Source organism: Prosopis cineraria, unplaced genomic scaffold, assembly GCF_029017545.1.
Source record: "Prosopis cineraria cultivar Desert tree isolate PC_DT_omini unplaced genomic scaffold, ASM2901754v1 PC13, whole genome shotgun sequence".
NCBI lineage: Eukaryota > Viridiplantae > Streptophyta > Magnoliopsida > Fabales > Fabaceae > Prosopis > Prosopis cineraria.
Genome location: NW_026555344.1, coordinates 6,961,010 through 7,016,233, shown reverse-complemented (window position 1 = coordinate 7,016,233; position 55,224 = coordinate 6,961,010). Strand labels below are relative to the sequence as shown.

The window sequence follows — 55,224 nt, the reverse complement described above, 5'->3', positions numbered from 1 at the left end:
TTTTTGAGTAATTAGATAATTTTATCCTTATCTTAAAAACTAGAATAGATCATTAATTATATGTTTTCCTTACCACCATTATAATATTATTAGAGGTAAAACTGAAAAATCATTATGTTTTTATGTGAGTTCAACTAAATAACAAACTTTTATTGATATATAAGATTCGATTAAAAATATCTTATATGTAGAGACGAAATGAATAGTTATCAAGATTAGCATTGAAACCACATACCAAATCAGCATTATGATCTTACTACGTCTTCACATTTCCCAGGACCATATTTGCAGGAACCATCCACATCCAGTCTCACCTTATTACAATTTGGTCTCACCCAGATGTCATAATAGCAGTCGGTTTGCCTTCGTGTCAAGGAGGATTGCTTCATTAGTTGGATATTTGCTCTGGCTTTGTAAAGAGTTGTGAGTTCCAGGCTAGAACTATCTACATCCTCATCAGAAAAAACATGCTCACATCGTGAGCACCAAATATCCCAATTAATAAAACTGAAAAGTACATCCCCACGAACCCGTTTGGTGATATTGCTCTCCGCATCGATTGTGAAATTCCAACTAAGCCAGTCCTCACTATTAAGGCTTTTGAAGGTAGCCCCATAGTTCGGATTAACTCAGCAACTCAACTGTTTGGATGCTTCATCTGTGATGCTTTTGCTTGGGCGGCTCCACTTTTCCACAAGCTTCTTTTAGTTTTTTTTGGGCCTGGTCCTCCGCATTCTCATTCCTTAACTCTCTCATTATCTTGGGCCGAATTCAAGCCACCTTTATTTGGGCCGAATTTGACTCTTCATTTTTACTTATCCTTTCCTTTAGTCCAATATTCACAGACTCTCAGTCACAGACACAATCCTTTCTCTCCCCTTTCCTTGTATATATTTATCTGTCTTTATCTATCTTTTTTATATAAAAATATCTCTTTATCTTAAAAGAAGCATAGGACTAGTTTAGTTGTTATAAAAGATAAAAAATGAAATTAATTAAAAAATAAAAATTAAATTAAATTACCCTTTCTTTGATAATAAGTGTAATAAACCTCAATATTATATGTCACAAAGATAGGGATCATCACATCTTTTACAAATTTCATGAATTATAACTCTTAATCTTATAAATTAAATTATCCTTCCTCCTATTGAATATGACTCACCCACCTTCTCTCTGCATTTTAATGATTTTATTTTAATTATATTCAGTGTTTGATAGTTGAACATAATTATTTCTAATGGAAGGATATCTATGCGCACCCAATATATGCCTACACACACATATAATTTTTGTTCTTTAAAATTGTGATTCACTTAGATCAAAATTTATAAAATTTTTTATTAAGCATTAATTTCTATAATTGTGGTGAGCTTTAGTTAAAAATTCCGCATGATACCAGATATTATTGTTATATTAACGACATGTCGTCACCACATTAACATTTCACTGTACTAGCCTTATAATTTACTTATCGTAATTTCTTTTTGTCAAATTCAATTAGGTCTCAACTTAAGAACCTTTAAAAAAAACAGAAATTTAAGGGATTGATGCAAAACATCAATTCAAGGGGCAACAAATTTAACCAATCATATTATTTTCTATTTTTCAAACACGATCACATTGAAAAAAATATTAACTTTGTGACTTGTGGTAGTTTAAATAAAATTAGCATCGTTTCTGGACCAAAAAATAAAAATAAAAATAAAAATAACATTATCATCACTATCATAAAAAAGCAATTTGACGATGGAAGCAATTAAAGGAGACTAAACAAGTGTAAATTGTGAGACACGCTGCATGTGTCGTGCATTTTTCAAATCTCTTATCCTTTTCTTTAGCCACTTCGTTTTCATCCAACCACAATATTCTTAATTAATACATAAAATAATACTTGCAAGCAACCAGGCTCTCCAATATTCTATACTTCTCCTATCCTCTTCATAAATCATTTCTATCAATCTCATCCATATCAATGTAAAAAATATAAAAAATAAAAGTGTGTAGAATTTTAAATATATGCCCTTATATAATAAGTAAAAGAAATGATGTTATGTTATTTTTTTTTCATAAAGAGTAATTTTAAAAATACATATTAAATATTATTTAAAAAATTATATTTTAATTTATAAATGAGATCAAATGAATTTTTAAAATATGACTTATAAATGAAACTGAAGATAACGTAGCCTGCCACAAATTATACTCAGTTAGTCAGTTAGATACAGTGTACCATCAAAGTCAAGGTTCCAAATCTGCAGAAAAATAATAAAATATTAAATATCATTTTATTTTTAACATTATACAGGGAAGTTTTCGCTATCTTCGTTGCTCGTATTAATAAACAATACAGTGATAAATGTAACCTCAGATATCCTTGGAAGCTACTCACCAAGATAACATAATTTAAACATGTTTGTATGTGCGTTTGATATCTCATATAATAGTAGTACATTATAAAGTCACCTAACCCTGACTTTCATACTCTATTAAGACTTTGTTTAATACAATGCCAAATTATAAAATTAACGACGATACTCTTTTGTAATATTCATTATACTTTTATTATTCATATATATTTAACAAATATTTTAAAAATCATCCTATTTTTCATCCTGTGTATTTGTCAAATGCCAATTTTTTTTTTTAAAAAAAAGAACATTATCCCATGGTGTTCGCATGTCCGGCAGATATTTTCTTCAAAGATAATATAGTTTATGGTTGAACAATTTGCTCCCCTTTCTTCCTGTCATGAAATGCTTCAAATATTATTTTCTTGTCCCACGAGCAATGTCCATGGGTTCTCCAGAGGGTGTACCTTGCCAAAAAGTTAAAAGACTCTGGCACATATTATTGAACCAATGTTCGCATTTTCAACCAATTTGTCAATATTAAATTTAAAAATTCCAACAAAACCCTGTTATACTATTTATAAATCATGAATAATGCAACACATTCCTCAAATTCTTTCTAAATACATGAAGAAAAATATTTAATTTTAAAAATATTTATCCATCTATTTATCAATATAAGTGTATTAAAATTGCCATACTCAAATACAGCAATGTTAAAAAAACCTCGAACAGCATAATGTCTCTTTAAAACTCATTATTGAGAAGGTAAGTTAACATCGTGACTCCTGCATTGATTCATTGAGCTCTTTGTCTATCTCTATTTTCTTAATGTTTTTTCATTTTCTACCTCTTTCATTTTGTGAATTTTTGCGCTTATTTGATTTTGTTTTCTAAAAGCTATTTTTTATCTTTTAAAATAAAACATAAAAAATTTTATTTAGATAAGTATTTTGAATTTAAATAATTTTAAAACTGTTCTATTTTTTATTTTTGAAAATAAAACTGAAAATATCTTAAAAATATTGTCGTTTTATTTTTTTGTTTTCAAAGCATTCTGCATTTCACTGTTGAAAATTATTGTCGGCCAACTATATTCAACTATTATCATAAATAACCATCATTAATCACCCAATAACTACCACCATATATTGATTTTTCAACTCTAAATTTTCTTTCAAATTAACATAACCAATCAAATTTTCCTTTTAGTTTCTTCTAAAAATAATTCTTTAAAATATACTATAAATATTTAAAAACAAAAATTGACAACACAATCAACAGGCCCCTAGTCTTTTTATTTCTGATTCTTTAAATTAATTTATATGATCAATCTAAAATATTTTATTGAATCATTGTTTACTTTTGTCCATTGCATGCGCAAAAACTCTAACTAATATACAAATAAAGTTGAGATGATATTTTAGTTAATTGAGTTCAACATGTGAAATGGAACTAAGTTTATGATAATTTCCAATTTGTTGGCGTAGGCTGTAATATAATAGCTAGAAGTGTTGTTTAATTTTACCTTAAAAACCATCATAATTATAACTTTGATTGAAGTAATAACTTGCTTTTGTCAAAAACTATGGTCTTGATAGTTTTGTGAAAGAAAATATTTTTATGCACTCAGTTTAATATAAATAAAGTACCTATATCCAATCAATTTAAGGCACGTAGATTTTTTACAAATTATTTACATTATATTAAAATATTTTTAATAATATTATTAACATTTTAAAATTACTTGTTTTAATTTAATTGAAATACAGGTATTAAAAATATAGGATTAATTATACAAGTCTTCTCTTTTATAAAACCAAATATATATTATCACCAAGGATAAGGATTGGTATGGGAAATTGCATCTATCTAGAGCTTAAAAAATATACTCGTTCAAAAATATAAAGTGTTTTTAACTGAATCTCACCTTTTAATAAAGTAATTATTTATTTTTAAATTAATCATATTTTTTTTCTATTTATCTCTATTATACACCGTATAATAAATATAAAGTCATTTATTAATAAGGATACTTCTAAAAAAGGTAATGATTACTCTCTGCGGTCCTATTTATAAGTCATTTTTACCAACCTCATTTATACCAATACAATAAAAGTACAAAGAATAAAATTTTATAAAATTACAAACATAATCCTCAAAAAGTAAATAAACTATATAATATTATTTTTTTATTTATCTCTTTCTTATTTTTTAAGAGTAGTTTAGACATTTTATTTAAAATAAAACATCATTATCAATTCAATAATTTATAAAGTGGACCACTTCACTTTTTTAGAAGATGACCTATAAAGTATATCAGAGGGAATACATTTTAAAAAATTAAAAATACCTTACATTTTTTAAACAGAGAGAGTAAATATTTTTATGTTAGTTAAATAAATTAATGAATTGACACTTTTTCCTATGCATTATATGGGATTTTAGTAACGAGTTTATTGATTTCATATTTGAAGGCATTTCAATAAAAATAAATATAATTATAATATATTTTTACAATTTAGAATATAAAAAGTGCAAACTGTGTGTAATTTAACTTGATATTCTGACATGTTGAAAAAAATTAATAATCTAATATTTATAACAAATGAGGGTAATTTAATTAAATCATAATGATTCAGGGTTGATATTATGTGTTAGAGATGTAATTAGAATGGAAGGGGGCTTGTTGCAAAAACAAATGATGAGACAGAGACAGAGAATATGAAACACAATGAAGATATTCCCTTCAACATGCAGATTAGAATGGCAAGGGACATAAACAAACAAATGTGGCTGCCCTGAATTTGATTGTTCAACCCCACACACACAATACATGTGGGCCACCACCTTGTCCACGTGGCCTATTATTGATCACTACTCTTCGGCTCCCCAGAATTCTTGTCTCATCCCAACCCCCACGTCACCCCCCCCCCCAATCGGCAATCCTCTCGTACATCCCGTTGATTGCGTTAGAGCCTTCCCATTTACTCCCTCCGACAGTTTTTCACGAATGTTTCAAAATATAAGAGATTTAAAAAATTAAAATTTTATTAAATAAATTTATTTTAATATTAAATGATTGTTATTTTTGAAATGTTATATTTTTATTTTAAACACAAAGATTTTTAAGTATATTTAATAAATTTTTTTAACATATAAGATTATTTAAAAATATTTTATAATTTAAAACGTAAGGAGTAATTTTTTTAAATTAAAATTAAAATGAAAAAAAAATTTCATATTATTTCATTATTTCTGTTAATTGCATGAACATGCACATAATTATATATGTGTGTTTGTGTATGTATAATATCTTGCATTTTTTAAAGAAAATGTGATATGTGATTTTATATTATATAATATACTATTACTTTTTATCACAAGGAGTAATATAGAAATACCCATAAAATTCATTTTCCCCTTACTAAATAGTACGATGACTTCACATGTGTCTATGTTATGAAGTGAGAATAGTTTATTTGTCTCAAATTTTTGTTAAGAAAAGCACGTAACTTAATTGATAGAGCTTAATCATTCTGATCAATCGTCCTGCTTATAAATATCTAGAAAATTAAAATAAGCTTGGGGACAAAATTTGATTCTTTTGCGAGGACAAACTTTGTATCTGTGCATGCTCTCCAACCATTCATTACCTTAAATAATAAAACACAAATCCAATCCTTACTGAGCATAGTGTAGCCGTCCCTTTAAATGACCAAATCCCCCTATCATCATCATCATCATTATGTTTTCTAATAATCTTGCATTAAAATAAACCATGAATTACAATTTGATTGTATTTAAATTTTCCTCAACATAGCTGGCCAAAAAATTAAACATGGATTCATTCATTGCACGAATTTTTAAAAATAAATGTTAGACATTTATTTTTTTCATAATTAATTAATAATTAAAATAAACCATGAATTACAATTTGATTGTATTTACATTTTTCTCAACATAGCTGGCCAAAAAATAAAACATGGATTCATTCATTGCACAAATTTTAAAAAATAAATTTTAAATTATTAATTATTTATGAAAAATACAATTCAATGTGAATTTTAAATTATACTGTATTATATTGATTGATCTTAATTTTATGTGTTAATATTATATTGAAAATATGTTTGTTTGCCAAACTATCATTAGCTCCATTGAATACGTTTGTTTTTAGCTTGCTGAAGACTCTAGTAACAGGAAAGAAGGACGTAATCCTCATTCCGTGCGGAGAACGAACAGGGGCAAAATGGCCATTACAATGAAACCCAACGAGCGAACCACCGCGTTCCACTAATCCTCTATTTCGTGCCTTAAAGTTACGTACCTTATTTACCCCTTCCCTAATAGCTTAAATCCATATCTGTCCGTTTCTCTCTCTCTTCTCTATTCCTTACACACATGCACTCTCATCTTTTGGATATTCACCACCCATCTCTGATCGTTTTGTGCTAGGAACTGATCGCCTGCGGTGACTCGAAGGTTTCCGAAGGCGGAGAATCGGCATGACGAGGCGGTGCTCTCACTGCAGCAATAACGGGCACAATTCACGAACATGCCCGTCCCGTGGTGGAGGTGCTGGCGGCGGAAGCGCTGGAGGTGTGAGGCTATTCGGTGTTAGACTCACCGATGGATCCATCATTAAAAAGAGCGCGAGCATGGGGAATCTCTCCGCCCATTATTATTCTTCGTCGTCCGCTGCTGGATCACCGAATCCCGGATCACCGTGCTCTGAGCCGCTCCGAGACCTGGGTCATGAGCAAGACGGGTGCTTGTCTGATGACCCCTCTCATGCCTCCAGCTCCGCGAACCGTCGTGGAGAGAGAAAGAAAGGTATTATTGCAATTATGTTCGAAGCATGTATTATTATATTTTATTTGGCCGGAAAAATGAGGAATTATTTTAAGAATTGAGTTTGTAAAATTTTGAAAGTTGATTACCCTGGATTCTCCCTGCGTAAAAGTCATTTTGTTTTCGGGCTGAGGAGCTATTTTGCTCGCCCTATTGACTTCCCTTATCATTTTGGCTTGTCCCTGTTTACTTTCATTTACATATCATAAAAGACCATTGAAATACTTAAGAAACTAGAACTGGGCATTTTTTGTGGATGGTGCAGTTAAAAAGTCTTCTTGGTAGTTTTAAGTTGGTTAATCTATCTCGAAAATTACTTCAGTTAATGCTTTTTGGTTGTTCATTACTGTTTATTTCAAATAGGCTTCCTTCTTATTTTTATTCCTTTTTCTGCTGGCATGTTTTCTTTCTATTGCACATTTTATGGGCTTGCTGCTAGCATAATTTTTTTTGAGACTCTCAGTACTTGACAAAAACCACACTAAGGGCATGTCAATCAATCCATTGGTGGTGTTGTTGCCAATGTATTGGTAATGTTTTTTGTATAAGGGAACAGTTGGGGCTTGTAAGTAGGTATGGTCCTGGGGATGTCAGTTGAAAAGTTTATACTTCCCAGCATGTTTTGAACTCACTTCTGGATAACCTTAAAGAGGCATCCGCTAAGCATCATGATTGACTAGAAAATTGAATTTTCTATTTAAAAATTACCGCAATTCTGTATTTCTGTTCATATGACATCTTTCTCAGGATCACATGTTTTGATAAGTGTTCGGTTCTTCCACCCTGATCATAGTTACATGCAATTGTTCGTCCAAAACAACGCTTGGTTTCTGGCATTAGTTTTCAATAATTTCTTTCTTTTTCTTGGGTAAGTTCATCATTCAGTTTAAAGGCAGAAGCAGGTCTACCTAGTAGCTCAAATAAAATTGTGGGAATAGCTATCTGACTTTCAAGCTCAAAATTGAAGTCTTGGGAGAAGTAGCAAATAATTTAGCAAGCACATATAAATGTTGTTCAGCTGGATACTTCAAATGGTTAGAATAAGTGCACTGATTGTTGTGTTTGGTTTTAGTACAGAAGATTTTTTTCTTCCCTGAAAAAAGTCATATTCTTATAGTTGATTCATTACTTCCTGGAATTTGCATTGAACCTGGTATATTTAGTGTAGTTTCATGTTTCTCATTTTTGTCGAGTTTTTTGTTATTCAGATGTCTGCTGCAATTTCAGAATGTTTTTTATCCTCCTGGTTCCATTCAAGAATTCTCTTTCAATAGTTACTGGTGAAATTTGGCTCGTTTTGGCTTATGCATTGTTCTGTACCAATTTCCTTCAGCCGCTTGCTTTTTTATAATTGAACTTGAGGCTTCATCTAATGACAGTAAACTATCTTTGGGAAGTCTTGATAGCATGATTTAATTCCTTTGCTGTTTTCTCAAGGAACATTTGGCAATATTACTTGAGTCCCTGGAGATTGTTAAAAATTATAGGTATAATGCTATTGTATTAGCAAATTGTTTTTCTAGAACAAAAGACCAAATGCTATACCTCTTTATCTCTTTCTAAGCTTTGGAGTTTCTGGGGAAGGGGTTGGCAAGTACTTGAAATATATTAATACTTGTAACTAGAGATGAACAACAACAACAACAAGCCTTTATCCCACTAGGTGGGGTCGGCTACATGGATTGCAAGACGCCATTGTGCTCTATCATTTATTAAGCTTTTAGAAATATTATTAATTAAGAGATCACGTTCAACAACTTCCAAGAGTGTTCTCTTAGGCCTTCCTCTACCTCTCTTAATCGGACTCAAAGTTATATGTTCCACTCTTCTCACTGGTGCCTCCCTTGGTCTTCTTTGTACATGCCCAAACCATCTCAATCGATTTTCTACCATTTTTTCCTCAATAGGTGCCACCCTCACTTTTTCACGTGTGTGCTCATTTCGAATTTTATCTTTACGTGTATGTCCGCACATCCATCGTAACATTCTCATCTCTGCTACTCCAACTTTATGCTCTTGCTGTCCCGTTAGAGCCCAGCATTCACTACTATATAACATTGCCGGTCTGATAGCAGTACGATAAAACTTTCCTTTAAGTTTATTAGGCACCTTACGGTCACAAATAACTCCTTTAGCTTTTCTCCAATTAAACCACCCAGCTTGAATTCTATGTGAAATATCTCCACTGATTTCGCCATCATTTTGAATAATGGCTCCCAAATATCTAAACTTTTCCACTTGAGGTATAATTTGATCTCCCAATTTCACTTCCAAATTATTTTCGAATAGTCCTTTACCAAATTTACAATATAAATATTCCGTCTTACTTCTACTCAGACGAAAACCTTTCAACTCCAATGTCCTCCTCCATAACTCAAGTTTGCAATTAACCTCTTCTCTTGTCTCTGCTATAAGAACTATATCATCCGTGAAGAGCATATATTTCGGGATTTCCTCTTGAATATGTTCCGTCAAAACATTTAAAATCAAGTTGAACAAATAAGGACTCAGAGATGATCCCTGATGTAGTCCAATCTTTATAGAAAAATCCTTTGTTTGACCACTAGGCGTTCTTATACTAGTTTTTACCCCCTCATACATATCTTGTATGGCTTTAATATAAGCAATCCGTACTCCCTTTTTTTCCAACGCTTTCCAAAGCACTTCTCTTGGTATACGGTCATAAGCTTTTTCCAAATCAATAAAAACCATGTGTAGATCTTTATCTTTACAACGATACTTTTCCATTAATCCCCTTAGTAGATAAATTGCCTCTGTAGTTGATCTACCTGGCATAAAACCAAATTGATTCTCAGAAATACTTGTCTCCAATCTCAACCTGTGCTCAATTACTTTCTCCCACAATTTCATTGTGTGGCTCATGAGTTTAATCCCTCTATAGTTAGTACAATTCTGAATATCTCCTTTATTTTTATAAATAGGAATTAATGTACTTCTCCTCCACTCATCAGGCATTTTCTTGGACCGTAAAATCACATTAAATAACTTAGTTAACCATCTCACCCCTTCTTCACCTAAACATTTCCACGCTTCGATAGATATACAATCAGGTCCGTTAGCTCTACCATTTGCCATTTTCTTAAGAGCTTCCTTTACCTCCTTATCACGTATTTTTCGATAGAATGACAAATTTTGTTCTCCTTCACCAGTTACTAAATCCTCCAAGTTACTAGATGAATCCTCTTCATCATTGAAAAGTTTAGAAAAATAAGTCTCCCATCTATTTTTAATTTCATCATCTGTAACTAAAATTCTTCCCTCTTCATCCTTAATACACCTTACCTGTTCTAGATCTCTTGATTTTCTTTCCCTACTCTTGGCAATCTTATAAATATTTTGCTCTCCTTCCTTCGTCTCAAGGTTCTTATAAAATTCTTCAAAAGCTTTGGAACGAGCTTCACCCACAGCTCTCTTAGTTTCCTTCTTAGCCATACGGTACCTCTCTCAATTTTCCTCATTGTTACACAAATGTATGGCTTTAAAACAGTTCTTCTTATACTTGATTTTGTCCTGTACACTATTATTCCACCACCAAGACTCCTTATCTCTCGGACCAGAACCTTTCGATTCTCCCAAAACTACTTTTGCAACCTCCCGTATCTTTTTAGCCATATCCTCCCATATGATGTTAGCACTTCCCTGAGAATCCCAAATTCCTTTATCCAAAAGATTTCGCTTGAAAATATCTTGCTTCTCACCTTTTAATTGCCACCACCTAATCTTTGGTGTTACTACTTGTCGACGTTTTTGGATTTTACTCATAATACACACATCAAGGACTAGGACCCTATGTTGTGTCGTTACAGCATCTCCAGGGATCACCTTACAATTTTTACAAAGTTTTCTATCTGTGTTCCTAACCAAAAGAAAATCAATCTGCGACCTTGAGGCTCCACTTTTGTAAGTGATGAGATGCTCATCTCTCTTCTTGAAACAAGTGTTGGCAATCTTAAAATCATACGCCAATGAGAAATCAAGAAGAGTTTGCCCTTCATTGTTTTGCTCTCCAAAACCAAAACCACCATGCACCCTCGCATACTGACCAGCTTCCCTCCCGACATGCCCATTAAAGTCTCCTCCAATAAAAATCTTTTCACTCTGTGGTATGTGTCGAATCAACCCCTCCAGATCCTCCCAAAATAATTCCTTAAGACTGGCTTCTGTCCCGACTTGCGGCGCATAAGCGCTAACAATATTAACAGTCTCACGTCCAATTATCATTTTTAAAGAAATAATTCTGTCTCCAATTCTGCTAACTTCTACAACGTTCTTCTTCCACTCATTATCTATAATGATGCCTACTCCATTGCGTGCACTTACTTTTCCTGTATACCAAAGTTTGAAACCTTGAATATCCTTAGCTCCTTCTCCACGCCATTTTGTTTCTTGCAAGCAAAGGATATTGATTTTCCTTTGAATCATAACCCCTACAACCTCTACAGATTTACAATTTAATGTCCCAACATTCCAAGTACCAAATCTAATTTTGCTCTTATGGACTAACTTCTTTAGCCGCGTGCGTCCAGAATGACGCGGTAGCCCTTGCTCATTTAACACTACATCCGGGCGTCGATGCAGCGGCTCTAACTCACTTATCACTGTACTCGAGCCATGCAGCGCGTTACTTACGGGCAACGACCTAGCATTAACATTATAACGTCTATTGTCCATGTTCATGATAGATTCAACAAATTTTTACATTGGCTGTTGATGGCCTAACACAACCCTCCTCCTTTACCCGGGCTTGGGACCGGCTATAAACATAGGCGGAGTTGTAACTAGAGATGAACATGTTCATCAATTTCAATTGACATATATACAAAATATTTTAGCTCAAGGCAGATGATATATGGGTTCTGATATTCTACGCTGGGCAGAAGCCAAAATGTAATTTGGTGAAAATCAAAATGAATTCTAGACCAACAATTTGACTCTTGAAGGAAATTATCTGCTTCAAATCCCAAGAATGATAGTTATCATGCACAGCCATCATGGTTTTTACCTTTTAACATTTTTGCATTTTATGTGACTGTTATAATTGGTTGAATAAACCTTTTGACTATGTATTGCTATTAATGATTATTGTCTCCGATGATTATTTTGTTGTGTTGGATTATCATACAGCAGCAATGTAGTTGTCTCACTGGGTATGTTTTGTGCCTTTTGCAAATAAATATCGGTACTTTTACTCAATTCGTACTGGGCGTTTTAGGTGTTCCATGGACTGAAGAAGAACACAAGATGTTTTTAATTGGTCTCCAGAAGCTAGGTAAAGGAGATTGGCGTGGCATATCTCGCAATTTTGTTGTGTCAAGGACTCCTACTCAAGTAGCAAGTCATGCCCAAAAGTACTTTATCCGGCAGAGTAATGCTACTAGGAGAAAGAGACGTGCCAGTCTTTTTGACATGGTTGCAAATGTGGTTGGTTTTCATTCATCTTATTTATTTGAGTTGTTTTTTTAGTACAAAATACATATCTACTATGACCAACAGTGTTGTCTCTTGATTGTGGAAAATGATTCATCTTAAAACAAAGAACACAAAAAATTGCTAGTGTTGTCTTAGTTTTGCTTTTAACTTGAAGACCACTGCATAAACAATCTGAATAATCATGACCTAGTTGTGTTGACTTTGTGCAGCAAGTTTCTTGTGGAAAGCTTGCTTCGTTTTTTGGGGAAAATGCCATAGTCTGTTTGGCTTTTAATAATATGTTAATACTTGAATAATAATGTAAGAGAAAATATTTAGCTTTATTTTTCCACAGCTAGAAGGACAGAATGGTTGTACCTTGCAGTCTGTTGGGCTGCATGATGCTGGTTCTTGCTTTAGACAATCCAAGTAGCAATGTTGCATTGCTGATTCCTAAGTAAGCTAGTGAAAGCAATGGTGGTCATCCTAGATTCCTAGTTGTAGCTGGTCATTGATTATGAGTTAGAGCTGATGATTAACTTATATTTTGTCATTGTCTTTCTTTCTTTAGCTATTGACTGTTTTCTTAACATATCCTAGGCTTCAAATCCACCTTCAGTGCCAGAAGAACAAGTATTACTGCCACCTTCTGAGAACTCACAACCAGGTATTGCAAATTTACAACCATCAATAGATCTCAACCTCAAGTCAGAAATCGAACCCATGGAAACTAATTATGAAGAAAATGCGGAAGAGCCCAATGAAACTATGGTAGTATCAAGTGGATTGACACCAGTGGCTAGCGGATTCATGCCAACATATGTACCTGTTGCATTTTCCTTATGGCCATCAAATGCAGCTCCCTTTGAAGTTAAGGAAGCTGAGACAGCTCATCATCAGGTCCTTAAGCCAATCCCAGTCGTTCCTAAGGAACCAGTCAATATTGATGAACTTGTAGGCATGTCTCAACTGAGTCTTGGGGAAACACAAAAACGTGATAGAGAGCCTTCCCCACTTTCTTTGAAGTTGCTGGGAGAGCCCTCAAGGCAGTCAGCATTCCATGCAAATGCTGGTGGTTCAGATTTAAACAATGGCAAGAGCAGTGCAATTCAAGCAGCTTAAGCTTTTAAATTCTACTGATGACAGAAGTAATTAAGCCTTTTTGTGGTCATGGTTCCATTTGTATCTTGTACTATTCTATACTTATCTTTGTCTTTTGGTTTTGGATCCATCTTGTTATCTTCAAGTAGCAAGATGTCATGTCATGTAGCTCAGGATAGATAAATTCATGAAATTTTTATTCTTTCTGACTGTAAACAATTGGAAGCTTGAATAATCAAATGACCACGGGCTCGGTTCCTAAAGATTTGGTAGATATTAGTTGACTTGCTGGCGCTGTGTGTTATGGAAGCTGTTGCACTGCTGCAATAGGTATCCTGTATTCTTGTGACATGTGAGTTTAAAAATCACCTTTTGCTTGATAGGGGGAACTGCGGAAGGTGGATTAGTTGAATCATTTTGTCATTACACTGTCCTACTTGAACGAATTCCAAGGTAGCCCCTTTTTCCAAATACTCGAATAAGTTAGCCCTTTTTATCGAAGATTTAAAATTATTTCTGCTGAATTTCTATAGCTGTTGCAATGACATTAAACAACAATAGATCCAAGCATTACTTGGCTATTTCAGTAATAGCAGAGTGAATGTTGATAGCATAATCCTTCCGTTGAACTGTATTAATTGAAATAAGGAGGATCGTCTTTATATTTGACCACGTTCAAGGAAAGGTTACCGTTGATTCTTCTGCAATGGGCATGCAATTACTTAAAAAATACTTGTGATGACGTGCATTATGCAACAATGAATTGCTCAAACAGTGAAGCTTTTCCACAATGTTATTGCTACGTGGTTTTCCGGTAATAAATGTCACGGGGGTTTGGCTGTTCTTCAACTTTTCTCTCCTTGGGTTGATATTCTTGTGCGTTTCCCCCAAATCTATACCATCTATTATTATGGTTGCAGAGCTGGATTCTTTCAGGATGCTTCATTTCGATAATACTTGTGCAGTTGGGTTCACAGTTATTTGGGAAACAAGGCAGTCTCTTGGATTTGATTTCTTGAAAGCGGACTTAAAGCAACATTATATGCTACCTCTCGAGTATTCTCGAGTCTTGGTGGCCCAAACCTCATTTCAATGTGGTCCTTGCTTTTTCAGGTTTGCGCTTACGAGGATCATGTCTTATTCATCTATTTGGATAAAATTTTGAGAGATAGCCAAGGTTGGCTTTAGTGGGTAATGGCATGCTGCTTTCAATAATGTTTTCCAAGCAAATGGATTCTGATAATGAGCAGAATTTGATGCTGCCACTGTAGAATACCTCCCTAAAGTCACTAAGAAAGCAACCTCAGCTAACCCCTCCATCAGTGCATCAATACTCAATGGCTTGGGATTATCCGTTTCAGAACATTTTTGATGAGGAAAAGAAGGAATAGGGATATTTTTTTGCCAGGCCTTAAAGCTGCTAATGCTTCTACGTGGCAACCCATTAGGGAAGGTCCTATGAGCAGCTAATTCTTTGACGCGGCAACCCATCATGGACACTGACGTTGCACTCATGCTCCTTTCATTGCAATTGGATCTACTGAATGTGCTCTGGTAAAAACATTAATCACTTCACATTCTAAGATTATAATCTTGCTTTTCTGGCATGGAGATTCATTCATTTTAAAGCCACGTCTTTTTCTGTCATATGAACGGCATTATAACTCAATTCTGGCTCCTGCAGACAACTGTAGATGAAATGGCATTATAATGACTGGAAAGCAATGATTTTCTGCATGATTGGAAAGCAAACTGGCAAGGGACCAGAGAAATTGTTCAACAGACTACGGTGTTGTTTGGTTTTCAGTATTTGTGAAAATTGGTTTCGAGCTTTAAACAGCGTTTTGCGGCCTTCCACCACATATCCAATCATGCTCTACGATTAGAAAAGATAAAACAAATCAAAGTGTAATTATGTTAGAAGTGGGTCTCACGAAGAGAAATGTTTTGTGCTGTGTCTAGCTTGGCATGCTGATGCAATAATTTTCAATGGATCCAGTCATAAAATCCATGGACATGCGACGGATTGATGATTGTCTGGGGTGGAATTGATATCAACATAGGAGATAGTGATGAAAGAAAAGAAGGGCAATCTGCCAAGCTTGAAAAAAAGACACAGAAACCAGATTCTGATCCCCTTCTTCCACCCACTCAAACCCATTGAGCCTTTTCGATTATTGTATTTCAAAAAACTCTTTACAAAAGAGCAGATGTGACCGGTGATGTAAAAGGAACCATCTTATTGGGAGGAGGGAAGGAGTGTTTGTCTGTGTCCTCTGAATCAATCAAACCATGGAGATATGAGTTAGTGGTTCAATTGAGAATTAACTCGAAAGAAAAATAAGTTATGATTAAAATAATATAATTTAAATAAAAAAATATTAATTATAAAAATATTCAATTAAATTCAAGATTAATCTCTAATACAATATATAAATATAATAATAACTATAGAATTGCAACCACCCAAAAGTCTAATAATAATAAAATATAACTTTTCAAATATTTATTCTTACAATTACAATTTACAACCTTTCAATCATTAAAAAATCTAAAACTACTAATCACTAACACAAAAATAATCAACAACGATAATCATAATTCATAAATGTTAAGTAATAATCAGATAAATGAATAACAGCAAATAATGAAAGATTAAAACAATTAAGGTACAATTAACTTAAAAGAATACTGAATCTTCTAAGTTCGAATTTACAATTAAGGCTCTCTATTCGAAATTCAAACCACAGACAGTGAAATCTAGTTTAATTGCCTTGCCCTTCATTGTCTCGCTTTTTAAATTTTCAAGCTGAATTTTTTACTTTTTATTTAATTTTTACAATTTAAAAAAATAAAAAAGGTGACCTGATTGACCCAACAACTTGGCTAGGTTAGCGGAGTTATCTCAGGTTGACACCAGATCAGTGGCTGACTGATTTACATGGAAACCCAAACTAGGAAAGAGATTAGGTCATCGGTTCACGAGCTAAACTAGCCCGTTCGGTTTGAGTTTCCATACAATGGGAAAGAGAAAGGCAGGCAGAGATAGTCGAACTGTACTTCTCTCATTCTATATTCAAAGTAGAGAGAGAAGATTTATTTTAATCCTATTTATTATATGACACCTCAATAATTTTTATATTTGTCTTCACTCTTTTACTCCTATTTAATGTTAGAAAAATTATTAAATATTAAAATATTTTATTTTTAGAGTAGGTATGTTTAATAAAAATAAAGTTAATAACTTATTGAATTTTTAGATAAAATTAATTAACTTTAAAATTTTTTATGGTTTTGATAAAAATGTTAGGAATGATTTAAAAATAAAATTAGGGGGAGTAAATCACAGAAGAATAGGAAGCTCCTGTCCTTTCACTCCAGTGTGGCAGAGGAATAAAGAGAGAATTTCTTCCCCAACACTTGATTTCTCCTTTTTAACATTTTGCTGGAATTATAGGCAGAGATGAACAGAGACAGAAATGACGTGGACCACTCAGGTGCATCCCCAAAATTCTTATGTCAATCATTGGCATTTTCCCCCCTCTTAATGTTTCTTCCTTTTCTATATTGGTTACTTGATGATCGTCCTTCCTTATTCTCTGTCCACCATATCTTCCCACATTAACCTGGCTTAAAAAAAAAAATAGAGGGTGTTTTCATGCATCATAGAATCCATAAACTATGCAGTTTTTTTTTTCAATTTTATATTTTATATTGCTGTTAATTCAAACAAAATAAGCTGAACATCCTAGAGCTTATTATTTGAGAGAAATTCTTAGATAAATTAAGTACAATCATTTATAATCTATTCAATAAAAATATAACATTTAGGTGATATTAAATATAAATTAATTATAATATTAATGATAATAAAAAATAAAAAATTAAATATATATTTCATTATATAAATAAAATCACTTAAAATGATGTTGTATAAAATTTTATTTAAATAATTTAAAATATTTTAATTAAACACATCATAAATGATATCGCACAATCGATTTTTAAAAAAACTTCTCAGTTTAAGAGGGACAGCTGTGGAAACAAGCAAGGAGGACACAATATAAAAATAAAGATAACGGGAAGAAGAGGATGCTGTTAATTTAGGAGTACCACATAACATGAAACACGTGTCCTGTAAAAGTAATCTTCTGACAGTAAAAGATGGTTGACTTTGTTCAAAATCAACGAGTGGGAGAGTGAGAATGGTCTATCATTTATCAGAATCAGTCGATTACCACGCTCCCGAAACAGTCACTAGTCTATTCCTTGTTTCCTGCAGCCTCTGTTTCCTTCATTTAAATCCTTTAACACTAGCAAATACTTCCATTATATTAAATTATAAAATATTTTTTAAAAAAATTTATTTATTTTAAAATATAAAACATGTTGAATAAATTAAAACTTTATTAAATATATTAATTATAATATTATCTTTTTTATAATTAATTTTTATTTTTATAATATATTCAATTATAAATATTTCTAAAAATTTATATTTTTATTTTAAAAAAATAAAATTGTTAAATATATTTAATAATATTTATTAATATCTTAAATTTTATTTAAAAATATTTTATAATTTAAGATGAAAGCAATATCATTTAATTGAACTGTGTTTGCATGATTTCAGACTCTGCATTGGGACGAAACATATCACAGTCTGCATTTGGATTGACATGTCTCCGGCTGCAGAAGGCATTTGGTGCTCATCAATTTCATCACCCTATAGGAATGCTATGAACTCTTCATTTTTTCAAAAACAATCTTTTTCGTTGATTTTAAATTATAAAAAATATAATATTAAATATGAATTGTTTTTTATACGTATTAAAAAATAAATTATAGAATTCATTATATTTATTAAAATAAAAATATGAAAAAATATAAAAATCTTTAATAGATATGTTTATTATCAATTTGATGAATTTGAATTAAATCTGAATGATTCAATTTAATATTAATTTTTTAAATAATTTTTATACATTCACTGTTACTCTAAATAGTATAGATATTATTTAAAAAATCTAATTTAATATTATTTCAATGTACTTTAGATTATCCAGATTTAACATTATAATTTTTCATAATTTTTATTTTGATAAATAAAAATAAAAATATTTAAAAATAAATTTAAATTAATGACATGGATCATTTGAAGAAAAATGAAGGGTCTATGTTACCTTAAAAGTGATGAGCATGGAATGCAATTTCCTTCAGCTCTTCAGTATTTTAGAACCCAAGAATACTTTTGATCTTGTTATCGATAAAAATTATGAAGTATTATTATGGTTTTAGTATATGCAATGTAAATGCTAATAAGGAAGCTTGTATTCATATACAACATTTTTTTTGGGTCAGAATTCATATACAACGCTTGTGATAATATCTTCACAAGCTATTCTAGAACTGACGAGAGACAGAATATTTGAGTAAAAATCTAAGTTTAATATTAAGCAAAACGTCCTTTCACATAAACATATGGTTTGGTAACTTTTGCTTACCTGTACATGTAACAGCTATGAGAACCAAAGCTCATTCTGGACTTGAAAGATGATGCATTTATAATAATATTATTATTTTTTGGTGGCCGCAAACAAGCTTTTTAGCTCTCCTTTTAGGATAAATTCTTTGTCTCGCGCGATGCTTATTTTAGTATTTTCATAAATTAGTTTTCTTTTGTTGCCATTTGCTTTGAATCAACTAACTTGAAAACGCAGAGCATATGCTATTTTGGTATATGTCTCCTGATATCCAAATAGAAAAGAACTTGGCCACCATCAACTCATACTGATGTCAATAACAAAAATTCTCCTTATTTAAATAAATAGCTAAAAGTTTGATTCTCAACCTTCATATATGAAATATTTTTTTATAAAAAAATATAAAATATTTTTGATTAAATCTCATTCATCAATAAAATAATTAATTATCTTCAACTAACACAGTATTTTCATATTCAATAGAGTGTTACATTATTTAATAAGATATTTTAGTTTAAAATTTTATTCTTTTCATTAAAAAATATAAAATATTTTTAGTCAAATTTTACCTTCAATCAAGTAATTATTTGTTTTTAAATTAATATCATATTTACATATATACCCTTATTTAATTGAGTGTTTTATTTTAAAATAAGTATAAAGTGATTTATTTATTATGGACATTTTTTTTAAAAAAATACATTGATTACAGTTTGTAATATTAAAAATATTTTATATTTTTAAACATTAAATTCTTCAAAAAAAATATCTAATATTTTTTGAATGGAGAGAATATCAATTAAATGATATCCTTGATTTTACCGAAAATAAAAAGAACTTCTCCTTTAAATGCCTAGAAGAAGAAGAATATGTTCATGCATGCTAACCTATATGTGATATGTGGATGAACTTTTAAGATACACATCTTGAAAACTCATTCATACTTGAATTTAGATGCATTATGAGTAAAGGTTAAGCATAGAAGAGAGAGCATCACAATAAATTAGTTAATTGTATGAGAAATATCGCTAAGTATCAATAGTTGGTATCAATTATATATTCGATTCTAGGTATATATAATGATATCTTGTGTCAACCCAATGTATTTCCTGGAATTTATTGATGATTTCTATCTAGAATAGATAATGCGATGCTTAAATGATGGACCCAAGTTCCGTACAGGTACTATTTTTTGAAATTACAGAGTAGTTAAAAGTATTGAGCCTTTTTCAAGTTATATCGATTTTATGGTGAGCGTGACAATAATTTGTGAGCAGGTGACGCTCGACTTCAACTGAATGGATGTATATATCACCAAAACATGTTTAAGTGAATATTATATTCTTTAGTTAAAAAATTATTGTTTTAAATCTCACCTAGAGTAATTATTTGTTTTTAAATTAATATTATTTTTTCATGTTTACTCTAATTTAATAGGGCTTTTTACTCTAAAATAAATATAAAGTAATTTCTTCATGACGAATACTTGAAACAAATAATGATTATATTTTAAAATACTAAAAAAATTTTATATTTTTAAATATCTAACTTTTCAAAAAATACCTCATATTCTTTTAAGGAAGGGAGTGTATTATATATACTTGTCATCCATCAATACAAAATATAAATAACAGTAGTATAATATAACATATACTCGGTTTCTTAATGTATAGGAGCTATATAAATAATTTACAACGATTTGAAAAATCAGTTAAATTAGTTATTTGTAAAAAAATATATACTAAATTTCTTAAAATATCTCCTTTAATCACTTATATTGAAAACCATCCTATTGATAAAATCTATTTTAATAAATGGTATCAATAGGGATAGTTTGAGATAACAATTACTCATTCGTTCAAAAATATAAGACATTTTTAATCGAATTTCACCCCTCAATAAAGAAGTTACTTATTTTTCAACTAACTTTATTTTTTTATATTTATCATTATTAAACATCCTACAATAGGAGTATGTATAAAGTCATTATCAATAAGGTACTTTTAAAAAAAGGTAATGATCACACTTTAAAAAATTAAAAATACTTTATATTTTTAAACGGAGGGAGTAAAATTTTACATAATAAAGCTTTGTTATCAAATTCTTGAGTTAACTCTCAAAGTTTGTTAGTTTTCCATCTCTAGCTTACATCATGTCAACTTATACATAAACTTGAACTAAATACATACTCAATTAAACTTATGAGATGACTTCCTTCTATAGAGCCGAGAATATAGGTCAAGTTATGTGAGTTGGCTCGAATAACTAGTTATAAGGGTCGGGTTGGGTTGAAAACAAATTGACCCAAATAAAAATGAATTTTTTTTATCAGGATCATATAACCCATGAACCATATGAGTTAGGGTTGGCTCGTTTAACTCATTATTTTATAAAAAATTAAAAAAGAAGAAAATTTTTTTTTATAGATATAAACCATATTAGATGTGCTTTAGTTAGTTGAATTAATTTATATATTCTGTACAAATATTATAAATTAATATTTTGATATATTTAGAATGAATATTAAATTAGAACTTATTATTTAGGTGTATTTTTTTAAAAAAATTTATAAAAATAAATTAAAAAATAAATAAATAAATTGTCAAGTTAGCCCATTTAACCCTCCAATAGGTTGGGTTGTGATTTTTTCAACCCATTTAAAAACAAGTTGAATTCAACCCAATTCAATTCATATTTCTCTCAATCCATATGGGTTAACCCATTTGAGCCGAGTTAGCCCATATTCCCACTTCTACTTCCTGGATTTATTGTTTTTATGTTTTTAACTAATAAAATTATGTTAACTCACTTATAAACTTAAATTATATACAAATTCAATAAAACTCGCTAAATTTATTAATTTTTTACTAAGTTGAGTAAGTTAAGTATATATTGTATAGAATTTAGCTCATATAAGTGGTAGGATCTTATTCAAAGAAAAATAAAGCTCAAAAAGCAAAAATTAATATTAATAAAACAACAAGAAAAATATCAAAATAAGTTAATTTCTATGTTGAGTATGATAATCTACCAATGTAAATGAATTTAATTTTAATTATTTATTTTTTAAAAAATATTCAAATTAAATTATGATCATATTTTATATTTTAATTATTTAATTATATATTTTTAATGACTATTTATTAATAAAAGTAAATCCATATGAATTTATGATCAAATTTACATTTCATTTAAAATTTATATAAACTCACGAGTTTGACAATCTTATAATAAATTTAATTAAAATATTATATTTAGGATCAAAACAAGCCCATAAACTAAGTCTTACATTTATGATAGGAAGAGGGAAGCAGTAATAAAATACAATGATATTTCCTCCCTATTTAGTGGGATGTTTATAATTTGTACAGGTCACATGTGTGGGCAGAATTTGAAATAAGTTGTTAATTTTTTTTTAATAAGACATGTGGATTCAAATTTTGCAAACATCATACAAGATACTCTCCTCACCAATGCTAATGAAGGGTAACTTTTACTTGCTTATAACATCTTTTCTTTTTCTTAAACCAGCACTAAATGGAAAAAAATACCTAAAACAATTAAGGTTTGTAGTATTTTAAGTCTTTCCAATTAAAAGGACAGTTTAAAAAACAAAAAATTGGAAAATCTTAAGGGAACAACTTTATTCAAAAAAGTTGCGTTTTGTTTTTGTTTTTTTTTTAAAAAAAATTTTAAGATTGTTTTCTTAGCGCATGGTTTCTTGTAAGTTACATCTAACTTTTCAGCACCTCTTTCTCAGCTATAAAACCCAGCATCCCCACCTCCAAATCCAGCATCTCCCACCGAAGCCTTCTAAATTATATTTGTCTCTTTTTAAGCCTACCTTCCTCCTTCACTCTCTCTCATGGCATCTCGCAGGCAAATTGCTGCCATGAAGCAATCCCTCTTCGACCAGGTTCTTCTTCTTCTTCACTCCTCATGTTATAAGCTGAACTTCCTCTTTCTGAAGAAACGCATTTGATAGTGGATTTTACTACACACACACACACACTAGGAAGATTGTATTTTGCATTATGGGTAATAAAGATAATGGTAGTTGTATAATGGTGTCATTCTTGCGTTTAGTTACGAGGCCATTGATTGATTGATATGGAGAATCTAATACTGCTTCTGTCCTGTGCAGGGATATCTGGATGAACAGTTCATTCAGCTCGAGGAACTGCAGGATGATGCCAACCCTAACTTTGTTGAAGAAATTGTCACTCTTTACTACCGCGATTCTTCAAGACTTGTATCAAACATAGAGCAAGCATTGTAGGTCATATTCATCATGATCGTACCTCCTTTTGTTTCTGTGTCTTCTTTTTTCTTCTCTTTTATTCTAATGATTCTGTCATTCCATTCTTGTTCCAGGGAGAGGAACCCACTGGAATTTAACAGGCTAGACTCTATGATGCAACAGTTCAAAGGAAGCAGCTCAAGGTAATGACAGAAAATCTCAGAAGGATACCGTACTGTACTATACTATCTTGGCTTGTGATAACAAAGGACCCTGATGATCTGAACTCTTAATGGCTTACAGCATCGGAGCCAAAAAGGTGAAAGCAGAGTGCACCCTGTTTAGGGAATATTGCAGGGCTGGAAATGCCGAGGGGTAATCTATCTTTCACTTTTGGTTCCTTGTCTTGACACTCACTCACCACCTACTACTTGTGATGACCCTCTAGATAACCCGTGTCCTAGCTTCTTACGAAGAGCCAAATCATAGAACAAACTGTCACAACGAGTCATTATTGCGTAGGTTCAGTATATGTGAGCTCACTAATTAGCATTTAACACAAGCCCACCTGTCAAAAGTTGTATTAATGAACATGGTATGTTGAGCTTACGCAAGGGGAAAAAAACGATTGTATTTTGGCAATAATAGTAGAAATGCTGTTGAATGAATATATGCAGATGCAAGAGGAGCTTCCAACAGCTGAAGAGAGAATATGCCACACTGAGAAAGAAACTTGAAGCTTATTTTCAGGTGAGTCTATGTTTGATGCATTTTGTCTTTGTTATAAGAGGAAACAAACAATTGGGGATTTCTGTGATCATGTTTTCACCATATTATGCAGCAAGCAAGGCAAGCTGGGCCCTTTGAGGCAGCATGTCGCCCCAAGTAAAGGCTGATTTGATAAAAATGCAATCTTTGAGACAAACGTAGTTGGTGGATCTTGAGACTGAGAGTACATATTCACCTCACAAGAAAAAAGAAGGAAAGGCTCTAGTGGGTTTGGGGATGATACTTTGCTTCCAAATATCAGTTTTGTTTTTCCAAGTTGAATATGTAATGCCCTGAATTTTGCTTTCTATAGTGTAACTACTAATGAACCGCATTGATCAAATTTGAGTAGCTTCAGGATCCAAATTGATGAGTACTAGAGTCAAAGTAGTATAACAGTGATGAGCACAGAGAGTGAACAAGAATAAATTAGATTCCTACACTGTTGCCTTATATAGAAAGAATAATGTAAAATAATCATACTATATGATATCAGTTCTTTTGGCCAATTCTTTTTTTTATTTTTCTTCAACTACATGACTGCGAAAGAGCTAAATCTGAAATCTAAGGCCTATGTGTCCGACCATGCATTTTTTTGGGTATAACCATTCGATATTCAAAGCCAATAATCTCGACGGGGCTAATTTGAATTCGAGCATCATGAAACTCCAAAGGAGGCAGCTCTTTCAAGCATATTTTTTCCATTCTCATGGCCTCATGGATCAAATCCAAGAGCTCATGGTTAAGGAAAGTTAGATCTCTTGCCATCTAAACCAATATGTGTTGGTTGTCAACCATGTATTTAAAAGAAGAAAGAGAATTTAAGTATTCTCCACTAAAAGTGAGCTTTATTAATTATTGGAGGCTCAAATTAAGAAAGGCCCAATAATAAATTTGGTAAGAAGTAAGAACATGGTCTAACTCTTGATCATGTTTGAAGAAAAATTTTTAAGTTGAAGGTCTCCATGTTGAAAATTGGAAGGGTTGATTAAGATGCAATACTATTCTAATTAGTCAATTATTAGACTGTATGAGCCATCCAAATTTAATCTAGGAAAGAAGATAACTTGATAACATGTAAAACCTTCTCACATTCAACATTAAAATTAAAATCAACGATGGCCTAATCAAATTAGGGGAAAACGAAAAAAAGAAGAAGAAAAGAATCTCAGTTATGATTTTCTTGTTGAAAACCAAGCACCTAAAATCTGGAGCCAAGAATTACTCGGAAATTAATGTGTGGAGATTGGTTTACTAGTCACAGTATTCAGCAGAACAAGTCTTGTAAAATTTTAACAGAAGCTCTTCTCAATTGATGTATCCAGATATGGCAGGCTTTCCGTATTCTTGTATGACTGTTAATTAATAAAGTGCCGGGGCTTCGCCCTGAATTTCATTTAAAAAAAAAAACTCGGAAATTTTGATCATGAGTATGTTGCAGGTGACTTGTGACTTGTCAAAGAGAGAGAATATGGAATGAGTTTGAGGCTACTTCGCTGTGTTGGAATCAAGTTATTAAAAAAAATCAATTTTAAAAAATGAGAAGTGGGAAAATGATCGAAAAATCTTTCTTAAACATGGAAATGATAATAAAATCCCAAAAAATATCATAACAAGTCCCTAGACCTTACTATCATTAGCATCTCTGGTGAAATGATTAAAATACTCTCAATTTAAATTTAAAATAAAAAAAATAGCAGCTCCTGCCCCAAAAAAAAAAAGCAAATATCAATGACCATTAAGTAATAATTATTTTTTTCTAATAATTAAAATAAAACAAGTAATTACAACTTTTTATATGCAAATTTTTGATCCATTAAAGTTCAAATATTATAAATATTTATGGCCATTGTGATTTAAGAAATAACCAAAACTGAATAATTAATTACAACTTTTTTTATACAAATTTTTTATTCACTAAATTTCAAGCGTTGTAAATGTTCATGACTGTTTTACTTTAAAAAATAATTATTTTTTTAGAATGATTAGAATAAAATAAACAATTACAATTTTTCTTATGTAAATTTTTGATTTATTGAAGTCAAAGTGTTATAAATATTTATAATTATTTAAATTTAAGTAATGATTATTTTTATTTTAATAATGACTAAAAGGAAATAAAAAATTACTACTTTAGTTTAAACTGAAGGTATTTTAATTATTTTATAAAAAATTATTAATGTTAAAAAAGCCTCTAAAGACTTGAGAAAAATTATAGTATTTCACAATATCTTAATGTCATTTGCATATTTTAAAAATATTTTTCTACCATTTTTTCATAAAAATATTTAATTAATGTTCTCTGTTATCATTTCCTATTATATCTTCTCCATTAATTTTTTTTTTGAATTCATTAAAATTGCCCTTCTCCTTTCTTCCTCGCCATTCTTGTTGCGTACAAGAGTGGATTATTTGATTGTTCAAATATTTTTTGAGAGAATTACATCTAGCCTTTTCTTAAAAAAATTTACCATAGATAAAGATCAATAATAAATTAATTTTTTTAATTATGTTTTTATTTTAACAATAATTTATTTCATATTGATCTTTATTTATAATTAATTTTTTTGATAGAGAGTTGGATGTAATTTTTTCATATTTTTTAATTAAAGGTAATTGTATTGATCTGGCGATAAATATGAAAATATCTCTGAATAAACATTTAAACTTTGATTCACGAAGGACGCTAGACTCAACTTTATTCTTGGCATCGACTGAACAGAGGGATATTTAAGATGGATTGACTTAAATCCGAACCGACCCGAGTTTTGCCCGCGCTCCGCATTGCCACGGTCTGGCCCGTTTGAGAACAGTTCTTTTCCTCTGTTTTTTCTTTGAAAAAAGGTGTTGAATTTGTGTCAGGTTGCCCGAAGAGAAGCTTCCTCCTCCCCGCTTCAGATCACTTCTCTCAGTTCGACCTCTGTGATCGCCGTTTTCTGTGGGCCGGCGTGATTGATTGCAAATCCTTCTTTTCGTCTTCGTGAGCATCAACACACGAAGAGTAGGACTCCAACCCCCTCAGATTTCATTTCTCTCTCTCTCTCCTGCCATTGGTTTTCGTTGCTTGTCACTCGCCAGCCACTACTGCTCCACAATTCACCTCTTCGTCATCGCCATAAAAACAGTAGTAGAGGAAAATCTTCACCACCAGCCTTTTCCACTGCCACTGGACTGCTGGTAAGTGTCCTGTTGTTTTGATTCTGTGTTTGCCGTTGTGATGTTGCGTGTGTTTTGTGGATAGAATGCCAAAAAATGAAGATAGAGATAGGGTCAATGCTTTTCTTTGGATCTTGTTAGTTTTTTCGATTGCTTGCCATCCGCTAATGGTTTGATTTATTTCCCTCGTTTGTTCCTCCTTGATTCTTTGGGGTTTTATGGTAGACGTGGTAGACTAATTCAATTTAATAAACTTGAAATGAAATGTGATTCCCGATGATGTCATGCCTACCGCGAATTGCTGCTTTTGGGTTGTGGATCACAAAAGGAAGCATGATAAGAGCACTTTCACCAATCATTCTGCTAGATAATTTTGGTTCAAATGTGTTTTGAGTTTAATCTAAAAACATATAAGCAGGGAAAATGAACTTTGAAGGTAGTGATTGAAGCATATGTTGGCTTGGTATCATATATCAGAAGAAAGCGATCAATGAGTAATGTTTCGGTGCTTGAAATTAGTGCACTTTAAATCTTCAACTTTGCTTGGTCAACAGATTTAAGCTTATTTGAGTGTTACTTCCCTTCTGGCATACCCTCACAGAACGGAATGATGGTTTAAAAAATGTCCAGTTTAATGTTACAAATGGCGATTTTGAGCTGAGTTTTTTCCCCCAACCACAAGGATGTAACTTCCATTCTTTTTAAATCCTCGATGTTATTTGGAGACAAGTAAATCCTTTGAAGATATTCTGTGTTTTATTGCTGCCAATGAGAGACATAGGAATTGCATTTGTGACAACTCTGTTTTTTTACATTGCAGTTGGCTGTGTAATTTTTTTTTTCTCACAGGTACTTGTGTACTGACTCAGAAGAAGATTGATTCATTGACAGCATGGTGGGTAATGTTATTTTGTCTATGTTTCATTTCTTTAACGTTTATTCTTTTTAACCTTGACTGATATGATCTCATAATGATTGTGCACTCCTTTCCCCACACTTGGGAAATTATGAAAATAGAATTACCTTCTTGGAGCTTTCAAGCCGGCATGTAACATCTTAATCACATTCAATGATGGGAAAAGTCGAAAGCAGGTTAGCCACTCTTTAAATTGCTTATGGAGATACCTTAAATTATTTGATTATAATTATCAAGACTTTATCTTACAATGTTATATCTTATCAATATTTGAATAGTGTGACAGAACTTCCCATATCTTCATTCTAGTAACTCATTTGTTTCTTGTGCGGTTGATAAATCTCTGTGTTTACTATTTATATGATATGCCTTTGTTATTTTGTGATTTTTTTTTGGGTTTGAAGGTTCCATTTAAAAAAGAAAATGGCCAAACAGTCACCGCCCCTCTTTTTCAAAGTCAAGAAAACATTGCTGGGAAGGTATTTTTATTTGTTGGAGTCTTGATTACCATTGACTGTATGTTTGCTTTTTAAATAACTCTTGATTTATTGTCTTGTGAACCTTACTACTTGAAGTTTTGTCTTTGGTGCAATGGTTAGATTATAATCGAGCCAATGCAAGGGAAAAAGATTGACCACAATGGCATAAAAGTTGAACTGCTCGGACAGATAGGTTAGTCTTTGATGAGGAATACATTTCTAAAGTACAAATGGATAAAGAAAAGTAGAGTGTGACATTAGTTATTCATGTACTTTATTGACTCTTGTGCTCTTCACTTTATCTATCGCTAGGTGTGGGATGATAACTTGAATCTGATGCAAGACAAGTTTGGCCATAAAAATGTTTTCAATGAAGTATTATTTAACAAACATCTGTTTTAGGATAAAGAATTTAATTATGTCTTTTTTTTGATAATTTTAGCTGAATTGTTGTCCTGAAAGATCCCAAGATTAGAGGTGTAAATTAGCTTTCCAACTAGTCATAGGTTACTGATAGCATAATGAATTAAGAATATTTTCCTTAAAGTGGCCTATCCATCTCATTTTTGTCAAATAACTTTTTCTCTTTGAATCTGTATAACTTTGACAAGAATATGTATTTTGTGAACTTCAATAATAAAATTTGATTTAACAGTTAATGTAGCTTAAGTTTTGTTGGGCTGGGCTGGAAATAAATTATTCATTCATAATTTTTATTGAAATCATGCAAATTGTTCACTTGTGAAATGCAGTATGGAATTTTTCTTTGTTTTTTTTTTAATACCTGGATATGAAGTTGACTTTAAACTTTGCTTGATTATGCAGAGATGTATTTTGATAGAGGAAACTTTTATGACTTTACTTCCCTTGGTGAGTAATTGAGTACTCTGTCTTTGGATGAAAAACCTTTTACATGGTTATATGTAGCTAGTTTTTCATATAATAACTGTACAGTGCTAGGAATTACTTCTATGCTGGGAAGATATAATAGGTTGTAGTTGCAGTTCGGAAGGACTTTATTCTAGTTGGTATTTCAACTGTAGTTTATCTTGAAGGTGAATGAATTGAGTGAAGCATCTCATAAATATGCTACCAATTATTTATTATTCTTCTTGCTTTCTTTTGCAGTACGAGAACTAGATGTTCCTGGGGATATCTATGAGAAGAAAACGTATCCATTTGAGTTTTCCACAGTTGAAATGCCTTATGAGACATATAATGGGGTAAATGTCAGGCTTAGGTATGATTTCTTGATGCTTAACTCCTTAAAATTTTATGCACGTGCGTTCCTATTTTGGTTATAAAAGCTCCGTGTGCATCTGCTTTTGTTGACACGATGGCACACCTATGGTTCCCTGATGTGTTATGCTGGTTAAAATTCTGTTGTACATCAGGCTGAATGGAATGTTGATGGAATCTAATTTTACCGTGCATGAGTAATTTTGGTATCATACCATTGTGTGCGGTGTCAATTTTCAGCGGGCATTCTGGTTTACTTTCACCTTATTGTCAAAGCTTTGAAATTGTCAAAGCTTAGCTGCTTGCATGCCTTTTTGTGGGCCCATAGAAATTTTTGAATGCCAAAGGTTGGATGTAATTTAATGTTCCTGCTGCTTAGTAAGAAAAAATAACAAGTTTGTGGAAATATGATTGGTGATTGAAACATATATAAAGAAAATTAGAAAATGGTGAGATGAAACTTGAATAGCATATGCTTCCTGTGACCCATTTGAACATTTACAATTTTCAGGTATGTTTTGAAAGTGACCATCAGTCGAGGCTATGCAGGAAGCATAATGGAGTACCAGGATTTTGTGGTATGATGTGTTTTTTTAAAATAAAACTTTTCCGTGGTCCCATTTCATCTATCAATTTTTGAGAATTTTTTTCATTGATTAGGTCCGCAACTATTCTCCACCTCCATCAATTAACAATAGCATCAAGGTAAGGTTATTACGTTTGAATTTCTAGATTGTTTTGCGTAATCAGATATGGTAGAGGAAATTCATATCCCCTTAAAGTTTTGGCATGTTTACTGAGTGAATAGCAGCAAGTGCTACCATTTCAATCTCCAAACTCGTCTTTAATCAAACAGAATAATAATCCTAAGCCATTGTTACTCATCTGAAGCATAGTTGGTCTTTGATCATTTGTCTTAAATCACTCGTTAAAATTGCTGGTCTTTTTATTTTCAAATCTCATTGAGGCTATACATTGTGCTTGTCCTTTCCTGTAAACTTTCTTTTCCTTTATTCTCTGAAAACTTGATGGCTGCGTTTATTTTGCTTAACATTATACCCGATACAGATGGAAGTTGGAATTGAAGATTGCCTACACATTGAATTTGAATACAACAAAAGCAAGTAAGTTGAATGCATTCACCTGTGATATGAAAAGCAGACTAGATAGGTTGGTTTGACAAGTTAAACAGGGAACTTTAAATATGCTGGTTTGGTCCAAATTTATAAGCATGGTTAGATTGTTAAATTCTACTGGATATATACTAGATGAATCCATCTTGAACTCGGTGAAATGTGCATCAATGGATTGCAGTTCTTATGATCTTGTAGTGGTAGCATTTACCATGTATATTCACCGTTATGCCACAACTTGTGGAAGAACAGGTTAAAAGTGGTTCAGAGCATGCAAGACATTTATGCCAACTGGTTCAATTGGGTTGGGTGTTAGCAATCATAAATTAGTTACAAAAGAATGTATAAATCATAAAATAACTCTTCTGATTTTTTTTTGTTACTTTATTAGGTAATGATAAAGTTTAAACGAGTCACTTAAAATTTTGAATTATATTTTTCGCTGTATTTGTATTTCAGAGGTTGATTTTTTTGGTTACTATTCCATCTTAAGTACCGAATGTTGATAATAAATGGAACTGAAAGCACCTACTGCTTACACAATCCCAACTTATTTGATTGGTAGCTTTTTTAAAGATATTCTTGTCAAAGATGAACGTTGTGCTCTAGGATGATATTCACGTCCCTGAAAAGAATTTTGAAATTATCTGCTTATCAATACTTGAAAGTGGAAAAGAATTGTGACACTAGTTCATTTTTATAAATTCAGGTATCATCTGAAAGATGTCATCATTGGCAAAATATATTTTCTCCTGGTAAGAATCAAGATAAAAAATATGGATCTTGAGATTAGACGTCGGGAATCAACCGGTTCAGGGACCAACACCCATGTTGAGACAGAAACATTGGCGAAATTTGAGTTGATGGATGGTGCTCCTGTCCGAGGTATGTTGAGAATACACTCTGCTTTCTGCTCACGGTTTTTTTTTAATTAGCACACCAATGTATTCAAGAGAAATTTTCTACCCCGGATATTGACCAGGCCCTCATAATAGACGTTTCTTTTCTTAATAGATGTGCAAATTAGTTATACACATCTGTTGATAATAACTGTTGTACACACACTAGAGTGGATTATAATGAATGGCCAATTAGGAAAAAAAAAGGATTGTAATTAGAAGTCCAGGTAACATATGGCCAATCCCCCCAAGCTCAACATGTGCCAATAGAAGCAGTGTGTCACAAAGTCATTACTTTCTCTCCAAAAAACTAGTTCAGTAGGGTGTGCAGTGTGCCTGTTATGGTTAGGACCCTCTCCAAGTCTTTTTAATGTAGGACGTTATAAGTGGCTCTGATTGATTTTTGTTTTTACAGGTGAGTCAATCCCAATCAGACTGTTCCTTAGCCCTTATGAGCTGACACCAACTCATCGCAACATTAATAACAAATTCAGTGTGAAGTACTTCTTAAATCTGGTGTTGGTTGATGAAGAGGACAGGCGATATTTTAAGCAGCAGGAAATCACGATGTATAGGCTGCAAGAAGAAACTTCCTGATTGATCATCGTACAGGGAATGGGTTTTAGGTGTAATGAGCATAGAAATAACGAACATTGTCATGGACTTTGGAGAGCTGAGGTTTTATTAGACGGTCACTTGAAACCCTTTTTAGGGGGTGCAAAAGTCTGGTTTTCTAGCAGTAAAATGCTTGCAAATTATGAATCCGTCTCTTGATGCAGTTCTGAAACATTTCGGCATGCATTCCATTATAGCAACTTACCTCTTATTTATGCTGTGAAGTGTGATGTGGCCAATCTTATATACTTTTGTAAGTTTTTTTTTTTTTTAACCCCTCCTGATCCTAGTCATGTTATGCACTGATCCAGAGTGTGATGCTTTGTACTCCGACTTCTGTTTCAAGTATCGTCCATAACCACATTCCTTTTTTGGTTTTGGGTTCTCGTTTCTCCTTTTTACTGTGATAAGTGAAGAGTGGTTTGGAATCTGGTTTGTTTTATCGTATATTCTTGTATTGGGTTCCATTTTTTGGATTACTATTATATTGTCCAAACGTAAAACGCTAAATTCGATGCATTGTACGTGCCACTTATTTTGATAACAAAATATGTAAGCCGATGAAGACAATTACAGGAATAATAGCTTAAATGTGACCATGTTGACGATATACGTTATGTCTTTAATTATTAGTGATTTGCCAATATCCTTGTAATATACGGTTTGAACAATATCCACATAGCTTATACTTCCTTGTTCTGAATTCAAAGAAGTTTACTCATTTCTTTGAAATATCTGAACAGGCCATCCAATTAGATTGGATCATTATTGGGAAATTCTTGCTTTTACAATTCGTATCAATGAAATGTGACGTATAAACTCCGGTCAAGAATTGATGTGCCGAAATACCTTTTTTTCTTTTTATAAATCAGGGGATATTTCATTTTTCTGTTTCTTTTTTAACCGAATTATGGAATTTTTTTCACAAAATACCTCCGTGAATCCCAATATTTACACTAGGCACTGGGGAAATGAAAGTAATGATAATCATAGATTGGCCCCAGGAAAAAAATCATAACCATAGAATTTAACAATGCATAAATTAAATTAAAAGTGCAATTCATATCAGTATTAACTATACATCACTAAAATCCCCCCACAGCAGTCATCATCATCACATAATGTAGCTTACATCCACACATTTATACAGAGATTGTAATTTAAGAAAAGATTTACTAGTTACATCCAAAAATTTACACAGATTGTAATTTAAGACTATTTACTACAATCTAAGAAATTCAGACTGACAACCAAAAGGAGATGCTTTCCCGCCATTAAGGAGACAAGGCTGTACTCTCTCTCTCTCTCTCTCTCTCTCTCTCTCTCTCACGTACCAACTCGCACAACACAATTTTTTAGAGTATGCGTAATAGTAGAAGTTTGAATCTAAGACCTCCTATTAACAAAAAGAATATAGGAAAGCTGTTGTAGTGAATGAAAGATGTTGGTCTCTAACTATCTTCCTTGAACAAGCCCACTGAACACTTGGCTGTTGCCGGCTAGAGTTGCTTCCCACTCAATAGAAGACAGGAGGATCTGTGAGAGCGAAATCACAACTTGTTTCATATCAGGTCTTAAGATGGGATCATCATCCACACATTGCTTTGCCAGCATGGCCATCTATGCACAGACACACATCAAGAAGAGCAAGTCACTAGGACAGTAAAATCTCTTGCACATTGTTGTACTTTGACACGTGATTTTCTAATAAATGGAATCAGTTGAGTTCATCACTCACTAGTACAGCTGTGGTATGGCTTCTTCTCTCTCTCTCTCTCTCTGTTTTTGGACAAATATGGATTGATTTGTTAAGGATGGAAACTAACTTACCTTAAATACACAATCATGGGGATACAGGTCCATCATATTAGGATCAATATGATTTCTCAAACTAGACATACTCATTGAATCAGGTGAGTTCCTAAGAGCTGCCAACATCTGAAATTTGACAAATATTAAGGCAATATCTCAGAATGCAATTGCAACAGTAGAACACCACCACATGCCATCATAAATGAAATAATATGAAATATAAACGTGAAAAAAACAATACACAGAAGAAATAATAATTAGAAAAGTATGAAAAATGCAGTACATCAAAAGTCACAGTTAAGCAATGACCAATTTCTCACCACTATCTAAATGTCGTTTACATTTGTACTCATGCATTCATTATCATTTATCAAATATAACAACTGATTCAAGCAATTATAAATTATCAATTGACAAATTACCTAACTCTTGATTCTTGAAGCCTTCATGTTCATCTATTGCCGCACATCTAGTATCTATCCAACACATGCTCTGTTTTCTATAAAATCATTCATGCTAAGATCTAAAACTGCACCAGTGACTACAAAAATTCTATGAGAACTTTTGACTTCGTCGGTGAAGCAATGTGGAAATGTAGAAGTATGAGACTCTGCACGCATATTACCAGATTCATAATTATGACTTGTAAGTAAAGCAGAACTTACAATAGATGCAAGAGAACGTCTCTCAGGATTTTTTGACATCAAGCCTTCTGTCCGAATAGTGGCCTCCTTCCCTGATATCATCTCAAAAAGAACAATGCCAAATGCATAAACATCACTTTTGGTTGTTGCACGGCCATCGCTCAGGTATCTGTTCAACATCACCATTGACAAAAGTATTAATGTTATTTTCTATTTTCTTTCTTACGCAAGAAGAATGACTTTGAATAGTTGTTTCATCTGAAAAGCAATATTTCTTACTCAGGTGCAAGATAACCATATGTGCCAACAACTTTGGTGGCAGTAATTTCTTCTTCATTTGCTTTCCCAACAAGTTTTGCTAACCCAAAATCTGAAATCTAGAGAGAAGGAAATCCGTGACAGCTAAAGAAACTTGTAAAAAATTAAAAATCTGAAATAGATTGAATAAAGTTTGGATATGTACTATTTACTTTTGCTCTAAAGGAAGCGCCAAGTAAGATGTTGTTTGTCTTGATATCTCTATGGACGTAATTGATTTTGGCGTGCTCATGTATGTACTCAAGTCCCCTAGCAGCATCAAGTGCTATCTGGACCCTCATGATCCAAGAGAGTGAGGAAGAACCTATAAGCAAGACGAATTTTTGTTACAAAGAAGATGAAATCAAAGCAGGAACTCAGAAGCACTAGTTTTACACATAAGTGGTGGACTGGTGGTTGATATTCTGCAAACCAGTGCATGGGTGCACAATCTTACCCTTGGTCAGTGGATCATGCAAATGGCTTCCAAGTGAACCCTTCTGGGCATATTCATAAATAAGGAAAAGCTCATCATGACTAGCAGCATAGCCGATCAATTCTATCTAGAAAAGATTAACATAAAAGAAAAGGACTCAAAACATTTGAAGTGGTGCAAGCAATAAGCTACAAAATTAAATCATACAACATACTTTAATCCCAAAAAAATTACCAGATTTGCATGATGAACCTTGCACAGGACCTTCATCTCTGACAAGAATTCTTTAGTTTTTGTAGCAGTCATTCTTTTGATAGCAACCTCCTAAAGGGATTAAAATAAAATGAAGAATGGTATGAGAAACATTCTTGCCTTAAACAAGAGCATGCTTGAATTGGAAAACTACAAACCTGGTCACGAAGGAAGCCATAATAAACAGAACCATAAATACCATGCCCAAGTAGATTTGAATCAGAGAAACCATCAGTTGCAGAACAAATCTCTTCATGTGTGAAAACGACAGGGTTCTCCACTTCAAAGACATTAATCCCCAATGCTGAAATAATAAATATAATTTTATTGCATGCAATTTGAATTTTAGAGAATCAGTTGTGGTATTGTGTGCAGAGAGGAAGAATAGAACCAGTTTTAACATGGAAAAGCCAGATACCAGTGAAATGTTTCATGACAGGACCACATAATTTACCTATAATTTAGGGGCACTGATATAGAGCCGCATAACCTGACTGCTAAGTTTCTTAACAACACTCAACACAGAAGCATTTGGGAATATTGTGATTATCAGTTTGATATTCTAAATATCTTTTACAAAACTTAAGCACCCCAAAAATATGCTTTTGTTCCAATTCCACCCTTCCAGTGATAATTGAGAATCAAATTTCCCATGAAACTGAAACAAAAACTAATAATTTGGTGATGGCACCACCTTTCTAAGACTAAAATAAGGTTTTCGTTTTGTGTTCTCTTTTACATCCTGTTACTCTTACTTGTCATCAGAACTATTCTTTATTCTTTTGTCATCTGATGCATGCTAAACATGAATATTTAAAACTGACAAAAAATAGGTACAAAACAATACAGAACTTAAATCTAATAGGAGGTTAATTACTTGAAACTTTGGGAGCAGTAATCTGGTTGTTGCGGGAATCACGATCAGATTGCCTCTGCTCTACAGGTTTGCCCTGTATGTACCTTCCTGAACCACAGCAAAAACTTGGATTTTGAAGGATATGAAATTTGTGCAAGATCTTGCCTTCATCAACCTTTTCAGGACTTGTGCTTGCTTCAGCAAAACAATTGGACGATCTCGCACAGAAATAAAGAATTGTGCTTAATATTATCAGAGCAAGACTGATCCCTAAACCCCCAACGATCCATATGTAGGGTGCATGAGCATGACTGACTTGACTAGCTGCAAAAGTAGTCATATATGAGTGACGATTTTGAGGACAATGAGTGAATGTTTTAATTGCTGGCGATTCTTCAATAAAAACACAAAATATACTGATAGAGATTTTTTACGCTTGAGCACAATGAAGATGTGTTTTTTTGTCGAAAATTTTATAGCAGGCATTTAAAGAGCTTTACCTAACCAAAAAGCTAGAAGCGAAGTAAAAGCCAAAATGAAATAAAGTCCATCAGAAACAATGAACTCTTTGCTATCTCAATTCAGTACATTTAGAAAGAATCTTTAACTCAATGCAGAATCTGCCAAAATGTGGCTAACATTTACCACCCACAGAGTCTGAGGAATACAAAAATTTAAACAAAGCAGTGGGCCAAGGGAAGTTCCATCACCACCAAAGCCATAGTCCAAAGCCACTTAAATTGCATATTCAGCATTGATAAAACTAACATGTACCGTCAAAAGTAAGTATTTATTAATGCTTTGAATTGCTCGAAATCTATCCTTCACAACAATCTTCATGGATATTGCATGAAGAACTTTGCCCTACATTAGAGGATTGACTCGTGAAAATAACTTCCATTCATTTGAAGCTAAGCAATAGGTATCAGCATAAGGAAAAAACAAATTCTTTAGAATTTGAGCTGAAAAATATCAGCAAAAAACAGTTTGAACTAAGAGTACAACAAAGAAGAATGTAAGCTGCAACCAATGAAATTTTAAATTTCCACTATTTGCACACACACACATCATAACAAACTGCTAACTCCAAGGTAAAAATAAAAGGACACATTGTATTCCTATGTTATATATATATATATATATATATATTGATCCATACCAGAAACATTGTCAATAGAAGGGGCAGGAACAGGAGCTAAGGAAGTATCATTCTTCAGGGTATATGGCTCACCAGGAACTGCAACGAATTAGAAAATAATAATGAAATATTATATCATAATAAATGATAAAACATTAGGCTGCTAACAACTTGCAAATATCATATATACATATAAAACCCACTGGTACCTTGTAGAAAACAGATCGAAAAAAAAAACATACAAAGACTAACCCGAATTAAGTGGTACATAACACAGGGAATCCACAGTGATATTGTCAGGATTGTTGATGCCATTTACTGTCTCTATACTATACATACTAACTCCAAACCGACTCGCCAGAGATTCAATACTATCACCTTCTCTCATCACATAACTCATCATATAGTTCCAGGGTCCACTGGAGCAACCACAAAACAACTTCAATGTTATAACGGAGCCGTTTTTTGCCCTCCTAGCCGTTTTGGGCAAGAAACCAAGCCCATCATAGGCCTTCATCACCAAATCATACACCAACCCTTCATTGGATTTTACAGTGTAAGTGGTGCTAGACACGTATTTGTTTATGCCAGCAGCACAAGAACAGTTCTTTTTGATAAATATGTAGTCCCAGCCATTGCCTTCAACAGTAATGTCATTAGGCAATACATCAAACATGCTCTGAATTACGGCTAAGGTTTGATTTGGTCGAGGCTTAAAGGCCAAGAACGAAGTGCAGACGCGGGTGGCGTCCTTACAATCCAAGGGTGTGGTATCCGAAGAAAGGGAATGAAAGTGGAGAAGAAAAAGAAGAAATTGAAGCAGATACAAGTGACGTTTCCAGACAAGATGCATAACTTTAATTTAAAATCAAGAAAGCAGACTATTTAGTGTCCAAAAGATCAAAGAGAAACAGTGGAATCACAGTGAAGTTGAGAGATGGAAAAGAAGTTGGTCTAAAGAAATTTGGCTAAGGCGAAAGAAAAATGAAACTAAAAAGGAAGAAACTTGATCCAAGTTAAATAAAATTCCGATGGAGGAAAACCATCAGAATCCCGACATCATCAGCAAAAGCTTGAAACCATGTAAATTTAACAAAGACTCAGCTCTAGAACAAACAAAATGGTTTCTTTTCTTCAAAACTTTGATGAATGATATTACAAGAAAAAATAGTGAACAAATTACCTAGAGAAATAGCAAATAGACAGTAAAAGGAGCATGTGGGGATGTGGTAGGGAATAAGTTTCTGCTAAATTTCTGAACAAAGAGGGATGGAAGAAGAAAGGAATGAAGGGAACTTGAAAACAGAGCACTTGGTTTCACGTTAAAAATAGACTAAGCAAAGCCGCTTACTGAAAAGTGAAAAACAGTGACAAAAGAAAGCAACCTTTGTAGAGTGAAACTTGGGGAACCACCCACCTGGTACCACCAGAGTGGGAGATATTTAGATTTTTGAAGGATATTTAAGACTAAATCGCCACTCGTTCTGTCGGGAACACGAGATATCGCTCTTCTTTCTCTACAATATCTAGCAAGCAAATAAGCAATTACCAGTGCACTACGCCGGTGGATTTATTTGTTTCTAAAACAACTTGAATAACGTGCATTTAATCTTGGGGAATGAAACAGTGCAAATTTAGATTTTATCTCTTGGCGCTCGCAACTGTATGAAGTAGAACTATCATTTAGACGTTTCATTTGACAATTCATAAACCCTGTTTCTGGGGTGCAGAGTACATGTGAGAGATTATGTTGTGAGAATAAATCTTAAATGTTTTGCGAAGGAATATGTAAGTTGTAGATGAGAGAGAAGAGAAGGGGTCTGGGGATGAGTCAGGTGATAGAAGGGCTCAAGTATGGGACAAGCAAAGAGCTGGCAAAGGACGAGGACAGTTTTGGTTGGGCCCACAAAAAAGTTCTTTGTGAAGGAGGGGCGAAAAAGGGGGCAAAAACTTATAATTTTAACCTCATAAATAAATTTAAAATATTTATTTTTAATTAAATAAAAACATGTGTATCATTTATAAATTATTTATTATATAATAAATTTTTACTATTAATATTATAATAAACATGTGTATCAAAAAAATTTATTTTGATTTGATTTAATATAATTACATTAAATATATATAATTAAGTAAGTTTTGTCCAAAAGAAAAATGAAAAAAATCGCCAAGTAACTTCGAAATGGAAATGATCGAGAACTAGTGCGTGGTAGTAAAAGTTCGTTGACCTCTTCAACGAGAGATTTAATCGGCTTTTTTCTTTTCACGATCGTCATTCGTCACTAAAGATCGGGGGGATCCGCACGTGCTCCGAAGACAGCTGTAAAAGATATATGACGCACAACTCCTGGGTCCCACAAATCGCCCTCCGTTTTTAATTACGTACTTTATTACTTTTTTTTTTAAGAAAATAAAAAGGAAAAATCACACGCTTGATTAAATTTAAGACCTTTCAAAGTATGAGAAGGAATACTGCCACTAATTCTTAGAGGAATCGTTATCATTGTTTTTTTTTTATAATTCACTATGTTATTATTTTATTTAAAAATATAAAATATTTTTTAATAATTAAATATTTAAAAATAAATTATTTTTTATTTTTTAAAGTGTAATCATTACTTTTTTTAACAGTATCCCTGTTGATAATGATTTTATATTTATTATAGGGTATTTAATAGAGGTAAATATAAAAAGATAGAGTTAGTTTGAAAGTAAATAACTACTTTATTAATATAAAATTTAGTTAAAAATGCTTTATATTTTTTAATGGAGTTAGTTTTTTAATCTCTAATTAATGTTAATAAAAAAATAGAAATTTTTAAGGATTTATTTAATATGAGAAAAATAGAAAATGTATTTATTTTGTAAATAAAATTAATAATTTTTAAGATTTTTCTTGTTACCAATAAAAAATATAATAAGTGATTTATAAATGGAACCTAATAAATAACATAAAATAAAATTATTTAATTTACACAAACAAAATACTAATTATTTTTACTACTATAAAGTAGGATCGAGTCTTTTTATTGACTGACTAGGAGCCGTGGGGAAAAATTATTAATCGACCATTACTTTAGTCCTAAAAGTTTGTAAATTATCTTAGGGAACATCGCAAATAAGATCTTCTAAAGGAAGACATTTTCTCTAAAGGCTTGAACGCCTTTGCGTGCAATTATTTTTGAAGTTGTAAAGATCAGACTATCCTTTTTTTTTGGGTTAATAAAGTTCAAATTATCCTCAATGAGAGAACATCAGTGCCACACATGTTAGCCAAATAAAATTATTAACAAAAAATCCATAAATAACTAAAAAAACTATTTACAAGAAGAAATCTGTTTATTTGCAATAGCTTATGTGGGTTTACATTTGCATTTGAGAAGAAAATTTACAAGATAGCCAAAAATAATAATAATAACAAAAGATCTATAAATAATAAGAAAAATTTACTTATTTATAACAATAAGTTTGTTTATTCACAAGAATTTATGTAAATTTATACTTGTAAAAAAAATCTACAGCTAAAGAAAATTAGCAGAAAGTTCATAAATGACAAAAAAGCTTTAATTGTTTACAACAAAAAGTCCACCTATTTATCAAGTCTATATAGGTTTACACTTGAGGCCTTTTCACTCATAAAAGATAATTCAATCATTTCAAGTTCGAAAATAATTCAACATGAAGCCTTCAAGCCTATAGAGAATTATCAAAATTTATTGAACCTACAGAGTAGGTATCTTTCTTAAAAAGTCTTACATGAGATTCTTCCATTATTTAATATAAAAATAACACAATTTTTGAAAATTGGACTAATTAATCATTCGAGGACCTTTTAATTTTAATTATGCTTGAACATTGTAAATCAAAAAAAAAAATCAGGGGAAAGGAGAAAGGATGAGGTAGGCATGAAAGGGGAAGAGAGAGTGTGAATGGGTGTTGTTAAACCTAATCAAACCTAATATTTTGGATTATAATGCAAAGAAGGAGCAGTCCCATCTTACGTGGGGTTGCATGCGAATTCTGATTCCCAATATCATCAAACTCCGTCATAACCCATTAGCCCCTCTGCACCATTTATTAGTTATTAATTTCACTAATCACAACTTAATTTACCTTCTAAACCTTGTGATTCAATACATGGCTTTTTGTCCCTGCCAAATTCAAAGCTTCATAGGTCCCCCAACTTTTTCTCTCTGTTTGTCTGAGTGTCAAAATTGCTTCACAAGTTGCTCTCCCCGTTGTACAAGAGTTTTCATGAAGCTTTTATGATGACATTAAATGACTTTGCTATGTTTGGATTTTTTTTTTTTTTTGGTATCCATTCCTCACCCATTCTTTTCCATTAACATGTTTAATTTCATCCTCCCACCTTACCTTCCTTTTTAGTGATTATTTCCAGGGTATCAATCATCGAACTAGGAAACCACACTCTAGTTTTAGGATGATTTTAATGACAGACGCATGATTTTTTTTTTGCCAAAAAAAAGTAAATTATGTAGTAGTGGGCCGGGTTATGTTTCCTCCCAAATTAAGGGCTTAAATAATTATTTGCAGATAAAATATTATGTTTATTATAACATTGTGGGTAAAACAATGCAAAAGAAATAAAAATTGAATTAGATCTTTTCATAAGAGATCTCTACACTCATATGGTAGGTTATTCAGAATCATAACACTAACATTATTCTATTGCACTTGATGAAAAAACTAGTTGAAATTGAAATAGATGTTAACATCTCTAAAAAATATAATCAAAAGTCACAATCCAATCTTCTAAAGATAAACTTTTCAATCCTTTCTATATGATGAACTTTCCGATCCTTTCTATGATGTTAAAAAGAGAATGAAACCATGAGTGCTTTTTGCTAATAAAATTGAGTGCCTTTGTTGATTTTTTTTTTTTAAAAATTAACCTTAGAAAATTTTTTCCTCCAACAAAAGGTGAGACTTTCAAGAACACCTGAAAGCTTTTCAATAATACTAGGATCGAGATTTTGATATTAGCTAAAGCCTTTGATCTAATTTTCATACTTATCACATATGAGACCTCCACAAGCAATGTCACCATTTCAATAAACTAAGTTATCTGTATTTCATCTAACTCATCCAGATTCAAGAGGATATCATTTGGAGTGCATATTCCTTTGTTTTGAAGATGAGAAATCGATCCTTGCTTAGCTTCCAACTTCATGTCGCTTATGATGCTGATCATGCTGGCAAAAGCAATATCTTCATCACGAAGTCTTCCTTTAAAACTATGATATTTGATATTGTGCTTCGTTTTTCCTATTTGCTCCCCATTCTCTTTAACACTAACACATACGCATATTCTTTCTTTTTTTTTTCTTTTTGGTTTTTGACCAACCACACATACACATATTCTGTTCAACTTATTTTAGTGGATCCAATTATCGGAACCTTGACTTCTCTGGACTCAAAATACGTGTGTGGGCTTCTGAAAAGTGTATGGGTCAAATGTAAGATTTATAATGAAACCAAGTCCAATGGAAATTCTGGATCTTTGTATATATACCTTAGACCCAAAAGGAATCTCAATAACTTTTGGGTTCATTTTTGTTAAGAACCATCAAACAAAGTTGTACCAAAGAAAAATGATCCCAGGTCCAATCTACATCACTAAACCATAACAAATCCCCACTTGTCTTCCAAAAAAAGGCCATAGACCCCCCAAAAAAGAAAATATTATGGAAAAAAGACAAAAGCCAGTGCGTGCGGTTTTTTAACCCGACAATGGCAAAATTTAGAATGATTATCCTAAAATTTATTTTTTATATTTGTTAATTGTTGATTTTTATTAATTAATAAGAACAACTGCATAGAAAAGTCGTACAGGGAAATGAAAATCAGCAAGAAAGGGATTACAATTATCTAAATTGTTGACTGTTAATTATTAATTCACAACTTACGTAACTCAATTGCTTAAACATGTGTGTTTGTGTGTGTAGCATGTGAAAGGTGTAAAGATGATGTAAATCTCGTGTAAAGATAACACTTCTTCCTGATTCTGATTACTTGTCTCGTTCACATTTTCAGAATAATTACCCTATTTGTTAGTTTATATCTTCAAAAAGAAGATAAAAGTACAGAAGCAGCAGATTGCACAAGAGCAGATAAACATGAAGAGAGTCAGCTTCAAAGTTCTTTGGTCAAAAAAAAAAAAACTTCAAAGTTAGATATTCAACTTTAGCGTTATTATTTTCATAAATTGTCCCCTTTTTTAGATGGCCTTCTTATCCGGTTTGGGGAGTGGGGAAAAATAACAGAGAATAACTTTAGGAGGGTTTAATGCTCCACCTATTGCAGGGTAGTGGTGCATAATGCGGCTTTTCACGATTATTCTGGCCATATCATTGTCATTTCATGAAACGCATTCTACGAATTTATGCTTCCTCTGTCATTTCTTAACAATCATATGTACCTCCTAGTCTCCCATATCTTCTTTTAGAATAAACTATTCTTTCATTATTGGAGGGTTTATTTTTCTTTTGTGTAATCCTGTGATATATGATACTATCAAATTAGTATTGTCAGATATAATTAAGAATAATGTGAAATTCTATTCAAGCGGAGTAGATCATTTCTTTCATGTGACTCGACTACTGTTGCGCTGCTAATGATTAACTATTAAGAAATTATGTTCGCCCTAGGGATAGAAGGAAATGTTTGAACTGAATTATTTATAGTTATCAGTCAACTTCACATATGTACGATAATCGGGGATATACTGAGAGGTTTTTAATATAAAAAAAAAGACAGCAAAGATGCCAAATTGATTTAACATCTTACTCCGTTGCTTTAAAAATATAAAATATTTTTTAAAAAATTAAATATTTAAAAATATAAAATATTTTTAATCTTTTGATCTATAATTATTGTTTTTTTTAAATATCTCTATTAATAATGACTTTATAATTATTATAAAATATTTAATAAGAATAAATATAAAAAGATATAATTACTTTGAAACTAAATAATTACTTTATTGAGGGTGGGATTCGATTAAAAATACTTCATATTTCTTAACGAAAAGAGTACCATTTACAATATAAGTTATTAATAACTACTTTACAATTCTAAGAACATGGTTGAAACTTTAATCTTTTAAAAAATTATATATCTTTTTAATTATATTTTCATTATATATTTTACAAAAGTACTGTAAATTACAACTGAAATTTGAATGGACCATTTTTTCTAAAGAAATAATAAATGAAGAGTGTGGTTGAAAAATATTATAAAAATTACTCAATGCAATTTATTTTCAATCGAGGAAAGCTTTTAGGACATACCCACAGTATCCTATATTTTAAATTAAACAGAAATTTTAAAAAAAATACCCTACATTATGAATGTGAGAAAGTATAGGGCTTACTTGATTATTCGTTTTTAATACAGTTTTTTGGTTTAAAAAAAAATCTGTTTGAAAATATTTTTTATTTGTTATAGGCTTTGAAAAATAAAAAAGGTAAAACTTGTTTTAAAAATCAGAATATCTTTTTGGTGAGCTGTTACTTTTTATTCTATCCAATTAGAGAAAAAATAGAGAACATCATATGTTGTAAATGATAATTATATTAATAAAACAAATACTTCTTTCATCATTTATTTTATAATTATATATATATATATATTAAATATTGATTCCAAAATATTTTTTTATTTTTTTTATTTTCAAAACTTGTTCTAAAAAATTGCTCTATAGAATTAGTTTAACAACATAAAAATCTTCTTATGGTTCTAAATACTATGACAACATAATGTTTGAATCTGAATATCTCAATTCATATGTATAATAAAATATGATAGAATAAAGTAATTCATGCGTACCTGAAGAATCCATAAGTGCTAGAGAAATTTCGATTATCTCAAGTGTAGGCAGATACACAACCCACAGGTCCCCAGAGCCTTCAGAGAGTTCAGAGATAATGGAAGTAGAGAAATGAGTCGTGTGTTTGTGGTTATTGTAACAGCACGGAGCCACCCCTTGGGCCTCGACTCGGTACTGGACTCTGGCCCATCACTGGACCAAAGCCGACTTTCCCACAGGTGGTACTGTGGTTATTCCTCACCACTGCCTCTCCAGGGTCTTTTGGAACCTCCCCAGACTCGAACCTCCAACCTCTACCACCTTAACAAAGTTGAGGCTAAGTCTGGTACCATTGAGTCACTTGACTCAATGGTACCAGACTTAGCCTCAACTTTGTTAAGGTGGTAGAGGTTGGAGGTTCGAGTCTGGGGAGGTTCCAAAAGACCCTGGAGAGGCAGTGGTGAGGAATAACCACAGTACCACCTGTGGGAAAGTCGGCTTTGGTCCAGTGATGGGCCAGAGTCCAGTACCGAGTCGAGGCTCAAGGGGTGGCTCCGTGCTGTTACATAAAAGGCTATGTAACACCCTCAAATTTACAGACCGATTTTTCGCAAATTATTAAAACCATTATCATGGTAGAAAAATTTCTACCACGATATATCCAAGACAATATACCACAGGTCTTAAAATATCTAAAAAAAACAATTAGAACCATGAGGGACAGACATGATCCTCATAGCATGTTATTCAAATCAGATCATAAATCAAGAGGGACAGACATAATCCTCTTGGTCATATAAATACTTTTAATAAAAAGGATTAGAGTTTACATGCTTCACAAAGAAGATATGTCCTAAGTTGGCACAAGATACATTGTATAATCTAAAATAAGAGGTAACGTAAAAGATGGTGTCTCATACACCACAGTTACACCTCTGGTGCTTTCTCGGCCGGACTCGCTCCTGTAAAAATATTAACCACGGGGAATGAGACTTAAAAGTCCCAGTAACCAAAAATTAATATGTAATGATGCATGCGGATGTAACTAATCATGCGATTGCTAAGTGGGCACACAAAACATTTAACCGAACAATACTTTCAAACAAACCGAACAAGTATTTAATTTGCATGACTGCACCTTATATCCTCCTTTCGCCATGCTCGGACGCCAAATCACCCGGCCAAAGGTGAGTTGGACCAAGCGACACGCCACTCATTGGGTCCAATGAGGGCTTACCACGTGGTAATAATTAACCGAACAGAAATTCCCATTAACACCATACATTAAAATACCCTGACAAGTCATGCATCATTCAAATATCCAAACAGGAATATATCCGAACAATAATATCTCATCATGATAAACAAAAATAAATTTTTAACCCACTTGGCAATAATTTCAAACAAGTATATACAGTATTTATTTTCAATAATTCATAATTTTTCCAAACAACAAAACAACACATAACCATTCACAAACACACTCATCACAACACATTAATAATGGTTACCTTGTGTCTTGAATAACAAGTTCCCCTTCACAACTCCTTTTTCACCACTATCTTTGTCAATATAATCTACATAATTATTTCACAATACTATATATTAATTTTATATTAAAATAAATAACTCTAATTTAAAGAGTTAGAAAGTCTTAAATCTATAGTCCATATTAACACTAATTTAAGATTTATGCCTCATTTAACTTCCCAAATTCTTTTCTAAAATTCTCGTACCCTAATGAACTATTTTTTTTTTATCCTCAATTCACTTCTAGTATCACAATTTCATCCTTCTACATTCTAAAAATTCATCCAAAAATAAATTAAAATTTTTAGAATTATCCTGAAGCCTCAAATCACCTTTCTATAACCTCAAAAATACCTATTCATACTTAAATAAATATTTAATAATCATAGGTTTATCCCTACGTCTTAGATTCCACATAAATTCAACCATATAGATCTAGATTTTAACTCAAAAATTCTTAAACATGAGTTTCAACCTCAAGAAAATATTCTATAATATTTATTATATCCCTAAGAATTTTAACCTATATTTTTAATCCATTATATCATCAGATTAACTATCCTATAGAAAAATTCTAATCAAAATATTTACTCTATCCTACAAAATAATCATATCACTAGAAAGCTAATATTATTTAGAAAATAACTATAAAATTAATTTTGTAATTAAATAAATTTTTAAATGCTAATCTAAACAGGAAAGTTAGAACATACCTGAAGAAAAAGAAAATAATCTCCCCTTGTGAGAAAACGCCGAGCAACGTGAGAGGAAGAGAGAAAAATAATATAAAAATGGGATTGTGAGTCCCAAAATTATATTAAAAAAAAACTATAGGTTTGAATTTAATTATTCAAACCTTTGGGCCAAAAGTTGCAATTTTCTCTAAATTGCATCTTAGCCTCTCATGCTTCCTAATGCACACACCCCCTCCTTTTTATACATGAAGGCACCTCTTCTCTTCCCTCATCTAACCAATGTGGGACTTAGAAACAACAACCTTCCACCCCCTTTTTTTTGTTCCTTCTACCTTCTCTCTCTTTTTTTTTTCAACACATACATAAAAAAAAATTATTTATGTATTATATCTTAACTAAATATTGCTTATGTGGTTTTAAATTTAAATTTTTAAATTCATAATTAAATACCTAACCATAATATTATTTCTAAATAACCTCAAATAATATAAATTCCTATTATTATCATTTTTTTTCTCAAAACCTAAATTCCACAATTTCTTTATTATATAAAAAATCAGGATGTTACAGTTATCAACTAATCGATTTATATAGATCAGATCGGTAACCGCCTTATTAAATAATAAATAATTATATATCTTATTATCTCTGACTCAGTCAGTTAAGAGATAGAGAATAACTGACGGCTACTGGGTTGTGGGTTGGGCCTCTGCCCACTGGGCTCACTTGTATGATCCTCCTATCACGGTCCACACAAAATCATAAAGACAATCTATTTAAACTTATTAATTAATGTTAATTCATAATTAAATAAATATTCCAACACATAATTGTATAGCATTTTTTTTCCTATTTCAGAAACATATTGATGTGAGAGAGCTATTTGGGATATTCATTTTGAGGTTCTAAATCACAGATAATGATAACCCTTCTTTTGAAATCATAATTAAATGTCGCCATCGAATTCAAAGCGTGCGCCTCTTTTTTGTTTTTTTTTTTTTTAAACAGAGGCTAAGAGGCCTATCTGTTTATTAAAAACCAATCATACGGTGCTGGTGGTGGGGGTAATGAAGTTGGTTTAATTTAAACCAAGATAACAAACTATGGCCTTCCATTCTTGGAGGGTGAAGCATGAATCATTAATATTAAAAGACTAATGAATATATAAACTCCTTAATTAATGCATGATTAGATTAGATTGGTACCAATAAAAAAAAATACCCCTGCCATCAATTCAGTTGTTGCCCTCTAGTTCATGCATCCAGTTATCACAATCATAGTCTAGGACCCCATTGATCCTAGCTCCTACTTACCAACTATTAATCTCTATTTATATTTTATATTGTTTGTGTACGGAAGAAGAAAAAAAATCTGAGACTACAAACCTTTTTTAAAATTATAATTATAATATAATATAATATAATACAGTCTTAAATTATAAATTGTTTTTTATAAAAATACACATAATATAATATAATACAGTCTTAATTTATAAATTGTTTTTTATAAAAATACACATATTAATAAAATTTATTAAATACAGGTTATAATTTTAAGCATTTTATAAACTTCTAAAAATATCTTTTATTAATATGAGAGAAGAAGAGAAATATTTTTTTTACTAAAGAGAAATAATAATATTTAAGAAATTATATAACTAGAGATAATACTGAAATAGCTTATCATTGATGAAGTATTATTCTTTCAAAACACCTCAAACTCTATCTGTTAATAAATATAAGGTATTTTTTAAGTAAGATGTTAAAAAATATATGATATTTTGAGTCTTTTAATATACAATTAATTAGTTTTTTCAAAAATATCCTTAGTTATGCAGTGTGATTAAGAAGATTTTCTCATTAAAGCATCATACTAAATAAGGACAAATATAAAAAAAAAAGTGTATAATTTTGAACAGAATTAACTAACTTATTAAGAGTGTAATTGAGTTAAATATGCCTATAATATTGAATAGAGGAAATATTTTGAGATATCAAATTATTTTTAAAAATGTCTTGTAAAATGAGACTAAAAGAGTAACATGGAGACAATTTTCTATTTTTATATTTTTCTTAAAATTAATGGATAAATTTTTGGGAGAATGACAAATAAGGGCCCTTGAAAAATATTATGGACCTTTTACAACTAAACCATTACGAATTAATAGCTGAAATATCATGAATTTACAACTCAGATGTATTTAATTTTCATTAATTTTATTACAGGGTCTTCAATTGTCATTCTCCATAAATTTTGTTAATCATTTACCTAGGTTTAAATAAATACAGGAGATATTTAAGTTGACATATTTATATTAAAAATATATTTTATATACAAATTTTTCTTTACCCATCTCTCCTTTTAGTGTATGTTTAGTTTTTAGTTTGTTAAAAACTTAATTGATAAAAGTCAATTCAATGAAAGTCAATTGTTGTGATGAAATTTGTATTTATATATATTTTTTAAAAATTAATTTGGTAAGCTGAAGGTTATTTAAATTAATAATGATTTGTGCTTTTGAATATATAATGATAAGAAATACATTAATTTATGATAATTTATAATTTTTGTTACTAAAATATAATATATTAAAAATATTAAAAAATTTAAAATAATATAAAATTCAATATGTTAAATAATAAGAATAAAAAATATGAAGTGTGATATATTTGTTAAAAAAAAGTATGTAATAAATAGTCTAACATTTATTAATAATTAATAATCATTATTGGATGAGCGAGGGAGCACCGACAAGGACAGGGAGATGGAAGAAGTTTGGTTGAAGGAATGGCATACGACACTGAGAGGAGTAGAGACAAAAAAAAATCTGAGGGTTGCGAAGTGAACTCGTGTGAAGAAAGCAAAAAAAATCAAGGCTAGCATTGTCAATTAAAAAGTGCGTATAAATGTATTCTCCTCATTAAATGCCTAAATCACCTTTGATGTTTGAAATTTAATTCAAAACAAAGTTTCAAATTTCATTTTAATTCACATCTCAAAATTTATCCAACTAAAGATTTGTTTGAGTAACTTTTAAAAGCACATTCAAACTAACTATATTTAAAATACACTTTTATCAAAATTAGCAAATAGTTAAATCTCTTAAATATATTTTTGTTTGATATAAATTGAAAATTAAACACACGTTAAAAATTTCTCAAACAACTTTTAATATTTAAAAAGTTCAAAAATAATTTTCAATTGTTAAAAGTTATTTTTTCAAACTCACCCTTAGTGTCCATTCAAATGCGTGACATGTGGGAGGACACAAACCCAACGCTACCTGAATGTTGAATACACAATATTTGATACCTCATGTTTCCTCCAGTTTTATTTGTTAGATAAATTTTTTCATAAATTATTTATTCGACAAACATTTATTATAAATTTTTTAAATCACCTCTCACAAATTATATTAATAAAAAATAATTAATATATATTAATGTTAATGAACAGAAGATATTTTAATTTAATTTTTTTATTTTCAAATACAATTATTATTGTTAATTGATTTTATTAAACTATGCAATATACAATTTTTTTTTCTATTGTATGTAAAAAACGAAGGGAGTGGTGCCAAGTCAAATTCAAGTATTCTCAGTCCCAAGAAAGAGATAGTTGTTTGGAAGGCAAGTGAAATATATAATATATAATCATAAATTAATAAATTATTATTACCAAAAAAATCTAAACAGAGTCCTTTTTTAAAAATTTTTAGGGAGAAAGGAAGGAGAGGATAAAAATTAGAGAAAATTATAACTAATGGCTGTTAACAATATTCATTATTATGTAGGACCAAATAATTCTAACTTTGCCATGTAAAATTAAGAGACTTAAATGTAATTAAAATTTATTATACAAAAATTATCCCTATATATATATATATATATATATTATATTCCACAAGTATATTCCCTCTAGGAGACTTTTCATATCCCATCCACCATCATTCAATACAATCACTAATAATTGAACAGTGGAGTGATCCCCAAAGAGGTGCAGCAATTATTCTAGTCTCACACTTGTTAGCGTTGAGTTTTGTTGTGATTTTATTTGCTCAATCATTTCAAAAATGTAATTTCCTTTTTTATATCACAAGTATTTTCCATTTTAGCATAATCTAATTTTTCTTACAATATGTTACCTTTGATTTTATTTCTAAATTACTTTCAGCATATTTTATTAAAATTTAAATTTTGTTAATTCTATCTTAAAATTTAATAAATTTTTATTTCTATCCCTTCATAAGGACTAAAAGAATTATTTTTAATAATTTTTTTAATATTTAATAAGATCATAAATATAAAAATATTGAACAGAAAAAATAATGAAGTGTATATCCTATAAATAATAGTAGCAAAATTAATCTTTTCTTATAAATAAAATCAAAACGGTAATATAAAAGACAAATTATCAAGATCTCCCATAGCTTGGGAAAACCCCAGCCTCTCAATTATTTTTTTGGATCATTAGTTTTTATATAAATTAAGAGAGATTTTGATATTTTACATGTGACAAGACAATGTGATTTTATATTTTTTAAACAAAAATACTTAAAATATATGCACTTTTATTTATTTTCTTTTAAAAATCATAAAAATGTAAAAAAAAGATTAATAATTAATCACTATAAGATAATTAACAAAATCCCTCTTATTTAATATTCATGATAATGAAAAAAACAAGTTATTAAAAAACTAGACATAATAAGAGGTATTAGAAAGGGACCGAAAATTTATACGACAAGTCTCCTGATAAAGTTTGATAATGGGTGGGGGAATGCATCCAAACAGTGATGGTTGGTGGAGGAAGAAGCAAAGTGAAAGGTGGGGGGTTTGGCTCCTGTTGGAAGTCGCTCTCTCAATAGCGTGCATGTACACGGCATGTGCACCTTTATTGTGTGTGCCCGACTACACGCAACATCTCCACCTCAAAGGCTCGCATCCGCGCTGCAAGGGAAAATTAATAATTATAAAAATAATAAAACTCAAAATCAACAAAATAACTTGCGGAATCATAGTCCGTGCAAAATCTAATACTCCCTCGATCACATTTTAAAAAATTCATTTAATTTTATTTATAAATTACAGTACAATTTCTTAAATACTATTTAAAAAATATTTTTAAAATTATTTTTTATGAGATGAAAAAAATACTATGACATCACTTTTTTTATTTGTTATATATGAGAGTATTTGAAATTCTACACACTTTTATTCTTTTTACATTGGTATTGATGAGATTAATAGAAATAACTTATAAAGAAGACTGGAGGAATAGTTACTTGTTTTCAAACCAACCCTATCTTTTTATATTTACTTCCATTTTATAGGATGTTTCACTCTAAAATAAATAAAAAGTGATTTGTTCAATAAGAATACTTTAAGCAGAAAATAATAACTACATCTTGAAAAGATTAAAAATACTTCTTCCGTCTGAAATTATTAGACACTTTCAGAAAAGATTAAGCGTCCTAAAATATAAGATACTTTGATAAAAATAAAATTTTATTAATTATATTTTTTTAATATTACCCTTCCTATATATTCTCTCTCTTCAATATTTTTTCATCAATGTAGTATTAAATGAAGGTATTTTTAAAAGTTTATATTTTTATTTTAAAAAAGTAACGTTGCAAAGCATATTTAATGAGTTTTATTGATATATGAAATTTTATCTAAAAGTATTTTATAATTTGAGAAGGAGGGAGCACTTTATATTTTTAATACTCAACTTCTCAAAAAATGTCTTATACTCCTTCCATCCTCATTTATAAGGTATTTTCTAGAAACTTATTTTGTGCCTGAGTATAAGGGATAACAATGATATTTTTGAATAATTCAATAATTTTACCCTTATTTTAAAAAATAAAATAGATCATTAATTATATATTTTTTCTATTATTATCATAATATTAATTATAATATCATTAAAAATAAAATTAAAAAATTATTATATCTTTACGTAAGCTGAATTAAATAATAAATATTTATCGATAAACGAGATTCGGTTATATACTTATATATGAGGATGGAGGGAGCATATTCTAAGGGAAGGAGTAAATGAAAATCTATAAACAGTGCAACTTCCCATAAACATTGTAACGCCAGCGCATGGATACAAAGGCTCGGTGATGCTAATTGTGCGATATGTGGGGCCTTTAAGTCATTGGAGAATATCGAAAGAAGAAAAAAGCAACGCGAACAAGGTTCTCTTAACTTTAATCCACGTGTAAACAATACATGTAGTGAAAACACGATAGATATGAGCGAGTAAGCAAGAACATGATACATGCGTGAACTAAATGCGTGAACCGCCACTTCTTTTGATTCCAACGTTTGATATCGTACAAACCCTGAAAATATTAGGGAGAATTATATTAAAATTTTATATAAAAAAATTAATTATTATAAAATTTATTAATGATTGAACTAAACTTCATTGACAACAATTTAAATATTACAGTAATTAATTTTTTTGTATAAAATTTAATTGTAATTCTTTCAAAATATCATCACTTATTGTCCAAACTATTCTAAACCTTCACTACATGAAATTCTTATTATCAATGGCAATCTCACAAATATCTTGAACATGTTTTTGACATATTTTCTTTATTTTTATTTATAAGTCACGTTTTAAAAAGCTTACTTAATCTCATTTATAAGTCACGGTATAACTTTTTAAGTAATAGCTAAAAAATATTTGTAAAATTATCTTTCATGAAATAAAAAAATAATATAACATCACTTTTTAAATTTATTATATAAGAACATATTTAAAATTTTATACATTTTTATTTATTATATATTTTTTTACATTAGTATTGATGAGACTGATAAAAATAATTTATAAAAAGGATCTAAAGACTATTTATTTAATATGACTGTATATCTTAAAATTCAAAATTAAGACCCTAAGATAAGTTTATTCAACCTCTTTAGCTAGTCGAACCCAGTGTCCCTTGATCATGAAGCGCCACTTCTAAGAAGCTAATAAGTATATTCATTGGCTGGCTCATCAGCGTCTGCGTGATTCTTTTTATAGCTTTATCTATGACTTAGTATAT

The 55,224-nt window shown here is 31.2% G+C and overlaps 4 protein-coding genes and 1 long non-coding RNA gene across 10 annotated transcripts; 3 read left to right on the top strand and 2 right to left on the bottom strand.

Annotated features, from left to right (window-relative positions):
• Positions 1 to 6,602: 6,602 nt before the first annotated feature.
• Positions 6,603 to 13,999, top strand: LOC129290650 (transcription factor MYBS3). Its single transcript, XM_054927503.1, has 3 exons — positions 6,603 to 7,187; positions 12,439 to 12,647; positions 13,236 to 13,999. Exons 1-3 carry the CDS (start codon positions 6,860 to 6,862, stop codon positions 13,755 to 13,757), a joined length of 1,059 nt encoding a protein of 352 aa, XP_054783478.1. The 5' UTR covers positions 6,603 to 6,859; the 3' UTR covers positions 13,758 to 13,999.
• Positions 14,000 to 23,007: 9,008 nt separating this feature from the next.
• Positions 23,008 to 24,736, top strand: LOC129291878 (histidine-containing phosphotransfer protein 4). The gene is made up of 6 exons (XM_054929432.1): positions 23,008 to 23,135; positions 23,364 to 23,494; positions 23,594 to 23,662; positions 23,763 to 23,834; positions 24,137 to 24,209; positions 24,301 to 24,736. Exons 1-6 carry the CDS (start codon positions 23,085 to 23,087, stop codon positions 24,346 to 24,348), a joined length of 444 nt encoding a protein of 147 aa, XP_054785407.1. The 5' UTR covers positions 23,008 to 23,084; the 3' UTR covers positions 24,349 to 24,736.
• A 2,332-nt stretch (positions 24,737 to 27,068) lies between these two features.
• Positions 27,069 to 33,055, top strand: LOC129291451 (vacuolar protein sorting-associated protein 26A). 2 transcript variants are annotated; one of them, XM_054928803.1, is made up of 12 exons: positions 27,069 to 27,404; positions 28,233 to 28,278; positions 28,401 to 28,475; positions 28,704 to 28,778; positions 28,899 to 28,971; positions 29,604 to 29,648; positions 29,907 to 30,018; positions 30,529 to 30,595; positions 30,678 to 30,722; positions 31,086 to 31,141; positions 31,860 to 32,035; positions 32,465 to 33,055. In XM_054928803.1, the coding sequence occupies exons 2-12, from the start codon at positions 28,276 to 28,278 to the stop codon at positions 32,644 to 32,646; spliced, it is 909 nt and encodes a 302-aa protein (XP_054784778.1). In that variant the 5' UTR covers positions 27,069 to 27,404; positions 28,233 to 28,275; the 3' UTR covers positions 32,647 to 33,055. The 2 variants fall into 2 exon arrangements, with proteins under 2 accessions (XP_054784778.1, XP_054784777.1); XM_054928802.1 differs by having other exon boundaries at positions 28,204 to 28,278.
• Positions 33,056 to 33,706: 651 nt separating this feature from the next.
• Positions 33,707 to 39,778, bottom strand: LOC129291274 (lysM domain receptor-like kinase 3). 5 transcript variants are annotated; one of them, XR_008588658.1, is made up of 12 exons: positions 38,352 to 39,773; positions 38,121 to 38,198; positions 36,983 to 37,285; positions 36,264 to 36,409; positions 36,088 to 36,177; positions 35,875 to 35,980; positions 35,591 to 35,742; positions 35,400 to 35,497; positions 35,142 to 35,289; positions 34,899 to 34,975; positions 34,495 to 34,602; positions 34,256 to 34,284 (listed from the first exon to the last, which is right to left on the bottom strand). XR_008588658.1 is itself a non-coding variant. In XM_054928550.1 (11 exons), the coding sequence occupies exons 1-11, from the start codon at positions 38,950 to 38,952 to the stop codon at positions 34,120 to 34,122; spliced, it is 1,995 nt and encodes a 664-aa protein (XP_054784525.1). In that variant the 5' UTR covers positions 38,953 to 39,745; the 3' UTR covers positions 33,707 to 34,119. The 5 variants fall into 5 exon arrangements, 1 of the variants encoding a protein (XP_054784525.1); XR_008588659.1 differs by having other exon boundaries at positions 34,899 to 35,017; positions 38,352 to 39,770; XR_008588660.1 differs by having other exon boundaries at positions 34,899 to 35,005; positions 38,352 to 39,769.
• A 6,841-nt stretch (positions 39,779 to 46,619) lies between these two features.
• On the bottom strand, positions 46,620 to 48,555 carry LOC129290411 (uncharacterized). The gene is made up of 3 exons (XR_008588369.1): positions 48,174 to 48,555; positions 47,442 to 47,507; positions 46,620 to 46,892 (listed from the first exon to the last, which is right to left on the bottom strand). It is a non-coding gene; the product is annotated as an uncharacterized LOC129290411 (long non-coding RNA).
• Between the last annotated feature and the right edge of the window lie 6,669 nt (positions 48,556 to 55,224).

Coding starts and splice junctions, on each gene's coding strand:
- LOC129290650 (XM_054927503.1), top strand. CDS start 6,860: ATGACGAGGCGGTGCTCTCACTGCAGCAATAACGGGCACAATTCACGA. Junction 7,188..12,438: donor TCGTGGAGAGAGAAAGAAAG/GTATTATTGCAA, acceptor TGGGCGTTTTAG/GTGTTCCATGGACTGAAGAA. Junction 12,648..13,235: donor TTGACATGGTTGCAAATGTG/GTTGGTTTTCAT, acceptor AACATATCCTAG/GCTTCAAATCCACCTTCAGT.
- LOC129291878 (XM_054929432.1), top strand. CDS start 23,085: ATGGCATCTCGCAGGCAAATTGCTGCCATGAAGCAATCCCTCTTCGAC. Junction 23,663..23,762: donor TTCAAAGGAAGCAGCTCAAG/GTAATGACAGAA, acceptor AATGGCTTACAG/CATCGGAGCCAAAAAGGTGA. Junction 23,835..24,136: donor AGGGCTGGAAATGCCGAGGG/GTAATCTATCTT, acceptor GAATATATGCAG/ATGCAAGAGGAGCTTCCAAC.
- LOC129291451 (XM_054928803.1), top strand. Junction 28,476..28,703: donor ATGGGAAAAGTCGAAAGCAG/GTTAGCCACTCT, acceptor TTGGGTTTGAAG/GTTCCATTTAAAAAAGAAAA. Junction 30,019..30,528: donor GGGGTAAATGTCAGGCTTAG/GTATGATTTCTT, acceptor TACAATTTTCAG/GTATGTTTTGAAAGTGACCA.
- LOC129291274 (XM_054928550.1), bottom strand. CDS start 38,952: ATGCATCTTGTCTGGAAACGTCACTTGTATCTGCTTCAATTTCTTCTT. Junction 36,410..36,982: donor TACTGCTCCCAAAGTTTCAA/GTAATTAACCTC, acceptor TTATTATTTCAG/CATTGGGGATTAATGTCTTT. Junction 36,178..36,263: donor ATGGCTTCCTTCGTGACCAG/GTTTGTAGTTTT, acceptor TAATCCCTTTAG/GAGGTTGCTATCAAAAGAAT.